This window comes from Mustela nivalis (genome assembly GCF_964662115.1).
Source record: "Mustela nivalis genome assembly, chromosome: 16".
Taxonomy (NCBI): domain Eukaryota; kingdom Metazoa; phylum Chordata; class Mammalia; order Carnivora; family Mustelidae; genus Mustela; species Mustela nivalis.
Genome location: NC_139035.1, coordinates 43,169,659 through 43,225,007, shown reverse-complemented (window position 1 = coordinate 43,225,007; position 55,349 = coordinate 43,169,659). Strand labels below are relative to the sequence as shown.

Genomic DNA, 55,349 nt, shown 5'->3' with positions numbered 1-55,349 from the left:
CCTCATTTCCGCATCCCCAGGGATTCAGCGCCTCTGGGGCATCAGTAGGCATCCAGGGAAAGGAAGGAGTACAGAATCTGATGCAAGAAAGCCAGAGCCCATGGAGGTGAGGCTCGAGAGCGGTTTCTTTTGGATCCAGGGCCTTCGGTGATCTGAAGAATCAGTTCGATTTACTTGGAGGCCTGTTTTGCTATTCCGATTGTATTCTGGTTCCGCTGTTTTTTTAATGCTGTAGGGGTTTGGTGTTAATTTTACTTTGAACTCATTAAGTAGGTTTTCGATTTGTTTTTTTGTTTTTTGTTTTTTTTAAACTCTAGTTTGGTTCGTGATTTGTTTTTCTAACAAAATATTTGTCTTTCATTTGTTTCAGTGCAGAGCAAATGAGTGTACAGCAACTTTAAAAATAGTTTTCGGTTAATGGCTGTGCTCAGCAGAGCCGAGGGAGTGAGTGTGGAAGGAAGGGAATGAGTGATGGCTTTTGAATTTAATTTTTAATCCTAATTAGAGTGTCAGCAATGCCTTAAGTGCTCATTAAATTTCAAATGCAGATCAAAGAAAACCCAACTGCAAGGATCCTTCCTGGCCCCCATGCCAGACAAGAATTTACGGTCTGCCCCATCTCCTGGGTCCTCTACTCCAGAGCGTCCACGGACTCGTCTGGTTTGCAGAGAACTTGACAATTTACAAAGTGCTTTTTCTGCACGGGATGTTTAATTTGACCCTTGCAATAGTCCTATGTGATAGGGAGAAGGGGGTGTGAGGTATTATTCCCATGCTGCAGATGGGGAAACTGAGGCTCGGACAGACAGATTGACTGAACTGCTTGAGATCACCACATTTGGCAGGCAGGAATAGAACAGAGGTCTCCTTCTCCTCCTCCTCCTCCTCCTTCCTCTTCTACTTCTTCTTCAGATTTTATTTATTTATTTGACAGAGAGAGAGATCACCAAGTAGGCAGGCAGAGAGGTGGGGAGGAAGCAGGCTCCCCACTGAGCAGAGAGCATGATGTGTGGGGTTCAATCCCAGGACCCTGAGATCATGACCTAAGCTGAAGGCAGATGCTTAACCCACTGAGCCACCCAAATGCCCCTAGAACAGAGGTCTTCTGACGGCTAGCCCAGTACTCCCCCCCCCCCCCTTGGAGCTGACAAGCCCTCTCACCCTGCTCAGCTCAAGCAGGTTCTGCAGGCTTCAGGATCCATAGACTCGGGGAGGGTTGGGGAGACCTGGGGAGATCAGCCTTGCTGGGAGGGGATGCAGGGAAGGGGAGGCAGCAGTGGAATCTGCCTCCATCCTAAGAATTGGATTCTAGCCCTTCTGGTTCGTTCTCAAGCCGATACTGAATTGCGGATTCCAGAAATTCCCCTTCCCTCACCTTCTCACCTGGGAAGGACCTCAGGAGGTGGGCTCTTACAGAAACCTAGAATGGGATTGGCTTTGCAGCAGAGGCTCGGGCATCTGGCACCATCAGTCTTTCCCATTATTTAAATAGCCCTTGAGCCCCCCCATCCCCACGACTCCTTGGACCAAGGCTTCCCCCTGGGACCTGGGCAAATGCTTGGGTTGGGCACCTACCTTTCAGTCACTCATTAAACTATTTGTCTGCTCCTACTATAGCCACTTTTCTCGCATCATCTCCTTTCACTCTGGCAGTCTTAAGAAACAGGTGTCATTACACTGGTTTCCCAGGGAAATGACGGTCGGAGAGGACCGATGACCAGTAAGTCACAAAGCTGGGGCCAGCTGTCGTCATTCTGACTCTGCCCCACCCCTCCGTGCTACTTGAAAAGAAAGAAAAGAAAGAACAGACGTAGAGAGGGGGCGGTATCCAGGCCCAACCCAAAGGCAGGGAGGAGATGATTTTAAATGTCTGCCTAGCCTGTGTGTCCATCTCAGTTTAAGAGCTCCCGGAAGGCAAGATCTGAAGATGGCAGAAACGCCTGTGCCCCCTTGCAAAGGCTTTCACAGAGGAAGATTAAGGGGGGAAGGGATAACTGCTTTCCATATTTAACCTGGGAAGTAGGGAGGGTGGGGAGAGGGGAGCAGGCAAATAGAGGGGCAGACCCAAGTGTGAAGGGAGGCGTCTTTAACAAAAACCTCTTGCTACCCAACAAGAGCTGTCTGTCTGGTTCCCTCCCTACCTCTGGAGAAGTTGGCACCCGCTGCTCTGGGGAAGTCACTCCGTCTGTCTGACTGTCTTGTCCATAGCCCTCCCCTGAAACACAACTGCATCTGACTCAACAGGTAGAAATACTCTTCTTTAAAGTTGCCCTGAGGAGACTACTGCCTTCTTGGGTTACACATTTCTGCTTTTATCTTGAAGAAGCGAGCAAATTCTTGAGGAGGTCTAACCTGAGCACTTCTTCTCGAAAATCTGACAGGCACCCACCAGAAACAGAAGGAGGACAATAATGGAGATGTGGGATGCTTGAAGACTGGTATAGGGCCATCCCTAGCAGCCGGCTCCACGCTGACCGTTGTGACCGAGTGGCGGTGCGGGGAAGCGGGGGGTTGGGGGGAGGTTCTACCCCAGAGGAACCTTTGTCTACGGGTAGTGTAGGCAAGGATGACGGAGGGTGGAAGCCAGAACCAAGTGGAGGTGAAGAGGGATCACTTCTATTCGTTGCTGCAGTCTGACTTCATTTATCTTCTGTTTTTTTTCTGGGGTTTGGTGTGACGAGACAGTAGGTAGGCAGGAAAAGCAACTCCTCTTTGTGTCGCTTGGAGGAGTGTAGCTTACCTGACCAATGCTAGTAGCCAGCATTCTATTTAGTGTTTGCTGAGTGGCCTTTTGCGAAGTTCTGAACACCTCTTATGGGCTCCCCACACCTGCGACGCAGGAGTCCAGGACACCTTTCCCTTTTTTTTTTTTTAAAAGATATTATTTATTTGACAGAGAAACAGCAAGAGAGGGAACCAAGCTGGGGGAGTGGGAGAGGGAGAAGCAGGCTTCTTGCCAAACAGGGAGCCTAATGCAGGGCTCCATCCCAGGACCCTGGGACCGGGACCGGAGCCAAAGGCAGATGCCCAACCACTGAGCCACCCAGGCACCCCAGTGGACACTTTTCCTATCATGGTATGAGGTCTGGCTAATTAGTTCGAGGGGAAGACCAACAGCAGTACCTTGAGTCAAGATCCTTGGAATAAGTTAGAAAGAGCCAGATTCTTAAACTGTCCACTCCCCTAAAACGTGGGGACATCTAAAGGTCATCTGGTTCTTTCCTTCCGCATTTTAGGCAGCATGGTCCTCGTCACCACCCACACAGTCGCTGATGCTGGATCAAGGGGAGAAGATGATTCTGAGCTCTGCCCCAGCGGGCCACCACTCCCAGTCTCTGTGAGAACCAGGACCTTCCAGGAAGCTTCCTACACTTTCCGTCGAAGGGGGAGCCTGCAGCCAGCCCTCTGGTGCATCCCGTTCAGGGCTGTAGGGCATCATTCACCACAAGAGGTCTAGTGCCCAAGCTGTTATCACCCTGGAATCACAGGCATTGGGCTACAATTTCTGCTTGGTAACTGCCCGGCGCAGTCAATGTGATGTCATCTCCATGTGATAAGCTGCTCGACAATGACCAGTGTTCGGCTTCTTGTGTGATAAAGGCTGAGAAACAGTGGTCCCAAGATAACTGTTGCTCGGACCTGCTCGCTCAGCCATCCCTTAAGACTCCGCTCAGGTGTCACCTCCTCCTAGAAGCCTTCCCTGAGTTCCCTCTCCCAAAGCCAAGTTAGGGGCCCCTGGGATCTCCAAACTGTTCAGAGCCGGCCTCTGTTAATGTGCCTGCCATGTACTACAAGGACTGTTGAGGTTTTCCTTTTTCTAGACTCCAGGCCCCTTGAAGTCAAGGACATCTTACTCATTTCTGTATCTCCAGCAGCTGGCATGCTACCTGGCATAACAGGGGTGCAATAATTATTAAACCGAGAATGAACCCACAGTTGAGTAACTGCCTGCACGTATATAAAGTGTGGAAGTATGGTCGATGCTGGAGGTTTCGGAGTTGGTCACAAGGAAGAGCATCCTACCTAATGGAATCCCAGAGGCAAGGAGACCAAGAAATCTGTTATCTGGAGGTCTTTAAGAAGGAGAGTCTGAGCTGATCCTGGGTTTTGCCGGGCCTGGGAATGGGGCCGTGGGTCTCTGACTCCACTGGGAGCCACAGATACTAAGAAAGGAAGTGAAGAGTAGGGTCAGGGTCTCTCCCTCTAGGAACACACCCTCTTTCCCCCTCCTCTGTTTCTGCCTGTAGTGTAGCAAATGTTGAAATCTTTTTTTTTTTTTTAAGATTTTATGTATTTATTTGATAGAGAGATTGAGATCACAAGTAGGCAGAGAGGCAGACAGACGGGGAGGGGGGAAGCAGGCTCCCCGATGAGAGACAGCCTGATGCAGGGCTCGATCCCAGGACCCTGAGATCATGACCCGAGCTGAAGGCAGATACTTAACCAACTGAGCTACCCAGGCGCCCCGCAAATGTTGAAATCTTAAAAAAGCCTTTGAAATAGGAAGTCTTGGGTGGAGTCTATACTCACCATAGATCATACGCTTTCTGAAGTTCCAGATACTGTGATAAAGGCTTATGTTACGCTCTTGTATTTGAGCCTATGATAATTTGAGGGGTTAGTATCGTTATCCTCATTTTATAGAAGAGGAAACTGAAGGTCAGAGAGTTTCAGTAACTTACCCAAGGTCACAGCTGGTGTACAGCACTATTAGGTTTCTTTTTTTTCTTTTCTTGATTATTATTTTTTTTTAGAGAGGGAGAGAGAGAGTGGATGGAAGGGGCAGAGGGAAAGAGAGACTCTTTTTTTTTTTCTAAAGATTTTATTTATTTATTTGACAGAGATCACAAGTAGGCAGAGAGGCAGGCTGGGGGGCGGGGGAGGGGGAGCTCAGCAGGGAGCCTGATGCAGGACTTAATCCCAGGACCCTGAGATCATGAGCTGAGCCCAAGGCAGAGGCTTTAACCCACTGAGCCACCCAGGTGCCCCGAGAAAGAGACTCTTAAACAGGCTCTGCGCCCAGTGTGGAGCCTGATACAGGGCTCAACCTCACAACCCTGAGATCATGACCAGTGCTGAAATCAGGAGTCAATGCTTAACAAACTAAGGCACCTAGGTGCCCTGGCACCAGGTTTCAAACCCAGTTTCCTCACTCCAGAGCTTGTATTTTCTCTTCTAAAGCCTAGAGTCCATGGCTCCTGGATCTCTGGCTTTTGTCCACCCCTATTCCCTACCTCTACTTGCCCTCTCTTAGCATTTAGTCAGAAGTTTAGAGTTCAGGACGCCTGGGTGGCTCAGTGGGTTAAGCCTCTGCCTTAAGCTCAGGTCATGATCTCAGGGTCTTGGGATCGAGCCCTGCATCAGGCTCTCTGCGCGGCAGGGAGCCTGCTTCCCCCTCCCTCTCTGCCTGCTTCTCTGCCTACTTGTGCTGTCTGTCAAATAAATAAATAAAATCTTTTAAAAAAAGTTTAGAGTTCACAAAATAGTTTATTACTGGGTCTGGCATCTTGGTGGATAGACTCAACCCCAGGGAGCTAACTCAATTAAACAGATTCCTGAACTGGGAAAACTAGACTTCTCCAAGTAGCTTCTGCCTGGGAGGCAGTTCCAGTCAAAAGCCCTGGCCTTGTGCTTTAAGACTGAAGACAAAGGCGGATAAGACTGACTGGAGCCCTTGGGGGACCAGGAGTATGTCAGAAGTTCCTCACGTCATCCCCCATGCTTCAGTGCTTCTCCTAACCCTGACACATACATTCATGGTCAGCCAGACGTCCTCATGTTAGGAAGCTTGATTTGCTGATTCCAGGTAGGATCTGCAGTGGACATTTGTTGCTTTTTCTGCTTCCGGTAACAGCAGTTTAACTTTTGTTGGAAAAATCACTGCTCCCCTGTGCTCAGATCTTGTATCCTGGGAGCAGAGGACTCCAGGAGTGAGAGTAGAACCCAAACCGGGCAATAAGACTCAATTCTGAAACTTCGGTCGAAACTCCTTCTGGTAGAGTGGAAGCAAGTCGTGTTAACACCTGCCATCCCTAGGGCCATCTTGCCAATGTCTGCTAGAGAATGGGGCCAATGTAGTTGACGGTCTAGCTCTAAGTTGGAAGGAAATCAGTTTTGATAACATGGTGAGAGCTCTGTATGCAGACAGGCCTGATGTCCTTACAGATTTAGCTCAAGCCAGGGATACGTGGGTTTCTTTCCATTGCAATGAGAAAAGAAATCCTAATTTCGGACTTCAGCCCCATACTCATTAATATCTATCTATCTACCTACCTATCTATCTATCATCTCTTCCCTCCAGTCCCAGAGAACAGGAGTGAGTTTCTCTTCCTCCTCACCTTTCCTTTTTTACATTGACCATTTTTCACTTCCCTTCCCTTCCAAGTTGTCCCTGGAGTTTGGTTCCACCTGATTTCATCAGAATAAGCATGTCCGCGTATGTAAGAGAAGGAAGAAGAGCAAGCCTCCAGAAAGTATGGTCCAGACAGGAGAGGTGAGGCCATGGGAAGATCCAGAAGCAAAGCAGTGTTCCTTAGAAGCCCTCCTTTTGGGGTGACCCCAGCCTGCACAGAATCCCAGGAACAGCCTTAAGGCTGTTAGTAACCACTAAGTTTGGGAGAAGCAGTAGCCTTGGTCAGTAGACAGTAATATATCCTCCTGGGAAGCTGTCCACACCATGCCTTCTCATTCCTGAGACTGAGGTAACTACCCTCTTTGCCTTAAAGCCCCGGGATTCCCAAAGGCCTTGCTCAATCCAAGGTCCCTGCCATTCGGAGGATCAGCTGGGAGGCGAATTTTAGTAGGAATCGGGATCCCATCTCAAGGCCACATCTTAGAGGGGCCGCACCATGAGGGGATTTCTCTCCCTAGACAGTAAGATATCACGAGAATGCAGTAGACTAAAAGGCCCGGGCTCTTCGGTGTATCTCAGCTAGATGTGTCCGTCTCTCCTCTTTGCTCTCTGTCTCTGCCTTCCCTGCCACCGGCACGCATCTCGGTTTCTGGCCAGCCCCATTCTTTGAATTACCATTGGGAGAAGCAGGACTGGTATCAATTACCTCCACAGTATTCCTCCCCTCTGGCCTCCTCTTCTTCATCTGGAGATTCTGTGCTTAGATGAGAGGAAGAACTCCCTACCTAGCAAATGCTGGAGGGAGGGAAGCTGAAGAATGTTCTAGTCCAGGACGGATGAGGCAGCCACACCTGCCGGGCTCCTGTGTCCCCTCTGAGAGCCCTCTCCAGTCAGAGAGGGAGCCAGTGCTTGGTGATGGCCCAGTCCAGAGTGCCTCCCCGAGACTGGATGCTACTTTGGCTGGGGTCCTTCTGCATCTGAACTCCTCTCCCCTCTCGTGAGCTCCAGACAGTTGGCTGGCTGGCTGCTATGCCCTATTAAGCTGATTAGATCCTCAGCACCAACTCCTTTCATGTTAGCTCGGGGACACTTGTTCCCTTGGACTGTGTTCCCAGCCTGCCTAAAGCTGCCCCCAGCCGAGACGGAACCGCAGTGCCTGTGTTGCCGTCTCTGTCTGGTTCTCTCTGGTTATTTCTTGTCCTATGAGGCCCCAGTCACTTTGAACGAGATCAGCAACACAGAAAGCAGTTAAGGTGAAGGAGGGAAAGGCTCTGGACCGTTAGCACTGGCTGAGTGGCCAGAGGCTCATTCACACTCACTCATTCATCTCTTAGTAACCAGCAACACCCAGTGGCAAGGGTGGCCTGCACTCTGAGAGCCGTCGACCGCTAAGACCCGAAACCCCCGTCTCAGCAACCTAATAATGACCTAACTAAGCTCAGCTCATTCACTAATGCAAACAGCTTCGGTATCAGGTATGTGTCTAGCTTTGTCAGAGCCGCAGGAAGAGTTATGAAAGGCTACGGTGTCAGGGGCTTAATGAAGGTCTTAACTTTTCCAAGGGTCCGGACCAGGCCATCTGGCCTGGAATGTCCAGAACCAAGGCAGGAAGCCCAGAGCCGTGGGGGATCTTTCCTCCGAAGAGCATCAGACCCGAGGCCAGTCTAGCTGAAGCCACGGGCTCTTGCCACGGGCAGCGGAAGATAAGAGAACACGCCCCTTCTTTCCCCAACTTGGGATAAATCAAGAACTTGGTTATCAAGAGATGTCATATTTATGGCTAAAGCCTTTTACACAGATGAACTCATTTAATTCCCCAAACAAACCTGTGCGTTTGGTGTTTGGGTTATTCCTGGTTTTGAAGATGAAGAAGCCGAGGCCCGGCGAGTTTAAGGTTTCAGAGCTACATAAGGGCTTGAACCCGGGTGTCCTCAAAATACTTCTTTCCTCACCATGTCATGCTGCCTGCTCGCCCCACCCCACCCCACACTGTCCCTGGGCCCTCTTTCCTGTGGGTCCTGATGACTCACCCTCTTGCTTGGCAGACATTGTGGTTTTTGATAACTCGGTAAATGAATGACATTGTGGCTGCCGCTTGCGCCGCACCCACTGGTCCCTTGTCCCTGGGCTCCTGGGGCTCTGCAGCAAACAGTGCCCGAGTCTCTTTGGTTGGACAGTCCCCATCTTTGACCCAGCGTCCTCTTTGAAAGAATTTAGACCAGCTTCCCCAGGAGTGTGCCAAGGCCATTTGAATAATATGCTCAGTTATCTGAAGTGTCTTTCTTATATGTCAAGAACCATTCTTATCTCAAGGTGCGCTTCCTGCCCTCCCAGAGCCTCTGACGCTCGAGGTGCTTGGGGTACATTTCATCCTTCCTTTCTGTTTGAAGCCTGAAGCCTGATGTGTCAGCAGCCTGATTATCATCCTGAAGCCCTTTACCTCCTGCTCCCCGCTCTCCTGGCCCCCGATCAAGATGATGTCCTGGTTGTCAGCATCAAGCTCCCAGAATCCCCCGGGCGGGTGTGCAATTGGGTGCACACTGTGTCTGTTGCCAAGGAAGATGGCAGACAGGTCACAGCGAGGGAAGTGTAAGGAAGCAAACGTATCCCGAATAACTTCTGTGAGCTAGGCACAGCGCCGTCCACGCATCCTAAGACTTTATCACAGTAGGGTATCTGTCCTATTGGCTTCATTCTGCGAGGAAACGGACACTCAGAGAGGTGGGAGCAACCTGCCCATTGAGGGCGGAGCCAGGCTTCCCTTGCTGAAGGTGTTTTAGCCCTTGTGGCAATCTGCGTCCAGCTTGAACTTCATCCCCTGGGTACTGGGGAAGGACTGGAGAGTCCAGGCAGGGAACTGAGACACTAAAGGAGTAATATAGGGAGGTGCCTGGGTGGCTCAGTTGGTTAAGCGACTGCCTTTGGCTCAGGTCATAATCCTGGAGTCCCGGGATCGAGTCCTGCACTGGGCTCCCTGCTTGGTGGGGAGTCTGCTTCTCCCTCTGACTTCTTCCCTCCCACGCTCTCTTTCTCTCTCATTCTCTTTCTCTCAATAATAAATATAATCTTTAAAAAAAAAAAAAAGGAATAATTTAGGAAGACTCACCAGACAGCAGTGGCTAGAATGGATGGGAGAGAGACAAGCCACAGCTGTGGGGATGGGGCAGGGGCGAGTGCCACGAAATCACCTTGCAACAGCTCCAGGAAGGTGGCAGGAGCAGAGATGAGGGACAGTTGCAAGGGACATTGAGCTCTCGGTAGCCGGGGAGTCCCAGGACACGATGAGGAGACCCTTCCTTCTTTCTGATCTCTTGGGGGCCCCCGGAGTGTTGGTGGCCTGTGCCAGGGGTGAGACCCAGCTGCCGCTTCCCAGGTGAGGCCAATCAGGAGCAGAGGGACTCGTGTGCCTAGAAGAGACTTTGTTCTGCTCCTTGGAGAGGCTGGGCTTGGTCAGCTGCTCTTCCTGGGCAAGGCGTGCACCTTTGAAAGGTCTGTTTATCCAGCGCAGGAGACTGTGTCATGTGTGCTCAGTACACCGTAATTAGCAGTGGTGAGCTCAGAGCATCTCTAAAAGAGAGAGTGAGCAATCATAGTTTATGAGCAAGCTTGGCCTGCAGCTAGAGCAGGCAAATGCACGTAAAGGACTTCCTCTCTCACTGATGGGGAAACAGAGGCTCAGAGGTCACCCAGCTTTCCCACGGTCACCTGGAGAGCCAGAGAGCAGAGCTAGCAACCAGGTGCACAGTCCCCATCTTTGACCCGGAGCCCTCTTGCTTTCCCCAGCTCTTCTCTCTTTGGTGTCCAAGAAACAAGGGGAATGAATGATAAGCCATCCCTTCAGTCTGGTGTTTTACAACTCACAAAACTGCTTTCCATCCATTAGCTCATTGGATCCTACGGCAACCGGATATTATAGTCCTGGTGCAGAGAGATGAAGAAACTAGGGTTCAAAGAATTTGAGGCTGTGCCCATTCAGCTGTGAGTGATCGAGCTGGATTCAAAATGAGGTTGTCTGACTCCCAGGCCTCAGGTCTTCCCAGGAGCCGGGAGAATAAAGCAGCAAATGAGAAACAGAACAGGGAAGCGTCCAAGCAGAGGTTTCTGGGGAGGGTGGTGGATGCTGCTTCGCTGGTGCTGCCTGACCTTTGGGTTAAACATCATAAAAGCTTCTGGGCAGCAGAGACTGTTGGCTACAGGCGTGAGCTCCCTGGGGACATCCGTCTATCTGTCTATCTGCCTGGGGAGTGTGCAGTGTTCTTCCTGGAGGTGGCGGGATGCAAGGGGTGACTTCTGGAAAGTCTCCTGGCTTCCCAGGGGCAGATCTTGTGCAGGGAAGAAGCAAGAGAAAGAGGAACAGGTGAGGTGTTAACCGTTGTCTTTTAGGTGCCCAGGAAGTGAGAATGTTGGGGCGGATGTGTGGAGGGGTCTCTGGGGAATGGCAAATCAACTCAGGAAACACCCTCCCGATCCTGTGGCCCTATTGCTAACTCCCTCTTTTTACCCTTTAGCCCACCATTCTCTCAGGTTATACATGGTATTCCCAGCCCCAGAGAAAGCTACCGGAGGAGTAGCTTAAGAAATTGGGTACCTTCCTTTGTCCCAGGAGGATGAGGAATGAGAGAATGGAATACCTCTTCCCACCTTCCTCTGGGTGGGTTGAGATCTCTCAAGCCTTGCGCCAGCTGAAGAGTCAGGACTCCTGGGTCCTAAGTCCAGGGGAACAGCCATCCTTCCACAGGGCAGTAAATATGGCTTTCGTGGTTGGGCTTAGAAAGGTAAAGAACCTAAAAGGACCCAAGAGACCAAGAAGTCTACCGACCCAAGTTCCCTTCACTCTGCTTCTTCTTTGCCCATCTTTCAGCAGAAGCCAGGGAAGGGGAAGGCCAAAGCGTTGGAGATGGTCCACACAGGGTTGTGTCTTTGCTACCTGCTGAAGCTCAATGACCATTCACCACCAGCTGAGCCGGTAACTCTGGCCCAAAGCCTGCATGGTGGTTTAGCATAGATGCCTCATAGGACTGCGTATGCCCACTCTGGTTTCTGGGTCTGCCTAAGGTTTGATATAGGATTTGTATACAGTAGGAGCTCACTAGACATCTGATGGAGTGGATGAATGAATGAAATAATTAGCTGTGACCTTGAGCAGATTATTTTCCCTTTCTAGGCCTTAGTTTCCACATCTGTAAAATGGGGATCATAATTCTGACCCTGTCTCTCCTTCCAAGTCACCCTCCAGCCTTAGGAGGAAATGAACAGATGGACGTGAATGCTGTTTATACACCATAAGGTTCTGGGCTGTACCAGGGATGACGCACTAGGTGACATCTGGGCCACTCCGCCTCTACTGCCCCCGTGCACCTGCTGTCTGCTAACCAGGCTGCTGCTCACCCACTCGGCCATACTCTGCACCTGGGCGCACTTTTGTTATCTTTCCCCGTAGAAGTGCGACTGTCGAGAGTAACCTGCTTTCAGGATCTGTGCCCTACGTTAACCTACCAGTGATACCATGTTCCCTTTGGGAAAACCTAGTATATGACAAGCATTTAGAACATTGTCTCCTCTGATTCTCACCTGAGTCCTCTGTGGGACTCACACAGTGAAGGGACCCATATAAGGGGGCATAGTGAATGCTGAGCCAGGATTGTACCCAGGTGTCTGATCCCACAGGGGGGGCTTCTGACCTTCTAGCTGTGGGTCCTGGTGGCTGATGGCCTATGGCTGATGGCCTGGTGGTGAGGGTACTCACTGCAATGAAGAGAACAGAACACTTAGGGATGAAAGACCTGTGTTCATGGGGCACCTGGGTGGCAGGGTCTGTTAAGCATCTGACTCCAGGTTTTGGCTCAGGTTATTATTTTGCGGTCATGAGATCAAGCCTCGTGTTGGGCTCCGTGCTAAGCACCGAGTCTGCTTAAGATTCTCTCTCCCCGCCCCTCCCACTCATACATTCTCTCTCTTTCAGATAAATAAATAAGTCTTAAAAGCAAAACAAAACAAAACAAAAACTGTGTTCAAGTTCAAGTGTTAGTGCGTACTGAACTGGGTATCCTTAAGCCAGCTATGTGAACATACTGGGCTCTCTCTCCTAATCTTGTAATTGTGAGGATCAAAAGCAATGGTGTGTTCAAACCACATAGTTAGTGGGAAAGTGTCCCTCTGATATTGGGGATGATTTTTACAGGTCTTCTGGAGGTGTTGGTTTAATAGAAAGAAATGGCTACCGTGGTGGGGATTACAGAGTCCCTAGCAGGCAGAGGGCATACTCTGGGGAAAGGTGTATTTCAAAGTTCCTCGGGTCACATTAGGAGAAGGACTGCTCACCGCACCTGTGGTTAGGAAGAGTTCTGTGCTCTGTCTCCCGATGGTCCTGATTAAGGACAGAGTCCTCACTTGTGTGGTAGTGTGAACCTGGATCCACTCTCTGAATTAATCTGTACCTCCTTTCTCTGTCAAAGAGCTGGCCTACCTTTGGGGAGATGACCCCAGAACTTGGAGGTCCCTTCTCTGCCTCCACTCTGCCCCGGGGCCTTGTGTCAGGAAAAGAAACGGCTCAGTTATAAACTTATCCCAGCTGAGCCTCTTACGGGAACACTGACAGACCCTTCTAGACTAGCCCCCAGGCAAGTGTGCCTTTCCAGAGCCCCCCCCCCCCCCCCCCCCGGCTCTGAGCTAAATATAGTTGCAGGAGGGAAGGTAGTTTGGATTTGGGGGGTGGAGAGGGACTCGGGAGAGGGAGGGAGTTTGGAGGAGGAGGTTGGGCAGGGCAGAGGGAGACACAGGAGGCAGTGATCACTGATGGAGAAACCAAGGAAGAGGGGGACACAGAAAAGAAGTTGAAGGTTCGGGGGGAATAGGAAGAGGGGCAGGTGGGTGTTGCAGGGGAGGGGATGGACAGCGAGCTGGTGAGCAGGCAGAACAAGCAGGTGCACCTGCGAAGGCAGGAAATCTCCACAGTCCTGTTTGGGTGAAGGGTGCTAGCTTGGTGGGGGATGGGGGCACATAGGGTGACACACAGGTAGCCCCAGGCTAGGCCCCTGTTCTGGCCACTGGCCCAAAGCCCTTGGCAGTTGTTTATATGCTGCAGTGATTAGAACAGAGGCAGCTGCTTTGCTAGACCCCTGCCGGCCTCCTCCCCACAGCCTCATCGGGAGCCAGGCCTGCCATCCACTTACCCCAAGGCCGACTTCAGGAAGCTGAAGGTCCCTGCCTGTGGCCCTGGGTGGGGGTGGAGTAGTGGCGGGGTGCCCTCTGCCTGGGTAGCCTGACTGGAGTGAGAACGGGGTTATGGCATGGTAGGGTGCCTTCTCGGGGACTCTTGGGAATAATCTGCCTCTGCAGCTCCAGACACCTGCCTTGCCAAGGCCAAGGCCATGGAGGGAACAGGCAGGTGGAGGCCCTGACTTGGAACCCAGCCAGGAGGGTCAGACTCAGCTGAGTTGAACCAGCCCAGGCTGGCAATGTCAGCTGGCTGGACCGCTGGGACGAGGTGGGAGGTCTGGGAGGAGTGAAGCCGGTGCTGAAGCCCCAGCAGAGGGGGAGGGAAGCAGGAACGTGGGGACCTTTGAAGAGGTTTGGCAAACCCACTGCATTTTGGTCTAAAATCCAAAACCATGCAAACATCAGATGCAACTGGAATTACTTTCACCACTTCTGAGTCTATGGCTCTGGTCCTTGGGCTGTGGGGGGAGGCTCTGATCCAGGCCCCTGGCTCCTCGGGCAGGGTGGGGGCAAGTGGGTTGGGGGGATGTGGGGGAACGGTAATAGGATTTGCCACTCTGAGTCAGCAGCACTTAGTAGATGCTCAGGAAACACTGGTGGGTGGTGGTGTAAGGTCAGCATATTGAAAGCCTCAGGGAAAGCAGGAGACCGAAACTCTCCCCTCTTGCTTAGCCCATTCCCTGCTCAAAGAGTCTGAGAGGGAGAGATGGGCAAAGCAAGAGGGGGAAAGAGGCGTGTTCTCTCACTAGATAAACGAGGCTTGTCACCCTTCTCTCAGGCTCCACGAGAGCAAAACAGTTCCTGTCCCCCGCAGGAAGATCAGCTATTATTTATGAGTGTATGGAGGGGGTACTGCCGGTTTATCCATCTTGGCTCACCTCCCCCACCAGCTGGGGAAGGGGTGGGAAGTGTGTGCCTGGAGGCTCGTGTTTTCTTAAAGGCACAGAAGGCCCTTGCACCGAAGACCCAGGTCTATCCAGCCCACACCTGAGCCCTTGGCAGCTTCCACTTGCAGGAGAGAGGTGAGACTTGGTCCTGCCGCGGGGAAGACCTCGCTGAAGGAAAAGGACACAAGCTGCCTGCTTGAGTGAAGGAAAGAGCGAGGGGCTTTTCTACACCCTGAGTCCTCAGGCACAGCTTATCTGGGCTCTGCTAGGGCTGGCGTCCAAGAGGGCTGGTGGGCCAGATGGGAGCTCACCTGACCAGTTGGCACGAAGCAGGAATTACAAGGCTGGGAATTCCTGGGATGGGCAGAAGTCCAGGTGCGAGAGGGTGGAAGGAAGGATCTCCCTATCCCAGGTTTGGGGGTCAGGAAATGCCACCCGAGTAGGTTGGAGAGAGAATGGCTGAGGGTCCAGGACCCTGAGAAAAGGAGCACAAGCAGAAAAGGGAGCGGAGGAGAGGGAGTTGGGAGGCGGTGGCTGGAGGGGTGGGGATGGAGAAGGGAGGGAGAGGAACACAGGGTGGACATTTAGGGGAGGGTGGTGGGGGAGGGAGGAGGATGGTCAGCCAGAGAGACAGGCAAATGCAAGGGGCAGGGAGCCGAGGGGGACAGAGTGACCTCAAGGCCAGAAAGGGGCCAGGCTGGGGAGCAAGAGCCAGCAGGGGCTCAGAAGGAGAACAATAGGGAAATAAAAAGAAATAAAAAGCAAGGGAGGCGAGAAGAGAGATGTGGGGGGATGGGAGGTGGGGAGAGGAGTTGGGGGGGCTCAGGCCCCGAGTCTAGCACGGGAGGGAGGAGTAGGGCAGGAGGGCTGGGAGGGAGAGCCACCTAGCTAGCAAAGGAGAGATGGCTGCTTTCCCCCTCTTTCATTTCAATTGCTATCAATAATACATTCCCAAGGAACTGCCTTTGACAGCAATTAAAAAAGCATTTATGCTCCCAGAGAGAAATTGAAATGATTTCCTCCCACTTCCCTACGCTCTCTGGGCAACGGTCCCTAGTGATGATCTCCCTGGTGGAGCGCCGTCCAAACCGGGGACACGCGCGGGAGGGGATGGACAGAGGCCAGGGCGTCTTCTCCACCCCCCTCTCCAGAGGTAGACTATCTGAATGCTTTCCACCAGGCTCTGGGTGTGTGGGTGGCTGTGGGAGATGGGGGGGGGGGTGCAGGAGCTGGGAATTTTAAATATGGTACAAAACCTTTCCTGATTACCAAGCCTCTGTGAGCTTGAGAGGGAGGCTGGCCGCCTCTTCAGCCTCCTGGCTGCAGGTGATCCTTGTCTCTTTGCTGAAGTATCAAGAATCTGGGAAGTGGGGCTCTGAGGGGTGCTTGGCATAGCTGATTTCAACTCAGCAGACCTTTCCGCAGCATCTGCTATGTGCTGGGACCTCTGGTAGGCAGCAAGGGTGTTTCAGAAATGACTAAGAGGGTCTCTGTTTTCTGGAAATGTTGTTACTTGGTGAGCAAGAGACACACTGAGCTCCACAGAGAGCCAGGATGTCAGGCAGATGGTGTCACTGGGCGCACAGGACACGGAAGAGGAGAGGAACCAAGAGGGCGAGAGGAACCATCAATGGGAGAAGATCCTTCCTGGGACTGGGGTATGGGAAATGATCTCTGGGTCCCTCCGTGAACCAGGCTTCATGCTGGCCATTTTACTTATATTGTTTCTTTTACCCGAACCCTCACGGCGACCCTGCAGGGAAGCCGACACTTTAACGGACTGGGAAATCAAGGGCTAGTGACATTCCGTATCTCGCTGGAGGTCACACAGCCCGTAAGTGACAGAGCCAGGGTGAAAGATATCCGTATACACTCCGCCAATCTATTCTGCTTCCCACTGGGAATGTTCAATTCCGCAGCCCACTTACTCAGCAGCTTCACGTCTTGGAATTGAGCCTATAGATAGATGTCCGTGCGCATGGCACAATGATGTTACACGCACAGTTTCTCACTGAAACACTCTTTTTCACAGCAGAAGATCAGAAACAACCCAAATGCCCATCACAGGGGACTGACTGAGTGGGTTGGTAGACAATAGAATACTTTGCAGTCGTCAAGAGAAACGAAGAACACTTTATGCATGGGTATGGAATAATGCCCAGAACAATTCCCAGAACACATTGTTTAGTGGGAAACGCAAGCATGGGGCATCGTGTATGATATCCTGTTCATTTGTTTAAAAAAGATAGGGGAGGGATGCCTGGGGGTGCTCAGTCGGTTAAGCATCCCACTATCGACTTTGGCTTGGGTCACGATCTCAGGGTTGTGAGATGGAGCCCAGTGTTGGGCTCTGCGCTGGGCATGGAGCCTGCTTAAGATCCTCTCTCCCTCTCCCTCTGTCTTCTCCCCTCCCCCTTCCATCTCTTAAAAAAAAAAAAAAGGATAAGGGAAAGAATACTTCTACATAATTACTTCGTTTGCATAATGTATGTATGGAATCAGACAACAGTGGTTATTTCTGGGAAGAATAACTACATGTTTGGGGATCAAAAGTGGGAGAAAGACTTCACAGAATACTCTTGTCATGTATGGGTTTGGGACTTTTTGAATATAGGACCTATTAGAAAGAAAGAAAAGAAACCATCAACGTTCTGATATAAACTTGTTACATCACGATGTTGTTACACTTGAAACTAATGTAACATTGTGTGCCAACGATACTAAAAAAAAAAAAATTGTCATAACCTAGGTGGGTGCAGTCTTACTGAGCAAAAAGGTGGAGGTGGCTGTTTCCGGGGAGCAGAATGGGGAGGTTGTGGGTATCGGCTTTGGAAGGACCTACATTAGGATTGGCATGGTGACACTTACTAGCTACAAGTCTTCCCACGAGTTACTTAGTCATCGAGTCCCAGCTGGCTAAATGAAGGATTCCCCTTCCTCACAGGTTCTTCTAACTGGGAAGACACAGGGTGATGCAGACATGTGGTCAGAGCAGTCCCCTGTGCTAAGTGCTCTGATAGGGGCAGCTGTGACCACTGTGGGCCCTTGGAGGAAACCAAGAGAAGGATGCTGGGTGCTGTTTGCATCTGGTCAAGAGTAAGGATGCCTCATAAGTCAGAGAAAGGCAATTATCATATGATCTCCTAATATGAGGAATTTGAGAGGCAAAATGGGAGGCTTGGGGGAAAGGGAAGGAAAAAATGAAACAAGTTGGAATCGGGAGGGAGACAAACCATAAATCACTCTTAATCTCATAAAACAAACTGAGGGTTGCCGGAGGGGAGGAGGGTAGGGAGAGGGTGGTGGGTTATGGATACTGGGGAGGGTATGTGCTATGGTGAGTGCTGTGAAGTGTGTAAACCTGGCAATTCACAGACCTGTACCCCTGGGGCTAATAATACATTATATATTAATAAACAATAAAAAAAAGAGTAAGGATGACTCGCTGATTTTTTTAAACTAACATATAATGTATTATTTGTTTCAGGGGTCCCGGTCTGTGTTTCACCAGTCTTATACAATTCACAGTGCTCACCATAGCACACACCTCCCCAATGTCCATCACCCATCGTCCCATTCCTCCCATCCCCCCTCCCCTCCAGCACCCCTCGGTTTGTTTCCCGAGATTAAGGGTCTCTTATGCTTTGTCTCCCTCTCTGGTTTCCTCTTGTTTCATTTTCCCCTCCCTTCCCCTATGATCCTCTGTCTTATTTCTCAAATTCCTCATATCAGTGAGATCAGATGGTAAGTCTTTCTCTGACTGACTTATTTCACTTATCATAATACCAACTAGTTCAACTACGTTGATACTACATTGATGCAAATGGCAAGATTTTGTTTTTTTGAAGGCTGCATAGTATTCCACTGTAGATATATATATATATATATATACATATATGTATATATATATACACACACCACATCTTTATCCATTCATCTGTTGATGGACATTTAGGATCTTTCCATAATTTGGCTATTGTGGACATGGCTGCTATAAACATTCGGGTGCACATGCCCCATCGGATCCCTACATTTATATTTTTGGGGTTAATACCCAGTAGTGTTATTGCTGGGTCATAGGGCAGCTCTATTTTCAACTTTTTGAGGAACCTCCATACTGTTTTCCAGAGTGTCTGCACCAGCTACATTCCCCCCAACAGTGTAGGAGGGTTCCCCTTTCTCCGGCCTTGCTGATTCTTGAAGGCCTCAGGTCATTCCTGAGTCTATCTGTGCTGCTTCAGAATCTGCTGCTGTCCCCATTGCTTGTGGCCAGGAGGAAGCATTGTGCTCCTCGGTCTGGGAGCACTGGCTCCCCAGCAGCGATCTGTGCCCGGGCACGATTGGCCTCCATCAGCAACTGGGCTGATCAGCATCTGGGTACCCCCCTCCCCACCCTCAAGTCTCTGGCAGGCCAGGAACCTGGAAAGCAACCACAGCTGTGCACAGACTTGAAGGCTGTCTCTGTTTTCTTTCTTGCAAAAAGTTTGGTTATCCTCAAAGATATTTCTATCCAGCCTAAATGTGTTGATGTCTTTCCTAGAGGTAGTGCTCTGTGGGAGGCTGCCAGGGCTGGAGAGAGCCAGAGGGTGTCAAGGCAACCTGGTGGACCGGAGTCAGAGGGCCTGTGTCCCAAACCTTGGTTTCCCCATGTGTAGACGGAGTCACGGCTGTGAAGATATTCTGTGCGGTATAAGCGCTGCCTTCGTGGGGAAGCAGGAAAGCCCCAGGAAGCATGCTTTTGTTGTCTTAGGGTTGGTTTGGCTGCAAACACTTGTGGAGGCTGGTCCATGGTCAGACAAAGCCTCAGATCAGGTCCATCAGACCACAACAGATCAGCCAGGGCTTTCAAAGGAGCTCGTTGAGACTGATGGGAGATACTTCCGCCTGGGAGGGACCTGTGGGTGGGTGGGTGGGGGTGTGGGGGGTGAGGTGGAAGTGGGGGGGTGGGAAGAGAGGCTGAATGGGCTGGCCGCAAGGACTTTCCTAGGGCTTTTCTCCACTCTCTCCACAATCACGAATGGGTGTCCCTTTGACTGTTTCTACTGGGAGATTCTGAGAAAAGGTAAGATGTGGTCAGTCCCATCCCCGGGAAACTCTTCAGGCAAGTGTGAGGGTTAGAGAACATCTAGTCATTCAACAAACACTTATGGAGCCTCTTGTAAAAATGGTGCAAAAGATGCCCAGGATGGATCAGCCTGGTCCCTGCTCTCTAGAAGCTCACAGTGGGGCAGGGAAGACCGTTTGCAGCACACAAGGCTGTTTTTTCACAAGAGGAAATTGTGCCAGTTGATTGTGTGAGAACTAAGGAGTGTGGGGCAGGGCAGAGGGGTTGGCGCATGCTCAGGGCTGGGGAGCTTTCACTGAGGACAGAGCCCAGCCAGTAGGATAAGAGCCAGGAAGCACGCAGAGAGGAGGTGGGCTGACCCATGCAGAATGCCGGGGAGCAGGTGTCCCATCAGGAGACTGATGTGTAGGTAATGAGCTGGAGAAAAGCCTGCTGTGGGCGAGTGGACTGGGGCCTTGGGGGTGCTGTGGTTCTCTCCCCAAAACTTCCCCCAGCCAGGCAGCTGTGTTGCCGCCTGCACGGTCGGGGGGATAAACTGCTCGTTATTCTCTTGGCGGCCTCCCCCAGGGGTTGTGTCCTGCCTACCGCCAGAGGAAACAGACTCTATGAACCTCTGGCAGGGGCGGGAGGTGACACCTGCAGGAGACCAGTCACGAACTCCAGACCCGGCCCTGGAGTCGCGGGGACTGGCTGGCTGGCTGAGTTCTGTGTCTGAGTTACAGCCTGCCCGAGCTGGGGATGGCGGGGGGACTCTGCCTCTGTCTGCTGGGTCTCCCTGTCCAGCAGGCCTGGAGGATTCACAGAAATATTGACTGTCTGCTTGGCCATCTGGAAAGAAAGAGAAGCAAGGTGGGAGGGGGAGCCCTATCAGGCAGCCCAGGGGGAGTGGAGTCCTGATGCCAAAGACAGACCCAAGGACCTCTTCGGCCCGCTCCCCATAAAAGAGGCAGGGATCCTAGGATGCTGAATGTCTGGAAGGTGGTCATGACCAAATCCCAGAGAAGGGTCTTCTGGGCAAAGAAGAGCTTGTCGTCAGGGAGGCGAGCAGGGTTTCAGTGGGACTCACAGTGGTTTGTTTCTGGGAGCCAGGAACAGCTACAGTGCGCGGTTGTGATCTTGCCCTTTATGTTTTCTGTATGTCTGAAGGTTCATAATGTGGTCTGTTCAGTGACCTTGAGAGCTCACGGCATCCTTCCCCCAACCTCTACGCAAAACCTTCCAATAACCTACTGGAAACTGTCGATGTTGGAAGTTTAAAGCTCTAAAGGAATTCCCGAGACCCCAACACAGCCCAGGCCCTGTCTTGCTGTGTGCCTTTCCTCCAGCTTCCCCCCAAATCCTGGCTCTGTGTAAGGAGGGAGAACCACGGCTCTAGGCTCTAGGCAGAGGCTCTTGTGGTGTTCCTTCAGCGCCCCTCAGCTGCCTCTGCTCTGCTTCCATCATTCTTACTCCCCCACCGCACCGCCCCCAGTGTCTGAGCAGCTGGCAAGGGAAGGGAGGTCTGTGGCCTCTCAGGCAAAGTGGGCCTTAGGGAGAGAAGCACAGACTCCAGACAACCTTCTGACTTCCCTCTTTTCCTTGTTTATTCCCATTGTCCTAAGACAAATGGCCTCAAGAAGGGCCTGGGACAGGGTGGACTTAGAATTTCCATGAGACGATGTCCCTATCGGATGGGCCCAGATTAGGTGACCAAGAAAGACATTGGAATCCCCTCTGTCCCTGTCAGTGACTTGGACATGCCTCTGCAGAAAGGGTGAGCTATTTCCATGTTAGGGGGAATCCTGGCAGCCTGCAGATTCAAGATCGAGCCATCAAACATGGGAGGAATTTTGGTAATCCCAGTAAATTTGGGGGGCAGAGACCTCTTCTGTGATGCTGCTGGGCACCCAGAAGGTGCTTAATTAATGCTTATTGACATGCTGGGGGAAAATTCAGCCTAGGTGAGAATGTTTTCCTAGCTGGAGAACGGTGGGAAAGCCTGATGCATGAACTTCCGAGTCAGACGTGGACTTGAATCAGAGCCCTGACCCTTCTCAGCTGTTTGGTTGGGAATGTCGCTTCGCCTCTCTCATCTGGGGTTCCCTGATCTGTAAAGAGTCATTAATGATAGTGCCTGCCTTGCAGGGGTGTTACAGGGTATCTAACAGAATGCCACTGACCCGTGGCAGGGACTGAGGTTCCCCCCACCCCCCAAGTTGCACACCTCCCTTTCTGAGAACACTTCCGGAAGCTCCAGATGGAGATATTTTTAGAGTTTGGCCCTGGTCTTGGTACGTGTTTCTGGGTCATTCAGTTTCTCATTCTGTCATAGCTCGCTTGCTCTCTCTCTCTCTCTCTCTCTTTTTTTGGTCATTCTTTATTTTTTCCTTTTTCTGTTTCTCTTCTCCTCATACCTCCCCCCACCTTGCCGCCATGTTGTCTTCCACTCCACGCTTTCCCTCCCTCCCCTCTTTTCCTCTTCCTTTCTCCTTTCTGACTCCTAGCCTCACGGGTCTCTGTGTGACTGTCCTGCTCACCTGGCTGGCTCTGTTCCATGTTCCTCTGTTCTATGGCACAGGATGGCTTTCCTCAGGGAATTCAAAGAAATGAGGCAGAAGCATTTCCCACCTCAGCAACCAGGTGGGGAGCTGCTCTCCACAGAGAACTACATCATCGTTTCTGGGAAAAACTTTTAACTCTTGGAACCCAAATGGCTCTAGCCTCCTGACATTGTTTCTGTTTCTCAAGGGCCCTGGACTCCATCAGGGTCCTCGGCAAACCACCAGCAGGGGTCTTGAAAACTGTGCTAGATGAGCAGAGGACTGCCTCTCCTGGGCCCACTCCCAGGACAAGATTCTGCAGGACCTGGGGTGGGGGGGCTGGGAACATGCTGTTCAGCAATCAGGAAGCCCCCATCCGATGAGGAGACCGCATTCCCATGAGTCAGATCTGACACAAGCACAGACAACAAACAATAGAGGGAAAGCCATTTTCTTTGAGAGTGCTTAGGAGCCCTGACATTGAGAACACAACAGATGGAATCAGAGAAGACTTCTTGGAGGAGGCAAGGATGGGGCAGAATGGGGCAGGAACAGTGGCCTGGGTTCTCTCAGAGGGTGGCTCAGCATCCCAAGGTTGTGTTGTGTTCAGGGACACAGGATGTAATTTGATGGGCTGGAGCCAAGAGCCATCTCAGGGAAAGTAGAGGGGTTGAGAAGGGAACCAGGGAAAGATGCGTCTCCCCAGTGCAGCAGGACGAAATGCAGGGATGTCAGCCTGTCCGTCTGAGGCAGGTGCGGGGTCGTGGGCAGCAGGTGCCGCTCCCTTCCTGCGAAAAATGTGAATGATGCCAGTTATTCCCTCCACTCTGGGCCCTGGACTTTCTGGAAGAAGCCCACCTCGTGCAGGAGGCCAGGGCAACTGGAGTGGGGTAGACGGAGTGTGATTTCCTGTGACTGTCTGATATGTCTCGGGGCAGAGGGAGGGTACAACAGGACCTGGAAGTGTGCATCTCAGCTTTGGCGAGTGGAGAGGTGTATAGCTTTGTACATAAAAAAGATGTGTTTTGGCCAATCTGTAAAAGTGGGAGGTCATGTGTGCATGTGTACACATGTGTGTGTTAAGTCCCAGGGCCACACTCCTGCTGTTACTATTAACAGCCCCTTTGGGTTATTCTCAGGTTTTCTTTTTCAGGGCCTGAGGCTGCCAAGCACGGGAAGGGACCTGGGACCTTGGAGTTGGCTGAATCCAATTGCCCTGTTCTGCTCTGTGATGCCTCAGATTGGCCACGCTGGCTGCAGAGAGCACTGGGCCCTGAGCAAATGAAGTGGGGGAGAAGGTCTGCTGTCCTCTCTGACTAGGCTGGTGACAGACAGCCCCGTCTGCAGGAAAGAAGGGACAGAAGGATGTGTGGTTGTTGAGGGATTGATTCAGCAAAGCTCATTCAACAGGCATTTTTAAAAGCTTGTTTTGAGGGCGCCTGGGTGGTTCTGTTGGTTAGGTGTCCGACTCTTGGTTTTGGCTCAGGTCATGATCAGGTCGTGAGATCGAGCCCCTCGTCAGGCTCTGTGCTCAGCACGGAGCCTGCTGAAGATTCTCCCTCTCCCTCTCCCTCTGCCCCTCTTGTCCTCTAAAATAAATAAAATGAGATAAAAATAAAAAGCTTCTTTTGTGCCTGGTGCAGGGAATTCCTTACATCCAAAGTCTTGAATTTGTCCTTTTCTAGAGAAGCCCGCAGCTGGGACTGGGATTCCTAGGTTTGTACCTTCCTCCTTCTTCCCCATTCTTCTCTTGCTCTCCCTCCACCCCTCCACCTTTCTGTCCCTCCTACCGAGGGAAGAGATGTAGCCCAGGGGTTGCTCTTCCTATGAGGAAAGACAGACAGGAGGGGGGTCGGTGTCCCAGAGCAGTGCTGGCCAGGGGAGCAGGGCTGCATGCTTGGGTCTGCTCCCGCCCCCTCCCGGCCCGGCCCTTGCATTCGCCGCCCTCGCTGTCCTCTCCATTCTCCACGGAAGAAGCGTAGCTACACTTAACTTGCAACTTAGGGGACTTTGCATAATGATTATTTGGTTTCATGAATGTGACCTGCTCTATGCCTTTCCATGCTCCCAGACCAGAAATTTCCCAAGTGCAGAGGCCACCTATCTTCGGAGTGAAGCTCCGTAAGCTCCCTAGATCCTGCCTTCGATCGCAGGGGCTACAGCCTGGTCTGACTCTTTAGGAAACTTGCCTCCTGCTGGGAGTCCCTGGGCCGCCAGGAAGGTGAGGAGCGAACAGGAAGCTTAGCATTTCCTTCACAAACCTCCAAAGAAACCTGGGAAACACTTAAAGAAGAAGATCCATATGTCTTCCTGTGATGTCTGGGAAGCCAGAACACAAAATCACCATTTTTCTCCGTCAGTGTAGGCCTCGCCCTTTTGTCTCCTGTCCTCCGCTTGGCCCCTCTAATCCCTTTTGATGGGATGTTAGCAAGTTAGAAAAAGAGCTCAAGGCATCAATAAGAGATACTAAAACAGCTCACCAAACCTCAGTGGTTTTGTGCAGTCAGTGGGCTGGCTCGCTCCTGTTAATGAATAATTCAGCCTGGCTGTGTCAGAGACGGTCAGACGAGGGGCTACGTGCATGCAGAACAGAAGCACCCGTCTGACTGGAGGCAGGTTTCCAAACAGTGTAAAAGGAGAGGAAGCCAGAGAAGAAAAGGAGAAGGGAAGTGAGGGTGAGAATGTTGTAGAAGGGGCCACAGCAGGAGGTCCCTGAGCCTAGAGAGACTGCCTCTTCCCGCCGAGATCAGGAGGCCGAAGCTATAAGGCAAGGCGGCCAGCCAGAGCGTTGGCTGGGAGAGGGTCAGGTGGGTGACAGACAGGAGGGCTGGCTTGCAGAAGGAGGGTTAGGGACTCCCCGGGCAGAAACGAAAAGACGTGGCTGGGACGCTTGGGTGGCTCAATCCGTTGGGCGTCTGACTCATGATTTCGGCTCTTGTGATCTCATGGGTTTTGACCTCATGGGTCATGGGATGGAGCCACGCATTGGCCTCCGCACTCAGCTGGGTGTCTGCTTGGGATTCTCTCCTTTTGCCCCTCCTCTCTCTCTTTCTCAAATAAATTAATAAATAAATCTTTAAAAAAAAAAAAAAAAGAAGGACTTCCCTGAATAGGTCAGGGTGGGCTGGTGGGTAGGGGGCTCAAAGTGTCCTTGGTCACCCAGCGTCCAGCTTCTGAGAGTGACAGCCCTCAAGATTTTGAGGGTAGGACCCAGAAGGGGAGAAGTCTATTAGCGCTGAAGAGGGTGGGGGGGGGTGGGGAAGGGACAGAGTCAGGCAGGATGTGGCCCCCCCACCCCCCCACCCCCGCCCCAAGCCTGCAAGGTACAGAGGGAGTTGCAGAGAGGTTCTCCCCTCTGTCTGCTGGGGCACTGAGCCGCGCCCTGGGTGCCCTCAAAACTAGCATGCAGATCTGCTTTCCACTTCTTCGATGTGTCCACCTTCATTCGAGGCCCAAACTGGGGGCCACGGGGGTGGTTTCTAAAAATGGAAGAAGAGGCATCTACTGATTCCTTCAAAATGTGAGCTCCTCTCTCCTGCCCTCTCGAGTAAGTACATCCCCACCTCTTCTCCTTGACGCCTTTCTTCCCAGAATAAGCCAGGATATTGTTTTGTCTTACTTTCCCCGGGAACTGGGAACAACAGTTGCCCGCACCAAAAAGAACTTGTTAAGTGCTCCGAATTCCTCTGGGAGGCGGGTGTGTTTTGTGAGCTGGAGCTATTGTTATCACACATTAGAATTTAAGCTTCGCTGTCGTTGGTATCTTGAAAGTCGAGGACAATCCATAAAGGCTTCATCGAAATCAAGGCATACATCCGCGGGTGCTAAGAATTCATGTGGGAGAGATCCATTAGCAGTAAATAAAGGGCCGAAAAGGGGCAGAGGGAGGCTGGGGCCTGAGATCCGAGGCCAGGACCCAGGATAGGCACAGGGAGAAGTCTTTGGCTGACACCTGCCAAAGGGAGCCCTTGGAACTGCCGACTGCCTGTCTACGGAGAAAAGCAAAAATTAGGGGGCCTAGCCATGGTCGCCTTGTCTGTCCCCTGTCTCAGCCACGTCTGGACAGATGAGACACCCACACGGATACTCAAGGACATCCTAAAGAGTGGGACCATCTGAATTAAAAGCCTAAAACGGGGGTGAGAGACTGCCCCTGCTTCCTAGTAGAAGGTGACACGCGCGGCTCTCCGCATCTGGAGCTGGAGAGGTGGAGTGAGGCTCCCACAATTTGAATTTTTATGAATCTTATTACTATCGGTGATGTTATAAATCATTAATAAGGCAGCTGCATGGGAGGTATTGTCCAGCGGAGGGAAGGAAGGAAGGAAGGAAGGCATGTAAGGAGAGAGAGAGGGAGAGGGAAGGGTGGCAGGCTAATATTTACTGAGCCGTGACATACACTGGGCTCTCTGCTTGGAGCCCGCACACACATTATCTCCTACACGTTAACCCAGACAGCTGCAGGCCGAGCTTAACTCTTTGTGTCCCACAGTTTTTCCCTGTTTGTTTACCTGTCCTCTGTCTGGGACTTTGGAATTCTGGTCCATATCCCCCGACTTTCGATCCCAGGGGGCTCTCTTGGAGGCAAGAGCTGTCAGGACCTATTGGCCAGCATTGACTAACCTCTAAGCCAGGAAGGGAGCCGAAGAGCCTGCTGGTGGCTTGTGCTGGTGGCTTGTGCCGCTGGCTGGGAGGAAGTGGAGGGGAAGAAGCAGAGGAGGGAGGGAAAGGGGAAGGTGGAAGGAAAGGGGAGGAGAGGGGCCGAGGGGCCTCAGAACAGCTCATCTTCCCAGATGTGCACGGGGACCCTTGCACTTGACGGGCCCTCTGGGAAGGAGGCTGGGGCTGGAGTCACGGCCGCCGTGCCCAGTCTTTCCTGTCCCAGGGAGGCTGGGGCCCTGTTCTACCTCCCTCCTCACTCACTTTTCCTCCAGAAGCTCCGTTGCCTCCTCCGCGGAAGCCCACTAGCTCTCTCTCAGGCCTGAGTCAATTCCGACCTTCAACCGTCCACTGTAGCGTGTCAGCCCTGTGAGAGCAGGGACTTGGCCTGTTTTGCACAAAGCTGCGTCTGGCACATAGTAGGCACTCAGAAAATATTTGTTGAGTGAGTCTGGTCTCCTTTCTTCCCTGGGAGAGACATCGTTTGCAAGGAAACCCACGTCTCTCTGCCCTTGGACTCGCTCACAGCGGCAGTGTGGACGGAGCAGATGGAGACGTACAAGTCCTGGCTGTTCTCACACAGCTTCCCTGGGGTCCCCGCTTCCCAGCAGGGTCAGTAACCTGCTGTGGAAACACCAGCCTGTCCCTTCCTTTGGCCTAGCAGAGCAGGGGGGGACAAGGAGGGAGTTCTTCTTGGCGAACTCCCAGCAAGGCCAGTCAGCTTGAGGCTTGAGTTCACAGTCAGAGGAGGAAGGGGGTGTAGGGGGCAGGCATCGTGCTGCACAGGGTGGGGGGGGAGGGTGTTGAGAGAGAAAGGGACCCAGGAAAGCCTGCCCTCTTCAGTGGGAGTTTAATTTATTTATTTTATTTTTAAAATAAAATAAATAAATATATAATTTATTTACTTATTAAATTAATTAACTATTTATCTATTTTTCAAAAGATTTTAAAAGAGGGAGGCCTCTTCTCTTAGAGACTCAATTACAGCTGACGTGACCACGGTTCTCTCATCCCCCTGCCTGGGTCACGCCGTGGAAGGCTTTCAAACTCTAGAATACTCGAGTCCAAGGACGCTCGGGCGGGAAGAGTTCCCCAGCAGTCATCTAGGTCATCCCTCTGTCGCACGCAGGTCCCCTGGGTGCCTCCTGATTGGCAAGCTGGGAGGGAGATCGGCGTCCACCAGGGTCCTTCAGCCTTCCTGCTTCCCTGGCCAGGAATTCCCCTCCGGCTCCCACACCTCCCCTTTCCAGCCAGGTCAGGACCTGAGAGAGGTTAAAAGTCCATTCTCCTGGGCGGAGCTAGCATGCTCCTGGACTTGGTGGTCGTGGGTTCTTCTTTATTCAGAGGGAATACCTGGAGTCTGGGCTCTAGGCTTTGGCATGGAACAGCCCTTGCGGCTGGGTGCCCAGGGGCCAGAATCTGGGCAGGGGCTTTCCTGTTCGTTGATGGCAGGCTGGACCTTCCCCAACAGATCCAGAATGAGCCTTCTCGTAGACGGAGAGAAAACATAGTCGCTATCCTGCCTGGTCTTCTGGAATTGCTGCCTGAGAAGGAAAACAGATGTTGACTCACTTCTCCTTACCTGGCACCCGTTTCATCCCCAAATTCAGGGAGCTAATTCTGGGTCCTGGAATTTCCCTGTTTGTTATGAGACCCCTTCCCCCATGTTTCTCCAGGTCGTGAAGCTAATCCAGCTTGGAAGAAATCCAGGCTGGGAAACTTTCCCCAGGACTTGGGGGTACCAGATGCTTCCATCGTATTAGCCGTCTGGTCTCTGGAGCAGCCCCCCAAGGGGGCCACAAGTTGGGCACTGATCTCTGCCCATTTGGGATCTTTGCTTGGGTTCCAGAAGGACAATCATGTCATTTGCATGAGTTTTGGCTCAACGTTCCTTGTTCCCCTGCTCCTTCTGGGGGTTCCCTCTCCTGGCTCCTCCTTGCACCTCTCCTCTCGGGGGTTAGCAGAACCTGGAAGGGTATCCTGCCAATAGACGGCCAAAAGGCAGAGCAGGCAGCCGTGGCTGTGGCAGTGCCAGCAAGAGGACGGGCGATTAAAACAAAATGATTCATCTCGGAAATGAGTGCAAATCGCTTTCCATTTACAGGAATCGGGGCTGGGCTCCAAACAGCCTCTGTGGGCTCGTGGCAGGGATGGGAGTCTGGGCCATTGACCGGTAAGTAATGAGCTTTGCTGAGTGCTCCCTGCTGACTCTGTGGAGAGGAGCTCTGGCTGAGCCAAGGAATGGGCAGGAGAGGCCTGAGGCTGTTAGGAGGCAGGGGAGAGTGGGGCAGGGCTCCTGTACAGTGATCCTGGAAATCTAAAGCGGTCCTGGGCCCCCTTATTTTTGGAGGCCTCTGGACACATCAGGCTGGGGTTACCTACCCTGTTGATGGGTCACAGAGATGCGGGGGTCCACAAGGCTACTTCAAGAGTATGCCAGACATCGAGGAGTCAGAAATGAATAAAGCACGCTCTTGTCCTTCAGGGGACTCATAGTCCAGGGGCAAGCCATTGGCAAGTCAACAAAGAAGGCTAAAAGAACCATGAGAGAGATGGCATCAGAGGAGCCCAAAGTGGGGAGAAGCCTGTCCTACCTGGAGGGGGTGAGGGTATCCCAGAAAGGCACCCGGGTAACTCTTGTGCTGCATCGAAGATGACGGATGTTTCTCCAGGTGGACTGAGGGGGTGTAGCAGGTGGGGGAGGGGTGTCAATGTGGCCAAAGAGAGAAGTGTGAGGAAATGGCATAGGAGATGTCTGTTTGGAAAGTGCTAGAATTGGGATGGCCTACCATGGCTGAGTTGGGGAGAGGAGTGGAAGCTGAGACAGGGGTTGGTGTGGGTTTGTTGGGGTTCAGGGGACTGGGAATGCCACATGATGGAGTTTGGGCTGACCCTAGAGGCAGTGGAGGCCACTGGGAGCATGAAGGCATGGGCGTGTGATGAGGTCAGGCTTGCATTTTTTGGGGAACTTCCAGGCCCCCTGGGTTTTTCAATTATATCCCATTTAAACAAACCTACACTGTTCTGGGTAAAGAATCGGAAACACGTCTGTCATACGGTTAGCGTTTATTTTAAAAAGGCAGTGGGTACATGGGTGTATATAAATTTTATTCTCTGTGCTTTTCTTTGGGTTTTTCAATTTCAAAATTAATAGTGAATTTTTGTATATTTATGCAACAGGATACCGTGCTTATAAAGGGCCCTTGGGTGGCTCAGTGGGTTAAGTCTCTGCCTTTGGCTCCGGTCAGGATCTCAGGGTCTGCTCAGCGAGGAGCCTTCTTTCCCCTCTCTCTCTCTGCCTACTTGTGGTCCCTCTGCCAAATAAATAAATACAATCTTAAAAAAAAAAAAAGAAGAATGCAGGTAAAATATGTCCCTTCTCATAACTAAATGCTTGCAATCGATTTTTTTAAAGTTACAAAACAGAATCTAATAAGATGATTCTATTTTCATGAAAACAACAAACAAACAAACAAATAACACAGATTTGGAAGGAAGCCACTGGACAGTAACTGTGGTACAATTACCAGTGAGGCTGAGATTTGGATGCAGATAGAGACAGGGCAGAATTTTTATTTTCTATTTTATGCCTTTGAGAATTGTTTGATTCTTTATAAGGTACCTGTATTCTTTTAGAGCATTCTAAAGGATGCTATATGTATTCTTTTTTTTTTTTTTTTTTGTCTTTCTACTAACCTTTTATTTTGATGCAATTTCAAACCCACAGAGTAAAAAAAACTGGCCTGTCATCTTTCCCCGGGGCTCACCATGGCCTGACTTCTTGCCTCACACCTCCATCCCTCTCCCTCATTAAAACAAAACAAAACAAAACAAAACAAAACAACCACATCATTCATGACCTCCCGTTTGCAAATCCCAGTGGCTGCTTTTCTGTCTTTACCTTCTGGACCATCTCTGCTTTTGACCCTGCTGTCTTCTCCTTCCTTTCCAGAAATTAGGGCCTGGAGCCCTAATTCTCCTGTGGTTCCTCTCTTGCTTCTCTGACTTTCCTCTTGTGTTCTCTTTTTCAGGCTCCTCCTTTCCTGAGCTCCTTAAACACTGGCGTTTCCCGGAGCTCCAGCCCAGGGCCAAGCGCTCTGTTGAGGGCGATCACTTCTTGCAAGAGTTCGTCCACTCCACTGACGCCAACTCTCCTCTCTATGCTGAGGACGCCCAGTTATGTCCCTGGCCCCCATCCTTTCCTTCCATTTCAGATACCCACATTCAAATGCCTGTTGGACACGTGTGCCCTTTGGTCATCTACAGATATTCTACGTTCCCTGGTCTCAAGCACATGGGCATGTCCTTGCCCTCCCGCTAGCCGTTCTCCCCTTACGTGTCCCCCGCCTCCGGTAACACCCCAGCATCCTTCACGTGGACAACCACGACCGACTCCTGGGCTCCTATCTTCCTCCAGATGACTCCCTCTCTCACCCTACAGTCAAGCTGACCACCTTAGGATGCAAATCTCCCTGTGTCTTGCCCGGAGAACACCTGCTGGGTGTCACCTGCAGGTCCCAGCTCCTCAGCTAGGGACACGTGGCCCCTCCCCGTCTCTCCAGCTCATGCTGTGCCCCACCCTGCCACAGGGGCCCATGTCCCCCTATGTTTGCTCAAGTTATTTCCCTGGCAGGAAGCCACTTTCTCCTTTCTTTTCTTGCAAACTCCTCCTTCAACATTGACCCCTGTGGGCGCCTCCCCCCTCACCAACTCCAGCTGGGACCCCTGCCCCATTAATGTGTCCTTGTGTTCTTTTTCTTACAAGTGTCTCTACATCTACCAAACAATTTTGATAAAATCTCGGGTTCATGTTTGTCTCTACTTTCTGCAAACCTTGGAGGGTAAGGGGTTTGCACGTTTTTGTACATGGTCCTATTCCTTTATACCCTTAGTGCCCGGCACAGACTGGCTGCTGATCTGTGCTTGCTTAACTGAGGGAGGCCTTCCCTGCTGACTTAGCCGCCTCTCCCTGCCTCCTTCTGATCGCCGCAAGCTCTACTGCGTACCCCCTCTTTCTCGATCAGTGCAGGTGTCCTGGCCCTGGGCTGTGGCATCCGCTCCTGTCCCACTCTCTGTCCCTGTCCCCAGGCTTCCCTCCTTCCTCTTCTGCTTTTTTCCTTCATCTTTTCTTCTGCTTGTTCCCTTCTATTTTAAGCAGTTTTCGCTACCTTTCCAGAGGCTTCTCTCCCACTCTTCTCCCCAGTGGGGGCCATTCAGGGCAGTTTCAGCCCACTCCTGGCCCAGGTGTCTGCAACAGGACTTCACATAATTACCTTCACAATGGGGCCTAATGACTGTAAAGCATTTTCATGTCAACCCACGCGATTCCAGATTTACAGCAACTAAGACCTGGTGACAGCTGAATGCTTATCCCACCGGGCCCCTCTTTGGAGTGTCTTTTGGGGGATCTACCTTCCCAGCCTCCCGGGGAAGAAGGTCACTTGCTGACAGGCTTTCTTTTCTACTACCTGGGAACAAAAAAGAAGTGCCTGAGCTTGTCTAGATAAGAGGGAGGCTTGACGGAAGTGACGTTGGAGGAATGACTGGGAATTGATGAGGAGACAAGAGGGCCGTGAAGGGACATCTGTCATGTGTGTGATTGCCCAATATCTGAACACCCTTCCTCCTTTAGAGGGATCCCGCATCACATGAGTCTTAGTGGATGTGGGCCTCCATCTTCTTTTTTCTTTTTCTCTTTAAAGATTTTACTTATTTATTTATTTTAGAAAGAAAGTGAGCAGGGGGAGAGGCAGAGGGAGAGGGAGAGGGAGAACTTCAAGCAGACTCTGTGCTGACCATGGAGCCCGATGTGGGGCTCGATTCCATGACCCTAAGGTCACGACCTGAGCTGCAACCAAGAGTCAGACGCTTAACCGACTGAGCCACCCAGGAAGCCCGGGACTCCATCTTCTACTCCACACACCGAGGGGGCAGATTTTCTGTCTCTTGGCCCTCCTTGCTGCACAGGCATATGCAGGAGGAGGGCAGAGGGACGGTAGAGGGAGCTTGGAGGGAAGGCGGGCCCCTGGAACCTGAGTTTAACCAATCTGATGCCCTCCTTGGGGGTCTTCGGGATTTTGAAACTGGAGAGAGGGACAGGAAGGGCCGGGACAGTTGGCAAGGGTAGCCTGCTCTGAAATCTTAGCAGCAAATATCTAGTCTGGGGCCAGCGGGATGCCAGCAGGGAAGAGGCAGAACCAGCAGCTGTGTCCCAACCAGACGCCGCCTATCACTGGCCTCCTCTGCCATGCAGCCTTCCTTCGTTCCTGTCTGTGGTGGGAGCTGCGGCTCAGCTTGGCCCATCAATTCTTCAGCCACCAGGGTACCTGCTTCAGCTAGTGCGAGCTGGTTTCTGTTGTTTGCCACCAGGCTACCTGCCCTGTTTATGCTGGGAACAGCATTGAGGAAGCTGGGAATGGTAGAGTGTGGAGTCTGGGGAAAGGTGGGTGGGGTGATGTAGCTGGAGTGCAGCCGATGTAAAGAAAACAAGTTAACCGAACCTGGAGGGAGAGAGAGGCAGATGTTCGTGGTCTTGTCAACCAGATTAAGAAAATTGGCTTCCCTCCCTACCCCCACCCCAGAACAGCCACTGAAAAGTTTAAGCAGAGAGAGTCATGGTGAGGCTTGTTCTTTAGGGAGATCCTAAGAGATCACTGTGGTGCTGGCTTAGAGCAGGGCCACTACTATCCCTGGAAGAGATTTAACAAAATGACACCTCCTTTAGGCAGCCTCTATTCTGCAGGGTGTACTGCTCGTGGGGCAGAGTGCCACTAAATTTCAGCCCCATTTTCTTGCTCCCTTGGTAGAAAGCACAGGTACCACAATTTTTCTCAGGGGCCTGGATTGAGAGATGCAGGCTTACAGTAGTGCCCCAACTTTGCTTTCTCCTGACACTGACCACCACCCCCTCTCTCCTGACCAAATACTGCCTCTCTCAGTCCCTGAAACAAAACCACTTTTCTTGGCTTGTTCTTAAGAGACGCAGTTCTTCATTGGCTAGAAATTGGCTTTCTAGACAGGGCCTCTGCCCTAAGCTGGTTCTGCTAGTATCTCTAATTCTTCTCCCTGTTCCTATAACCATTGGGGGTTTCCTTACATGTCTACTCAAGCCCTCCAGGAAGAGTAATGGCCACGCCCTGCGGCTGATCCATGTGAACGTTGCCTGCATCGTGAATGCCAGAGCGTGGAATGAAGGGCTGACCCTTCTGCCCTCGGCCCCTGGGCCATCACACACGGAGCAGGCTCTAAACCAGGGACTTGGGAATCTGTCTGTCAATAGAACCTCAGAGGTCATTTGGCCTAAGCTCTCGCTCAGAGCAGGAGCCTCCTTGACTGCAGCCTTGTCAATGAACCCTGGCCTCTGCCTGAATACCTCCAGTGATGGGGAACTCACTACTCAGGGCAGCAAATCACCGGCAAGTTCCTTCTTTTATGGTGAGGTTTGCCTTAGTTCTGGGATGTGAGAGGTACAGAAAAGCCACTGCACTGGTCAATTTTACAACCAGTTGCTTTATTACTTGGCCTCTGCCCTCTCAGGATCCTGGTCACATTTGGAACACATGGAGAGGCCAATCGATGCCTGTGTCCCCTTTCACAGAAGCTGAGGTTGGGCCGGTGCTTGAATGACCTTCTCAAGGTCACACACACTTTGACACTGCTGTGGAGCTTCTGGGTCATTCCTGCATGTCCTTTTGTCTGCTTGGTGCCTCTTCCTGCTCCCTAGGGCCCCTGTCCTTGGATAGCCTGACACTGACCCAGCCCGAGGGGACAGGGTGCTGTTGGAGTGGGGCCTCTAAACCTCACCAGTGACACAGTGACCCAGGAGACGAGCATGGAGACTCATGTGGTTCTACTTGGGGGCAGGCAGGGTGAATTTTCCCCATCTGTGTTTGCTCTTCTCTCCTCCCATTAGGTGTGCTGGCCCAGTGGTGGGAGCTGAGGTATGTGTGGGCAGTGGGAGGCTGTGAGTGTGTGTTTGTGTGCATGTGCACAGCTGTGTGGGAGGGCATCCCTGCAGGAGGCTTCAAGACAGAGAGGTCTCTCCTTGCCCACTCACTCAGCAGCAGCCCTCACCCTGAATGGGCCTTCTGAAGCTTCCTGGGTCCTACAGGAACAAAACGGAAGCTGCGGATAGGCTGTGTGGTTTCCTTGGCAACCTGGAAACATGGGTGGGGGAGGGGACGGTGGGAACCAGAGAGAAGGGAGTGATTTGGCTCCACCACCAGCTTCAGCCCCCCTCTTCTCCCCTCAAAATAGCTCAGGATAAAATGTTGAGCTGGTCTCAGCATCCTCCTGGGAAAGGGGGAGGGAACACAGGCAGCAGGGACGGAACAGAGGTGCCCCTCAGAAAAGGGAACCAGGAGCCGGGCTCCAAAACCGGTCTTCAGGAGGAGTCCGGCACCCCCTGCTTCTCCTTTCCTACAAAGGTGACTTACCTCTGTTATTATCCATTCTCATCTTCTTTTCCTGACAGCTCTCAGGACCCCCAGCCTCACCCCCTCCCAAACTAACCAGAACCCCAGACCCCCAGGTTCTCCTCCTGACTGGCAGGGAAGCAAGGAGTGGGTGTCTTCCCAAGTCCCCCCACTGAGCCTCAGGACTGCTCCATTCCTAGAAAGCAGGAGTCTCAACCAAGTTGGAGGCGGAAAGTCGAGTCGGTTCATTAAGAACAAAAGACGTCTATTAGTAATTAGCAAAACTGTCTCCCCTACTGCAGGGTCCCCTCCCAAGTGAGCAGGCTCCCAGCGCCTGCCTTCGCTTGAACCAGCTCCCCAGGGCTCTATGATCCACGCCTAGTAATTCCCTGACAGCCCTCTGGCCTTTCCTAAAGTGTAGGCCTCTGGACCTAATTAACCCCATCCCTGATCCCTGGTCCTTGGTCTTGGGTGCTAGAATTCCTTTCTTTGAGAACTGTGGGAGTTCTGAAGGCATTTCTGCATGCATTTCCAAACCAAACAACCCTGGCGAGCCCTAACCCTGCCATTAAAATTTAGTGGAGGCACCCCAGCCTGCCCTTGGCACAGACCAGACTCCATGAAGGGGGACTCCCCGCGCTCTGGGAGCCGCTCTGGGAGCCGCGCCGCAGCGCAGGTGGGAGGCAGGAGGAGGGCCGAGGGGGCTGTAGGGCGTCGTGCACTCGCAGTCTTCCCTGATGAGTCAGTCTGGGGCTTGCATGGAGGAAGGTCCCGCACTGGGAGTGACGAGGGCAGAGTTCTAGTCTGGCACAGACTCTGAGCAGCTGTGGGTAGGAGGAAGATAGCCACGCGTCTGGTGGCCACGGCCCCGAACCAAGCACTGGGACACACAGTCTGACAAACACTTGGTGGTGGGCAGGGACAATGAAGCAGATTTGCAACGGAACAGATGGTTGCCACGACCGTGATCCCTTTGCTGAGTCTGGTCTTTCTCGTCTCCCTCCACACCTGCCCAGCCCATACTGTCCAGGACGTGTTTGTCTAGATGTGCTTGGCCTTCTGCCTCCAGGTATCAAGGATTCCAGGGGCATGGTTCCACTGCCCTTCCCCACTGGTGGCCCCTTGCCTCTCTGCTCCTTCAACAGCAAGACAGCAGGGCCCAGATCACATTATGATCTGAAGATCACATTATCTTCAGACATACAGAATACATAAAGGGCAAGATCACAACCGCACACTGTAGCTGTTCCTGGCTCCCAGAAACAAACCACTGTGAGTCCCATTGAAACCCTGTTCGACTCCCTGACGACAATCTCTTCTTTGCCCAGAAGACCCTTCTCTGGGATTTGGTCATGACCACCTTCCAGACGTTCAGCATCCTAGGATCCCTGCCTCTTTTATAGGGAGCGGGCCCAAGAGGTCCTTGGGTCTGTCTTTGGCATCAGAACTCTCCAACCTGGTCCAGCCCTGGGAGAAGAGAGGACGGCTGCCCACCTCCTCCTCCTGGCTAGTCAGGCAGGCAACAGCGCTGGAAGGCCACCCAGGAGAACAGGGATGACTGAGTCTTGGGAGTTGCTCATCCTCCGAAGCTCCGAGGAGGAGCAGAGCAGCTCTGAGACCGTGATAAAAGGTGAGATGCTCCAGTGTGGGGCTGAGAACAGCTCATGAGGAGGGCAAAGGGGTGAACAAGAAGAAAAAGAGTACTGGAGAGGGAGAGAGAATGACTCGGGGGACCCACTTGTGGTAGTGTAAGCGTGTGGGTTGCTGTTAGAGAAGCCCTGTGTCTACTCTGAAATGTTCTCCCCAAACATTGCACATGCACAGACATCTCATTTAAAGGAAGGAATCTTTCCCAGGTATCTTCATGGGAGGAACTGAGGATAATGGATAAAACAGCGCCTTCTCTACATGGCTGCCATTTTGGGGGCTTTTCTGAGGTCCCTACTTTGAGTGTTGGGATCTTAGTTTCTTCTGGTTTTCACCTCCCTTAACCTTCCACCTATGGAAGCTTCCCCCAGGCCAGAGAGATCATGGGGTGTTTTCTGTGACTGGCATCTCTGACTGAGAAGGAGAAGTGGGCTCTGGAGGTCCAACAGGCAAAGGGTCTATGGTGGACCGTGACCTCTCACCCCGAGCCTGTGAGGGAGGGAGCCTGGGGAAAACCAAGCACATGGAGACCAGAAGACGTGAGCAGATACAGTGGCGAGACAGGCCACACTTTGGCCCACACTGATGGGCACCGAGGGCAGTTCAAGTTGGGGTTAGTATGTTCCTGGGGGGGCTATAAGGGAGCAGGAATAGGGGGGCTACATAATAGTAGTTCTTCTTTTTTTTTTTTTTTTTTTTAAGATTTTATTTATCTGTTAGAAAGAGAGAGAGCATAAGCAGGGGGAGCAGCAGGCAGAGGGAGAAGCAGGCGTCCCGCTGAGCAGGGAGCCCAACACGGGGCTCGATCCCAGGATCCTGAGATCATGACCTGAGTTGAAGGCGGGCGCTTGACAGACTGAGCCACCCAGGCACCCCTAAGAGCTCTTACTTCTGAAGATCCTCTACTGAGAGGCCCTATGGACACCAACATTTGGGCCATTAGACCAGGTGTTGCCCTGGAGCCCCTTGGGGCACTTGGAACATCTCTGGAACTCTCCAGCCCAACTCCCTTGTGCTAGTTTCCTGGGGCTGAAGAAACAATTCACCACAAACTTGGAGCTTAAAAAGAGAAATTCATTCTCTCACAGTTCCGGAGGACAGAGTCAGAAATAGAGGTGCCGGTGGAGCTGGTTCCTTCTGGAGGCTCTGAGGGAGACTGTTCCATGCCTGTCTCCCGGCTTCTGGTGCTTGCCGCCATTCTCCGGCCTTCCTGAGTTACACACGTATCCCTCCAATCTCTGCGCCGGTCTTCCTGCGGCCTCTCCTCTGTGTGTCCTCTCCTCTTCTCAGATGGACACCAGTCATCGGATGTGGGGCCCACCCTAAATCCAGGAAGATTTCACCTTGAGATCTTTAATAATTACATCTGCAAAGACTTTATTTCCAAATAAACTCACCGTCCTGGGTTCTGGGTGAACCCACGACTTCCATTACTTCCACGCTTAACCCTGGAGCTTGGGAAAAGGTGAGCAGACCTTTGCATGTTCGTTCGCCACCCGTTTGTTGAGCTGCCTGTGACAAGTCGGGGTGACCAGGGGACACATCAGACCCTAACCCCCGCCACCCCCCAACCTTTCCCACCTTCTTGTTATCCTGAGCCTCCTAGAAACTGGCAAAGCAAAACCTATCAGACCCCATCCCCATCTTGGACAGGGATGCGTCTCTTTCCTCAAAAAGAGGGGCAGATGTCCAGATGTTTCCTTGGAAAATCCCGTACACCCTGCCCTGTTTCCTGGTAGCTGGACAAGTATTTCTTTAAAGCCTCTCTTCACCCGTGTCTCAGCTTCTCGGCCATATTTCCTCTTGCTCTGTCCTTGACGGTGACGCCGAACAAGCCGGGCCTGATCTCCCTCTCGCTCCGCTGAGGTTCAGACCACGTTTAGTACCATGTCTTTCCCTGTTTTGGTGGGGGACATTCTTGCCTGGAGAGGACACACCAGAGGCATTCAGATGAAACAACCCCTCCCCAAATGCATGGATTTTGTATTTTCTCTATCAACTGATTATTCCTCTGCACCCCTCTCTGCCCTCACGCTGAGCCGTGACTCCCTTCTCATCTCAAAGCCCTTAGCCACCCCCAACCGCCACCACTCTATGCAATTGCTCTCTAGTGAAAGAGAAAACTGTGAGGACAAGCTCCAGGTGGCCCGGCCATCAGTCACCATGATGCTCTAGAATCAGCAATCATTACCGTGACAAATGGCTTTGGAGTTCCCGTCACAAATAGTGCTGCAGAAGGATGTCAGATTTGGACACCAGCCCCCAGGGCATGCGTCTCCCTCTGGCATTTTAAGGAGAAAAAGGGTCAGCAGCATTGCAGTGTTACGCTTTCCTCTTCAGCAAATGAGGGCGGTGGGCCATCAAGGGGAGGGAGTTCCTGTAACCACAGGGTTGGGCAGCTCTCAGCACTGTCTTACTTTAGAGGATCTCCAAGGTTATAGTGCTTGGGGTCTGGAGGTAAGAGCAGATCCTGCTCAGGCAAAGCCCAAGGGTGTGTGAAAACAGAGGAGACGGGAGCAGGGCTGGGGTGTGGAGAGAAGGCAAGGAAGAGTGTGGGATCAAGTCTCTGCCACAGATCAGTGTCTAAACCAGAATGATGGTTCAGACCCCAGCCGCTGTGAGTCCCTGCCAGAGCCATGAATTTCACCAATGAATAGACGACCTCTGCAAATACTTTATTGCTTGGAGAATGGAAGTTCAGAGAAGTTAAGTAATTTGCCCAAGGTCGCACAGTTCGTTGTTGGAATCTAGATTGGAACTCAGGTTTGTCTCATCTCAAAGTTAGCAAGTGCTCTGGAGCACGTGATTGACTCAGTGGGTTAAAGCCTTTGCCTTTCAGCTCAGGTCATGATCCTAGGGTCCTGGGATCAAGCTTCACATGGGGCTCTCTGCTCAGCAGGGAGCCTGCTTCCCCTCCTCTTTCTCTCTGCCTGCCTCTCTGTCTACTTGTGATCTGGGTCTGTCAAATAAATCAATAAAATCTTTAAAAAAAAAAGTTAGCAAACGCTCCCAGGCACTGCGTGCCAACCAGCCTCCTTTTCTCCTTGTTCGTGGGCAAGCCTTGGAAGTCTGGGACTGTGACTCTGCTGGTAGAGAGTAGGAGCCACAGGGTCAGGGTGGTGGGCAAGGTTGCTGATGAAGAGGAGGCTTCCAGTGACTTATCCTGGGTGCCCATGCAGTGGGGGAAGGGGTCTGGTTGAGTCCCCAGGTTCAGAAACTGGCAGACATTGGAAATGTGGGGTTGGCAAGCAAATATGGGGTAGTGATTGACTGGTCCCAGGTCCATCTCCCTCATGGAGCTCAACCTTCTACCCAGACAAAAGGACGCCTGCTGCTGATCTTAGATAACATGGAACTAATCAAATTCCTTAAGTCATTGGTCTGTGCAAGGGCTGTGTTTTCTTCTATTTTATTATTTTCCCTTATTCCCATTAGCCCCTCGCTGTAGACACTCACCCCAGTGCATTAAATATTTATCTTTCCATCTGCCTTTCATATGCTGATTGAGGTCTCTGTGTATTCTTGAAGATTTGTGATGGGAGTGTGTGTGTGTGTTAACTGACATCATTGGTTTTGGGCTCCTGGGTCAAACTGTTCACTGAGTGGCAGTCATTTGTGTGGTCATGTGTGTCTGACAGCACACTGTCACACTGTATGCACACATGCCACATTGACTGGCCACGTCTAGGATGCTCCCAACTCCTGGGCACCAGAAACAGGGCCCCAAAGAGTATCTGGGAAAAACTTCCTTATCCACCTGTGGGCTGTTCTGGAACAGGGAGGCCAGGCCACAGGCTGTGTGGCCATGTCCCCATCTTCTCCACCTCTCCCAGCATTCACTCCCTATAGCCCATGCTCATTTCATTGTGTTCTGGTTTTTCATTGCTACTTTATCTTCATATGTCCCTGTCCTTTTTCCCCTGCTGGATCTGAAGCTCTTGAGGTCAGAGACCATGTTTCACTCATTTTCATTGTCTTCACAGGTCTTAATATACATCTCACACAGAGTTGGTGCTTAATAAAACATTTTTTATCAGTTAAGCATCTTGATTGTGGCTAGAAAACCAAACCAAACCAAAACAAAACCCATTTTTTAATATCCTTTCCCACTGGGACGTTAATTTTTTGAGAGTAAGCTTACTGTGTCTCATTCATCTCAATTGAGGTCAGAACCTGACCCTTCATAAACTCTTTATTCTAAATATCCCATAGGTCTTCCTTCCATATGATGTGTGACTTTGTCAGACGTGGAAAGACAGTACTTATGAGTGAACCAGATTGGGTGTTGGGCGATCTAAGTGTCAGGTGACCTGTTTTCTGACCTTGGACAGAGTGAATTTTTCCTCTGAGCCTCAGTTCCCCTATATGTATGGTGGCGGCAGCGGGGGTAGGTGTTCAGTGGTCTCCTACCTCAGTCTGCACTCAGGGAAATGATGAGCTGTGTTGACAAGAACTGTTACCTGTCCATCTCCTGTTCGAGAAAACTGTTGGAGGAGAAGGTGTGCTGAGAGGAAGACAGGGCCTGGCCCATGGCTTGGGGGCCATTGTTTTTGCCCCCTCAGCTTCGCCTTGTGCTGTCTGGCTTTACCCATTGCTACAATATCTATCGCTGAAGACATAGGGTCCCAGAGAGGGATCAGGGCTCTGCTGGGAAGATCCAGAATATAAATCACCAGAGAAGAAGAAGCAAATGACCAAAGAAAGATGAAAGGCTTCCAGTAGCCATTGGGGAACAAATGGAATTCAAGGGTTGTGCCATGTCTATGCAGCCAGGTGAGAAGACAGAAGAGATGAGGCCGACCTGCAGCTCATTGTCACCTCTGAAATGGGCACCGGGACTGATTCATGGGATCCTGCCAGAGTCCATCCGGGATACCTGTTCAAGGAGGGGTTAGGTAGTAGGGGACAAAAACAATGTGGATTCAAGCTACTCTAAGAAAAGTCAAAAGGGACACTTGTGGTAAGTGCAGGACTGGATGGGTTCCCAATTAGGATGCAAGAGAATTGCTCCTGGGAAGTGTTTTAGAAGTAAAACCTACCCCAACAGAAAAGGTCAGCAGCTCTGGGAAGCCAGGGGGTAGGGGGGAGGCAGGAGGAGTCTGTGGTAACCTATTGGGGTTCAACTGAGATCCTGGGATCTCAGTGGTGATAAGCTATAGGTGATCAGGATTGAAGGTAGACCTGCTCCGGGCTCCGGGAGACCAAGGAGGGAATCCCTATCTCCTTAAAGGCTGGGTCTGCAACAGACATAATGATATTTCTGTTGTATTCCATTGGCCAATGTAGTCACAGAGCAGTCTAGACACAAGGGAGTAACAATAGACCCCACTTCTTCATGGGTAGAGTGTTCAAGAACTCCCGGCCATCTTTATTCTCCTGCATGTGTTACAATAAAATTCTCCACTCAGCTCTTCCCTTCCACTCCCCCCGATTACCTGTTCCTAACTCACCACCATCCGCCTGAAGTTCAACCCCCTCCCTCTGACCTTCATGTCTAAGCTCCCAGCAAGGTCATTACCACCCTCAATGTACATCCCCCTTCCCTGCCCTCCAACTCAGTCCCTCCACTAGTCCTATTCACAGGGCCATTTGGACCCTCTTCTACTGTTAACTTCTTCTTAGATAATCTTCCCCTCCCTCTCCGCAAATGAAATTTAACTTTTCCTCCAATAGAATCAGATCTTTCTTGGCATTTTCTGTGGGAGGCGGCTGCTTCTCTCATGAAGAGGGCTCAACTTCCTTCTTGTTTCCTATTACAATGTCCAGACTCTGCACAAAACAGTACATAATTGAAATCAAATTATTTCATTAAAGTGTCTCAATACAAGTGGAGGCTGAGATGGAGATACAATTAATCAGTCAATAAACATTTATTGACTGGAATGCCCAGTCCAGTGGGGAGCTAACTATACAACAGATAATCAGTATACTGTGTGCGACCAGCAAGTGTGACCAAAGTAGTAGTCTGCACCAGACAGCAAGTTCCTTGAGGTCAGGGACTGAGTCTTACTCATTTGTGTCCTTGGAGCCCAGAGCAATGCCCCACAAATGCTAAGTACATGAGTGAATTAGTGAATGAATGAATGGTTGCACATGGATATAAAATTACTTCTAGAAAGTCAACTTCTCTTGGATTAACTAGAGCTTACATGAGTCATGTAGAAATCTTTAGAGGGTATCCGGGATCAAGAATTCAGATTCTTCTTTAAAAATCTTTGTTGTCTGGCCATCTGCTTACCCTGGTTTCTCCCCGTCCTGGCTGATGGTGCTCACAACTCCAGGACTTTCTAAATGACCTCAGCGTCTGACTCACACCATGCATACCCTGCCCTCAATCTCAATAATTTAATATCTATGCATAGCTGTTTCTTTTCTAGCCCCCTGATCTAATGATTCTTGAGCTTGGCCCACTTTTATGTGTGCTGTTGCTAGATCAGCTTTGCAGCCTTCCCTCTCAAGATTACCTTTTACCATACTCTGTCCCCTCAAACTGGGCAGCCCCCCCAACACAATTATTCACATTGAACGAGCACCAGCCCCATGAGCTAAACTCCCAACCATACCTCACAGTTCATCTCAATTGCTACCCTCTTACCAAGACTTGTGCTGATTCACCCAACAAGATACAATCTCTTCTTTCCTGAAAATTGTGGAGAATGTCAGTTGTCCTTCTCTGAAATGGTATTTGTTATGACAATCTGTTTTAACATCTGCTATCGCCATCCATTGGGCTGCTGTAACATAAAATTCCAAAGCCTAGGTGGATTAAACAACAGACATTTATTTCTTACCGACCTGCAGAATGGGGAGTCCAAAAATCAAGGCCCCAGCCGATTTAGTGTCTGGAGAGAGCTTACTTCCTAGGTTCCAGCCGTAACCTCACACGGCAGAAGGAGGCAAGGGAGAATTCTTGCCCTTCTTTTATGAGGGAACAGTCCCATTCATGAGGGTGCCCCCTCCCAAATGCCCCACCTCCTAGGAGCATCACACTGCGGGTTAAGATTTCAACGTACAGATTTTGGGGGACACCAGTACTCTACTCTGGCCATAACATCTGCCTTCTGGTAATGTTATGCGTGTCTTTGCCTCATCTCCACTCTGCTGTAAGTTCTCATGGAGAGGAGGCTGTGCCTCACCCATCTTCTCATCAGGCCCTTTCAATAGCACCCATAGCAGAACCCTGGACATAGGTTAACTTGTCTTCACAGGATCCGTCTTTTAAGGATTCCTCCTTCTTCTCCTTCTGGACGATCCAAGTGGGACTGGTAATCATGGCGCCTCACAAGGTGCAAAGCCGGGCAGCGGCAGGCTGGCCAATGAAAACACGCCATCACCAAACTCAGAGATGGCACGTGACCTGAGCGAACCAATCAGAGTCTGCTTGAGATTTGCTACAGGTATACACAGAGAACCTTCTTCTTCCTCCGAGACAAAGAAGCCCTGAGGAGGAGGTAAGTTGGGGTTTCTGGGGCCATCTTTCTGGGTCACGGGGAAGAAGCTGTCTGCAATGAGAGAGAAAGAAGCAGAGACAAGTAATAATAGCGGGGGGGGGGGGGCAGGGGCGCGCTCAGTGGGTTAAGCCTCGGACTCTTGATTTTGGCTCAGGTCATGAGCTCAGGGTTGTGAGACCGACCTGGTGTCAGACTCTGCGTTGAGCATGGAACTTGTTCAAGATTCTCTCTCTCTTAAAAAAAAAAAAAATCCACAATAATGGCTGGCATGCTGGGAGCTGACTCGCTGCCAGGCCCTATTCCAAGCACCTGGTGTGGATAAGTGCCTTTACTCCTCACAAGAACCTGTGAGGCAGACGCTATTATTTTACCTGTTTTACAGATAAGGACACGAGAGTGCTGGGAAGTTCAGCAATTGGTTTAAAGTCACGCTGCGAGTTTGGTGGTGGAGCCAAGATCTGAATTCAGCCTGTGGGATCCCCACACTATCATGCTGCCTGATACATGAGCCAGGATGAACAAACATGGGAGAGAGAGGCATTTACTCATTTATAAGCACGAACAAGGAGGAGCTGGCAGCATCATTTGCGCTCCTGGATCTAGCCGTGCCTGGAGCCCGCTGACTCATGTGCTTTTTAATTGAAGAAGCCAGTGCTTTCTCTTCTTTTGCTTAAAATAGTTTGTGTATCAGTGACTTGCAAGTCCTGGGTTCCCTGAAGAACAATGGGTCTCAGAGATGGAGTATGGTTTCAGATTTGCGTCCTGCCCACCCACCCCTACCCCCTTACTCACCTCCTAAGCTTGGACAAATTACTTGACCTCTCAGGGCCCTGCAGGTAAATGACCCTGCCTGGCGGGGCTGAGGGGACTGTGATGGGAGATGAGATTACATGTAAATGCACTTAACTCTCCACTAACACAGTTTAAGTACTCAATAATTGTTAGTTCTCGTCTCTTCCCCTTTCCCTTATGAGGAGTAGCTGTTCAATAAGTATTTGTTGAATTGAATTAAATCCTCAAGAGGCCACAGGATGCTGTCTGAGCTTGAAAGCAGCTGGATTTAGAGTCCCCAATCAGGGGAGGCTCCTCAGCCGGAGGGGTTGGAGGGGTTGTCTAACAGCTCTATTTGGCCATTAAGGGAAAAAAAAAAAAATCTGACCTTCTCCCATTTCCCTGGGAAATGGCTTCCAGATCTCTGCCTTCCAGATTTCTCCAACCAACTAGGAGAACAAAATCTGTCTGGCCCCCTCCATACTTCTTTTTCCTCCTTCTTAGTTTCCCCCCATATCTACCCGCTCACTAGGTGTTTCTGATTAACCTTCTAGATCTTTCCCAAACCTGCTCTGTCCTCCTTAACCTTACTCCAAGGCCCTTGCTCAGACCTTCTTTGCCTTGCTAGATGTTTGCTTCGATCTCCTCACGGACCTCCCTCCCTGCAGCCTGCCAGCTCCCCTCCCCGCACTCACATACACACTGCCAAGGACACTCAACTTCAAGGTGATCGAACCATTCTTCACCTTAAAACTGCCATTGCCAAGAGGATGGCAGGCAAACCCTCAGCATACATGAGGCCCTCTTTGGCTGAAGCCTGCAGGAACCCCCAGGTCTTCTGACCTGCTGTGTCAGGCCTCCAGGCCATCCTCATGCTGTTCCCTCCACTGGAACATCCAGGACCATAGCCCCACTCCTCATGGCCTCCTCCCTCAACTCTCCCTCAGCCATTCAGACTCTGATCAGTTTTTTTTCATTTCTTATTTCTGGAACCTTCCCTGAACTTCCGCCTCCCCCCCTGCCGTGTTCCTACAGTGGCTGTACGTCATTCTGTCTTCTCACTTTTCACTTTATAGTGGTGTGATCACTTGCTGCATCTGTTTTGAGAACTTTGAGGCTGAGGTTGCAGTCCTACTCATGTTTGTATGGCTGGCACCCAGTAGGTCCTCACTTGCAGACCTCCCAAAAGCCGACGCCAGGGGACGCGGAAGGAGAAAGAGGAGCCATGACATTTCTTGTAGACAAATCCTGATTGGCATTTGTTTCCCTGGTGGACTTCCTGGTCCCCAGATTTGAGCCCGTGCTTCTCCTAACAGCAGCTACTAGAGCTCCAGGTTTAATTGCTGGGGGGAGAGGGGGAGTTTCTTTCCGTCTAAAGTGGGAAGGGGTGCTCTCGCTCTGTGGCAAGCACAGAAGAACCTTCTCTGCGCTCCCATGGGGTTGTAGGGTTGTCTGTGAAATTGTGTAATTCTCCATACAGCTTTGCATGTATGGTACGCGAATAGGTAACCTTTGGCTACCTTAAAATAGCCCCCATCTCAGTTTTAAAAAGGAGAAAGTTATTTCATGACATCTAAATATAGGCAGAGTCTGTACTGGTGCATAACTTAAGCAAATCCATGCAAATCCTTGCAGGCTGTGGAAGGGGGTGCTGGGATCTCCTCACTGAGGGTTACTTAACCTCTCAGTCCCAGGGCTCCCCTCCCCTCGGACTGCTGACCTTGGGCCCCTGGGGCTCCTCCCTTCTGCTGCTGACCTTGAGCAATCCCATAATCCCTCAGAGTCTTAGGAAAGTCCTCAGACTGAGTGAGCTAGTTGATTGCTGCCGGCCTGCTTTGCAGGGCTGGTGGGAAGATGGAACGGAAGGCAGCCAGTGACAGGGCTGTGCACGTGGAGGTGTGACCCCGTGGCTGGTGTGGCTGGTGTGGCTGGCGTGGCTGGCTGGCGGGAGGGGACCTGGGAGGGGCGCTAGGCAGGCCCCTTGTGGGAGGCCACACTAGGCAGACCTCCAGCTGCTCTTCTGGGCTTTCTGGGCCTTCATTCCTCTCTAATGCTCATTTTTTCCCCTCTCAAATCTGGTTCCCATTAAAAAGAAATGTGTCCTCCTTCCTTTCTCCCTCTCTCCCCTAGCTCTCAGAACGGCTGCGTCTGCTCTAGCTCAAGGCACCCACTGATGCAAACCAAAGAAGGCGGGAGGCAGATTGGCCTCACAGCCACCCCGGGCTCCCCGGGCTCCTCCCTCAGCCCCGGGCTTGCCCTGACTCCCGCCTTTCTCCCCGATGGAAAATTCGGCCTCAGACTGCCCTTGTGACTGGAAAAAGCAGGGTCAGCTCATCAAAGCAGAACAGGGGTTGTGAGCTTTCCTCCTGCAGAGGGTCATGCGGAAGGCGGGCCTGGCCGGCCCTGCCAGAAAGGTGGGGGGAAGGCCTGCCAGGGTTGGGGGGTGGGGGGGCTTTACTGGGAGATGCTGAGACTCCAGGGCGGCTGGGGGGAGTCGCTATGGAAGGGAGACATATGTGTGCTGGTGAAATGGTTGCTGTCCTCTTTGGGCCAGCCGGAAGGGAAGTGACTTGTCCTATATGAGGCCCATTGTTTCTTGAAAGATGCTGAGGCCAAGCCCACTGCCCCCTCTTCCTGGGTTGTGGGAGAAAAAGGAAGGAAGTGTGTACAGCTGTGAGGGGGGAGGGCCCTGCATCTGCAAGGGGGCCTCTGGGGCCAGCTGCTGGGCAGTCCAGCGTTCATGTCCCAGTAACTGCAGGAGACTGTCTCTTTCCAAGGGGCCGTTGTGATACCACTGTGGGAAAATCTGAGTTGCCATTTTGAGTTCCTGAATTCTCCAGCAGGAGGATAGGGTTGAGGGTATGGGCTGGAGGGGAACACAGGGTAAGAATAGGAAGAGGGAGACTGGATAGGAGTCACCTGACTTGAGGGACCCCAGAACGTAGGGTGGGAGGGAGAGCAGGGGTATGTGAAAACTCAGTGGGCAAAGGCTGAGGAAGGAACAGCTTGGTGCGACAGGGTTTACAACCTCTCCCCACCCCCAGCACAGGGCTGGGCCCCCTTCCCCCTTCAACTGTCCCAAGCTCCCCCACGTTTCTGTGTTACTTCAAGAGGTCCGAGGGTTTCCAGCTTGGACTCTGGAAATGCAGAGAAACAACAGGAATTCAGATTCTAGAAGGGTCTCCAGCTTTGGGGCTCCCTGAGGTTTATTGATAAGCATTTAGGAAAAAACCATTCTGGAGCAAACTGAACTCAGCAGAACTAAGGAGGTGAAGTAAGCAGCTAAAGGACAAAATATCATTTCTGTTTAAACCAACATATGAAATTACTAGATTAGCATTTGTTGGCTGACAGAAAATACTGTTGGCAACATGGACAAGTCCTACTTTGATTCTTCTGATCCATTTTAATAATTTTCCATCTTTCTTTATTACCCCTGAGTTGTTGTCTCTTTAGTTTAGTTTTTTTTTTTTTTAAGATTTTATTCATTTATTTGACAGATCACAGTAGGCAGAGAGGCAGACAGAGAGAGAGAAGGGAGGAATCAATCTCCCTGCTGAGCAGAGAGCCCAATGTGGGGCTCGATCCTAGGATCCTGAAACCATGACCCGGCTCTTTAGTTTCTATCCCTGTCATACTCACTTTGTGGGACAGGCATCATAATAAAAAAGGGGCGCTTGGGTGGCTCAGTGGGTTAAAGCCTCTGCCTTTGGCTCAGGTCATGATCCCAGAGCCCTGGAATCGAACCCCGCATCAGGCTCTCTGCTTGGGGGGGAGCCTGCTTCCTCCTCTCTCTCTGCCTACTTGTGATCTCTGTCTATCAAATAAATAAATAAAATCTTAAAAAAAATAAAAAATAAAATAAAATAAAAAAACAAAACAAACGAACAAAAAACACCTCAGAATTTCAGTGAGGCACCAAGACTACATCTCCCAGCATCCCTTGCAGTGAGCTTCAGACTTGTGATGAAGTTCTAGCCAATAGGATGTGAATGGAAGGGGTGCATGCCACTTCTGGGTAACACCCTAAAGGGATAGGCATGTGCTCCACTTCCTTCTTGTCTGCCCAGAATGTGGATGTGATGGCAGGAGCCAGAGCAGTCATCTTAGACTTTGAGATGGAAGCCACATGTTGAGGAAGGCAGAATGACAAAATAGGATGAGTCTGGGTCTTCTGCACTGGGAAACTGCCAAGTTTAGTCCTGGACTGCTTCTATAAGGACCATTTCTGTGGGAGAAATACAGTTCCCTCTTGGTTAAGCCACTGTTACTATGACTTTAGTTACAGCAGCTGCACTTGTGTCTTAACTATACAAATAACACAACCAATAGTTACTGAGATCTTACAGGCATACTATGTGTCACTGTTCTCCGTGTTTTCTGTGCGGCATTGAACCTGATCACAGGCCAGTGATTTGGTGAAGAGCACCCTGTCCTGACTCTCTAAACCCTGCAGCCTGCCTCCTCTGTCTTTGCCATCCTCAACCCAGGCAAGGTCAGGTTACTGGAGACAAGTCCAGGCACTTGTCCTCAAGACCCTCATCTCTCTCTGCCATGTGCCAGGATTTGTACGACGCATGCACAAAGAACCACACCTATGAGCCAACTCAGGGTGAGACAGCCCCACCTACCCACTCACGTGGATGCTTCTTGATGGCTGGTCGTTCACAGTGGTCTGTGCACTCATTGTTAACCACCAGCATGCCACCGCCCCTGGATGAGCCCAGTGCCTCTTGCCAGGTGGGGACTCAGAGTGACATGATGGAGGATTTAGTCTTGATTTTTGGTCTGATTTAGTTTTTAAAAGGTAAATTCCTCTAAAAGTGTTTTTGAGCACTAGGAATCCCACATCCCTGTCTTCACCCCCCATCCCTGACTCTGGCGGACCTGGTTGTCACCACACTGCTGTGGACAGCCAGCCTGAGGGACCACTTCATGCTGGGTGAAGTCTGCAGCTGGCCAGCTCCTCTGCTTGGGGTCTGTAGCACCAGAGGGCAAGGATGACAGGGTGCAAGCTCTTTGGTATGGATAGAACCCACAGATGCCATCGGAATGGGCATCTGCTTATTTTGCTGCCCTGAGCATCCTTTCTGCCCATTTCTGCTCATAGCATCTTGCATTCCTCTCAGGGAACTGCCTCCTGCCTGTTCCATGTGATCAAGGTCTGCTCTCTCCACCGATGAGACATCAGACCCAAACCCAACTACTGGGTCCCCACTGTTGGGTCCTGGGCAATGAGATGGATGGCTGTTTGGACTGGGTTGTCTTGAGTCATGACTCCTACTATTCTGAATATTGAATATCGAGTTTATGTAACTAACTAATCAGAACAAATTCAAGGTAATCCTTAAGTGCTGTCACTCTGTCTCTGAGAGTGCTGTCTGATTTGCATTCTCGAAGAAGTGAGAGAAGAGGGGTGCCTGTGTGGCTCAATGGGTTAAAGCCTCTGTCTTCGGCTCAGGTCATGATCCCAGGGTCCTGAGATCGAGCCCCTCATCGGGCTCTCTGCTCAACACGGACCCTTCTCCACCCCCCCACCCACCGCCTACTTGTGATCTGTCTGTCAAATAAATAAATAAAATATTTAAACAAAAAAAAAAAGGTGAGAGAAGAATCGCATCAGAGTGAACAGGATGGAAACTATGTACGCTGAACTGCATGATGGATATGGCCCCAGGTCCTGTGCTTCTCCGGTGAGGTTGTCCAAACTCTCCTTTCATTCTGGAAGCTCCCCTGTGATCAGCAGCCACATGGACAATTTCAGCAGCACCATTCCCATGCTGTCTCTGGAGTCATTAAAGAGGTGGCCTTGCCTGGTAGCCTTCCAGTACATTCCCTGTTGTGGCCCAAGTTAGCCCAAGTCGATTTCTGAGGGCTACAGCCACAGAAGCTAACCTGTAAATTGTAGCCATTCTCCCATCACTGAGGAATACGGTTCTCAAACCGTCCAGCAGCCTGAACTGCTTCCCTTTTCCTTGGAGTGCATCAGGAATAGAGTTCTCAATACAAATTGTTGTAAGTACAAATATAACTAACTAACTACATGCATACATAAAGTATGCTGATTTTAGTGTAAATACTTCCTATGCAATATTTGGGCACCCTGTGTTGTATCTGGCAACCCTAACCAGGGAAGAAAATGAAGTCACACCTTTCGGGGTTGGCCTAAAGACACGTCCCTTTATTCTGCTGCCCCTTACCCTGACTGTAAATGACTTCTTTGGGGGATGGGGAGGGCTTATTATTTTCCAGATAATTCACCTAGAAGTAGCCATCCAATACAACAGGGACCAGTCAAGGTGGCTCTCCAGGATTTTCTTACAGAGCGTATGAAAGAATGCTTTCAGGTGTTGGACTTTGGAAAACACTAAGCCAGGACAGGAGGATTTCCTGCTTGTGGCCTGGATGGGACTGCTGTTTATTGAGAATGAGTCGAACGATCAGGCAGCAGAGAGAAGAGAGGTAGGCAGTTCTGACAGTGTTTCTTTTTTTTTAAAGATTTTATTTATTTATTTGACAGGCAGAGATCACAAGTAGGCAGAGAGGCAGGCAGAGAGAAAGGGGGAAGCAGGGTCCCTGCTGAGCAGAGAGCCCGATGAGGGGCTCGATCCCAGGACCCTGGGATCATGACCTGAGCCAAAGGCAGAGGCTTTAACCCACTGAACCACCCAGGCGCCCCCTGACAGTGTTTCAATGTCAAGTTCCAGTTCTTCTTCTTCTTCTTTTTTTTTTCTTTTTAAAGATTTTATTTATTTGAGAGAGAGTTCATGAAGTGTGGGGGAGGGGCAGAGGGCAAAGGAGAAGCAGGCTCCCTGCTGAGGGGAGAACCCAATGTGGGGACTCAATTCCAGGACCCTGGGATCAGGACCTGAGCCAAAGGCAGACGCTTAACCAACTGAGCCACCCAGAGGTCCCAGGAGACACGTGGTGTCCTTGAGGCCTCCTTACCCCTGCCGTATTTTAATTTTTGATGCCTTCTTAGATTCTATGAACTATCAGGTTCTTTTTTGCCCAACAGTTGAAACCAAATTAATACCTGGTTGTACTAGAGTAAGCTGGGAGTGTCTGTGTTCCCAAGATGTGAGTGGGAGCCGTGTCTTACTCATCTTAGCCTTCCCAGCTTCTAACCCCGCACCTGGCATAGAGTAGGAGCTCAGGCATGTTTAAATAAATGAGTAAATGATTCCATGCTCTTGGAGATCAGTAGCATAACGCATAGTGGACGGATTTCATCTCTTAAAGGAAAGTCGCCGACACCAGTTCACCTTTCTCAGCAGCTCACTGGAAGCCTTGAAAATTGGAGCACTAGGGCACCTGGGTGGCTCAGTGGGTTAAAGCCTCTGCCTTCAGCTCAGGTCATGTCTCAGGGTCCTGGGATGGAGCCCCACGTCGGGCTCTCTGCTCAGCAGGGAACCTGCTTCCTCCTCTCTCTCTCTCTGCCTGCCTCTCTGCCTACTTGTGATCTCTATCAAATAAATAAATAAAATCTTAAAAAAAAAAAAAAAAGAAAGAAAAGAAAATTGGAGCATTGCCTCCCAGCCTGAGTTATGATAGGCTACCATGGGTTGGTTACATGCTTTTGCCTAGGGAGGATAGTAATAAAGCCTTCATGGTAAAGACTGTGGCTGCTGAAACAGCCAGACTTCTTTAATTCTTTCTTTCTTTCTTTTTTTTTTTTTTAAGATTTTATTTATTTATTTGACAGACAGAGAGCACAAGTAGGCAGAGAGCCAGGTGGGGGCGGGGAGGGGGAGAAGGCTCCCTGCTAAGCAGAGACCACAATGCGGGGCTCAATCCCAGGACCCTAGGGTAATGACCTGAGCCGAAGGCAAAGGCTTTAACCCACTGAGCCACCCAGGCACCTCAAAACAGCCAGACTTCTTAAGCTAACTTTCTCGACTCTGTGGTTGTTTTGATTCTCTTCTAGAAGGATGGGAATGGAAGAGGAGTGAGTCTTGTTGGGCCTTCTTAAAGAGGCCCTGGGAAGATGGGCCTGGGTCTCGTGGTTCATGCCCAGAATGGGTCCTGTCAGCAGGGAGGCGAAGGGAAGGTCCGTGTGGGGCATGCAGACAGGTCATCAGCCACAGACTTAAGCAATCAGGCACCACACTGTCCCTGCATATCCTACCTGGGCTCTGGTCCTTTGAGGCCCATTAGCCAGGCTGGGAGCTCTTGAAAGCCTGGAATTTAGGGTTCAAAGTTCTCAGGCTACCCCAGAGGCCGAAGACCTGGAGCATAACCTCCACCCCTAACTTCCTGAGACTTGCAGGAAAGAGGAGTCTGCTTTTGGCTCCAGTGCCCAGCTCTCTGGACAGAGGTGCCAGCGAGGGCCTGGCCCTCTCCCCTGGACTCCAGTGGCTGGTCTCCCAACCTGTGCAGGGAGCCGCCTCTTTTCGCCAATGGCAGCGTGAACTCTGTTCCTTCCTGAGCTCGAGGAATTCCATCCCCCTGGATTATTTGTGTCAACCATTTGAGTAGAAGAAGAATTTCAGAGCTGCGAGAATTTGTTTGTATTTTCGCAATTTATAATGCTCTTTTTTGTCAGCCCAATTTGCCGATAACAAAAGGATGGCCTAACATTCAATTATGGGGAGAAGAAACACAAAAAGCAAACTAACGCTTTGCAACATCAAAGTGAATATTATCTTCGGCAAAATGTAAAGAGATGTAGGAAAAAAGGCTGATCAGAAGGTTCCGCTAATAATGGGTTTGTCAGCTAATTCCTGAGGCCCCTTTCGAGCTAAAGTTCTCAAGACTGAGATTCTTTCCTCTATTTGTTCTAGTTTCTCTAGTTTTGTGCTCTTATCCCATTTCCTTAACCACGGTCTTTGCTTCTCCCTCGCTCATCACACTTGCATGCTGATTTTTGTAACAATAGTGAGAAAAGCCTCTCTCCCGTGGATGGCTAGTGCAGAAATGTTTCCTCTCTGCCGTGTGTCCCCCATGAGTGTGTTCCTGCTGGGGGCTTCTAGGTTGTTTATCTTCTCATCTTTATTCCTCAGAAGAATAACCTGGTCATTTATTGACTGACTGACCTACTGATTCAATGGTTATGACATCTTTATCATCAGCGCTGTGTCAGTTTCCACGGCCAAGTACTTACACATTATGTCACTTAACATTCTGTGTGATCCTGTTAGGACCTAATATTACTCCCATGTGATGGATGAAGAAACTGAGTCCTAGTGAGATGAAGTAACTTGACTGATGTCACACAGCTGGCGAGTGTCTGACCCAGCCAGAGTTGGGACTAAAATCTTACTGACTCCAGAATCTTTTTATTTATTTATTTACTTACTTATTTGACAGAGATCACAAGTAGGCAGAGAGGCAGGCAGCGAGAAAGGAGGAAGCAGGCTCCCTGCCAAGCAGAGAGCCCGATGTGGGGCTCAATCCCAGGACCCCGGGACCATGATCTGAGCCAAAGGCAGAGAGGCTTTAACCCACTGAGACACCCAGGTGTCCCCTGACTCCAATCTTAATGAGTTTTTCTAACTGGCTCCCTTCCCTGACCCACAGGTGAATTCCTTCTTTCCTCAATTTCCTTCTGTTCTCTTCCTCCTCTTCCCTCAAGACATTCCAGCATCTCTATGTTCTCTAGGGAAGTGGTCTTAATCAGGGTTTGAAGAAGAGATTTAGGGGATCAGTGAAGCCCCAGAGACCACATGCTCCTTTTCTGTGTAGATATTTGTGGGCATGTTTCTGGAAAGAAGGGCCATTGCTTTCATTACATTCCCGAATGAGTATGAGACCCCAGGTGCACGAGGGGATTGGCTCATTCCAAGAAGCTCTAAGTTCACATTCTAGGACAGAGGTTCTCAAACATCAGTTAATATTGGTCTCATGCAAGGAGTTTTTCAAGGTGCCAATGCATTTGGTCCATCTGGACTCTACAGACCAGAAATCTACATTTTTGTGAGCATATTTTCTCTGGGATGAGTTACTTGGCAGTACCCATTCAGTTTCCTGGTGACCTTAGATCCTATAGTTACCCCTCCCCCCCAACAACTTTATTGTAGTAATTCCTTTGAAAGGGATCCAGGCATTTTCCACTCCACCCACCAGAAATGTCCATGAATGTCAGGGTTGTGTTCCATAGAAAAAGGAGGCCCAGAAAATCAGGACAAATCGAAAAGAATTTCAACAAATTCTCCATAATGGAAATACTCAAATTGTTGGACACCCGAAGACTGAAGCCATCAAGACACTTCCTACTCAATATTAATCTTTACTCCACCTCCAGCAGCAGGTTTCCAAGACTGTCATTGTCCCCTTTCCATGCTTCAAGGACACAACTATGATGACTGGAGTTTAAAAAACTGAATGCAGCTCTTGACCATTCTTGGGGGAGTCCCTTGAGAAGGCC

General features: G+C 50.9%; 1 long non-coding RNA gene across 3 annotated transcripts; it reads left to right on the top strand.

Moving 5' to 3' along the window:
* The first annotated feature begins 24,620 nt into the window (after positions 1 to 24,620).
* On the top strand, positions 24,621 to 31,684 carry LOC309849917. 3 transcript variants are annotated; one of them, XR_014303987.1, is made up of 4 exons: positions 24,621 to 24,716; positions 28,172 to 28,285; positions 28,377 to 28,873; positions 30,732 to 31,684. It is a non-coding gene; the product is annotated as an uncharacterized lncRNA (long non-coding RNA). The 3 variants fall into 3 exon arrangements; XR_014303988.1 differs by lacking the exon at positions 24,621 to 24,716 and adding an exon at positions 24,876 to 25,588; XR_014303989.1 differs by lacking the exon at positions 24,621 to 24,716 and having other exon boundaries at positions 27,711 to 28,285.
* The last annotated feature ends 23,665 nt before the right edge of the window (positions 31,685 to 55,349 follow it).